Source organism: Parambassis ranga, chromosome 19 (genome assembly GCF_900634625.1).
Source record: "Parambassis ranga chromosome 19, fParRan2.1, whole genome shotgun sequence".
Taxonomy (NCBI): Eukaryota; Metazoa; Chordata; class Actinopteri; family Ambassidae; genus Parambassis; species Parambassis ranga.
Genome location: NC_041039.1, coordinates 6,517,175 through 6,578,122, shown reverse-complemented (window position 1 = coordinate 6,578,122; position 60,948 = coordinate 6,517,175). Strand labels below are relative to the sequence as shown.

Here is a 60,948-nt window from a genome sequence, read left to right as displayed (position 1 = left end):
TTTGGTCTGTTTGAATCCATCTAAATTCCAGTCAATTTGAATACAAGCAAAGAAATGGAGTGCTAGTGGAGCAGATGTGGGGACGTGATCCAAAATGTCTGCTCAGTCATATCGTTAATTATGCTTAACTTTAGTATTTATTCTCTTCTTTTCTTGCCTGACACAGATCAAGACAGAACAACAGCTCTGCATGTTAAAAGGATATAGTCAGAAACGGGTGGTGAAGGATTGAAGCCTCTCCAAACTCTGCAGGGTTAAAAAGCAGCTGGTGTCCTCATATACTGTCTTGAAGAGTCTGGGTTTGTGATGGACTATCCTGCCATCTAGTGGTGAAACGTCTCACTGCAGTACAACTTGCCTCAGTGTGCCTCATATTTTATGAACATACAGACAAGAAGATTTGTTTGCAAAGTTTTAATGAACCAAAAACAATAAATAAATATTTAGCTATTTATGCATTTTCATAAACAGTGCACAAAAGACCAAAAGCAGTAAGAAAACAGGCTTAGAAAAACAACAAACTCAACAGGAGATCAGGAGCTGACATTTATCCATAATCTACATTTAACTCTGTAACTGTCGGCATGTCAGCATGTTATTGTAATTCTCTTATAATGTGTCTTTATGAAGTTTCTATCAAACATCAGCAGTTGGTTTATCCTCACCTTATGTGCAGTTAACATTTCACTCCTGCAGATGGAAACTCCGTCCCTCTGTTCTTGTGTTCGAGCAGCTGTGGAGAAACTGGACCAAACACTCTGAGCTCAGTCAGACACACTTCAGCAGTTGTTACAGCAACGTATAGAGAGCACAGTGTCATTACAGCACTGCTGCAGCAGCAGAGAGTTGAATAGTTTCATCTGTTGGAGCTTTTTGAAGTCCTCTGTGCCAGGTCCCAGTGTCACTGCAGCAGGCATTACAAGTCCTCCTCCAGCAGTGCTTGTTTAATTCTCAGCAGCTCTACAGCCCCTTCAGGGAGGAGACCTTTTTCTTCCGAGCAGCCAGCATCTCATAGAATGGATCTTTGCTGATAGCAGCCCTGCAGGTATAAGGGAGGGAGGAGGGTTACTCCATCATTATCATCATCGTCATCATCAGCATCAGCACCAGTCTAAAGCAGTGTAAACAAAACTGTGACTCACTTGATGCTGTTGATCCATTCATCCTTCTCCTCAGCAGTTGGGGCAGAGATTCTGTAAAAAGTGTGGTTACCCTCGACGACACGGCCATCAGCCTCCGTCTTACACGCCTTGATCACCTGATCCTTGTGGTTGGGGATAAAGAGCTCGAAGCAGTTCTGCAAGGGAGCATGACAAACAGGATGAGTCAGGAGATTTATGTCAACAGGAAAGTGCAAAAGCACAAATGAGATCAAACTTGCAGAAATCATCTTGTGACGGCTGGGTACAAGTGAGTCAATCATGGTTTCCAAGTTGCACTTCTTTTAACAGAATCTTCTTTGTGTCTACGGTTTACTTAAAGCTAATTTTTAATTGAGAAGGTATTGTGATGAAACATTGTAAGGTAAACAGAAAACAGAGCGGCAGTTTACCGGCTTCTTGGAATCTTCAACTTCTCTGATACTGAGATTTTCCAGTGGAATAATCCCCCTGGGCTCCTTATCCTTGTAAACAGGAGAGAAATTAATTTACAGTGAGAGAGCTGTAAGTATAACTTACTCAAGCATTAATGCAGTATTTAGCCAATATCTTTTCGCTGACACAAATACTTACAGTAGTGTATTCAAAGTAGTACAGGCAGTTATCTGTGAGAATAAACCAGCGTCTCTTCCAGGTCTTCACTCGTCCACCTGAGGACAGATTCCAGTTAAAGTCAGAAAACTGCATGGTCAGTTTAATTAACCCTCAGAACCCAAAACCTGTCTGAAATGTATTTTCTTTAATAAAACCGCCAATTATATATTAACATATATTAATTAGTATAATATCGCATTGTGGGACAATTATTCCATGTCTCAAGATTAGTCAGTGTTTGGACCAAGAAGAGTGTGTAAAACCAAAAACATTCTGTCTCTTCAGCACAACTAAAAAGCCATGATTGACAGAAGCTCAATTTTTCATTATGGTGAAAATGTACTTAATGATTGCAATTTATAAATTTCTGTAAAATCAATCAAATAAAATGAATTTTATATGTTTACCTTTTATAACTGTGTTATTTTGCACAGGTCTCTACTTGTAGGAATGACTGTACAGGACTTTATATATTGCAATGAAAAATGAGCATACTGACTAAAATGTGACAGGAATGAAAAACAGGGTTCTGAGGGTTAAAGAGCCCTGACACAAAACGTTGAGGTTAACACTTGGGTCAGCGGCCAGCAGTTAGAAGCAGATGTGATTTTTTTCCCCTACGTCAGTGCACACCAGCAGAAAAATAAATAAATAAACATGAGGGCAGGCTTGGTCTACATTGTGATGGGAGTAAAGATGTGGAGCAGAAGCAAAGCAGTGCATTAAAGCTGAGGGGGTGTGGGTTTTTATTGATACTTACCTCCTGGAGTCAAAACCATGAAGAAACACAAACAAGAAAAATAAATAAGCATTTCACCTTTGTTCTACATAAATCAGTATGTTTATGTCCACTAGAGGGCATTGCTATTTCACACAGACTTATCAGCACTAAACACATACCGAGTTTCAGCAGCCATCCCTCTCTGTCAGGGTTAAAGAAGGTGTGAGTAAGGTCGTTCCCATCATCCTCTGGGATCTTGAATGGTTCGTTCTTGATGCTGTCGTACAGGTTCTGCACAGAAGGGAAAAGTGACTCAATGTGAGTCCACTTTAACTGTATTCAGTAAATCACAGAAAGACATTTAATTTGTGATGGCAGCCGCACCCTGAGCAGGTCCTCTGGCAGATTTCCTCCATCATTGATTCCTCTGTTCATCGCAGTGAACCTTTGAACAGAGGGCTTGTCCTTCACATTGGGGTTGTGCAGACTGGTGTTCAGCATAATCACAGCAAATGATAGCACATAACAGGTGTCTGAAAACACACATACATTTCATGAAAGTAAATTTAAAAAACCATGACTCTTTCAATGGTTCTGATGAAGTATTTAAAATGGAAAGCTCAGGGCATCTCACTGGATTCCAGGCAGTAAATGTTGGATAAAAATGTTCTATAAATATGAACAGAAACTGGTGATTACTCTGAACACATACCCGTGCTCTGAAACACTCCAGGGTTGCAGTGACAGTATCGCTGAGCAAACGCCTCCATCATGCGGTCGATCTTCTGAGCCTCGCCGGGCAGCCTGAAGCTCCACAGGAACTGACGGAGAGCTTGAACCAGGTTCAGGTCTGTAAACTCGTGTAAATCCAGGAAGGCGTGCAGAACTTCAATGTTGAAGTCATCTCTGCACGACACGCATGATCCCACACACAACGGGTACCCACGCGTTCACACACAGACACACACAGGTAAAGTAAACAGAAGGAAAGCAGGATTAGGAAGTGAACGGCGTGAATGGATGAATTTGGAACTGCACCACAGTACATACAGTACATACAGAAGGTCTCAAACTCATGCAAGCATGTACAGTTCTCTAGGTTTGTGTCTCATAATGAGAAAAAAAACAACTGAGGTGTGAAAACTGTAAACATTAAAATTAACAATTTGATAAATTAAATATTGTTTACCTTTCCCCCAGGTAGTCACCAATGGCTGTCTTGTTAAGCCCCTCTCCCTTGTAAAGAAACTGTGCAATGTCGTTGCTTGTGTTTTTCAGCAGCACGCTGTCAATCAAAAAGCGAATCCCCTGAGAGAGAAAATATGAAACCAGACCAGGCAAAGAAATGAGACCAAGTGGTATCATTAGCATTTCATTGCTTGAAGTAATTATCTACAGTTGCAGTTCCACAAGAGGCACTAGGCATAAATTACCTTTGCGGGATCCATGTTGAACTTCTTTCGGCCCATGGCCATCTGTTTATTCCTCTGCATACTTTTCCTAGAAACAGGTCGAGCACAGAGAAAAATCCACAATCAGCACAATCAATAGTCATCTTTAAAGAAAATGTAGGTCTAAATGAACTGGACTTGCTACCAGAAACATGATCACAGGCATTAATATGACCCTGACATCAAACAAAGGTTTACATGTAACTCAGAAGTTTTGCTTATATTTATGAATCAAGCCAAACATCCAGTAACCTTTAGCCTGTGAAGGCAGATTTTTTGTGGTCATTTTCTGACTAAAACTAGGACTGAGAAGAGGGTTGCTGCCTACACACAGCTGAGAGACACTTTACCTCTCTTCAGACAGGCCCAGGCTTTCAATCTCATTGGTCACCTCTGCTATCTCATCCTTCAGCCTCTGAGAGCAGACAGGAGGGGAAACAGAGAGGGGGACCAAACATAAGGAGGAAGAAAAAGAAAAGAACCATTATTTTTTCAGCTTTTGAGCACAGAAACGGAAAGAAAACAAACAAGTTATATATATATAACTGTGTGATGCCTGACCCCTATGGAGATTCTTTGACCTCACTGATGCAATGAACAACACGTGGTTATCTGTTGCAGCAAAATCTCACCGATATCCACTAACAGCCCTGAAAGTGCTGATATTAACTCGCTCTCAGACATGCAGGCTTTCTCTCAGTAGGGGTTATGTGTGACAGAAAATCCTCTCTGGGATCTGTAGCACCTGTTCTGAGGTCAGCCCATAGCCCTTCTCCCCACTCCTCCTCCTCTCGCCTGTGCTGACCCAGATTCATCAGCTCCTTTGCCCATCTTGAGTGTCACACTGGAGTGGACACAGAACTATGTAGGATCAAAGACTTTGACTGGCTTAGCTGTGGTACTTGGGAGAGGCAAAGGTTATAGGAGGAGAGAAACAGATGGAGAAACACTGAGCGCGGCAGAAAAGATACTGGACCAAGATAATTATAGAGGGGGAGCAGATACATGTGTGAAAACACGGCCACATCACCCTCACCTAAGTGAACAGGATTTCACCATGTGTGTTTCCATAGTTACTCCCAAGTATCTATGCCTCCGTCGTCATTATTGAAATATTTCACGACTCATTACCCATCAGCCCCTGAAGGCATGACAAGGCGGAGCTTGGAAGGGGAAAAATGAATCTCCCCCCCGGTAATAAAGTCCATCAATCAGTATACACAGTGACGCTGCTGCCTGGGGGCTGTGTGTGCTTTAATGCACGTCATACATATCCCACACATCCCTATTTTGCTGGCTGCAGATACCGGACATTTCATATATGTTTGGATTGTTGGTTTGGTGGACACACACTGTGTGTCCAGACTAAAACATGTAGTGAATAATTTTAAATACCTTTAGATATGGAAACATCAAACTTTAATTTATCCTATTCAACATTTGTGTGAGGTTGGCATATGAAACCATATCAATGTATTGAATAAGGGTGAGAAATGTGTTTTGTGAGGTCACAGTGAACTATGGCCACCAAACTGTAAACACTTTAAGGCTCAGTCCAAGTAAATTTGCCAACACTCTCCATTTTGTAATTTAAAAACCCTTAAGCATCAAAATCCAATCAGTTCACCCTAAAATCCATGCCAATGTTTGTACCAAATTAGGAGAATTGATATTGTGTTCACAACACATGTTTTCAAAGGTCAGAGTGACTTTAAAAAAGCACTTTGTCCTTCAGTCGTGGTGAATGTTTGTACCAAATCTGAGAAAATTCCATCACAGGATTGTTAAGATATCTCTTTCACAAGAACAGGACTAACAACCCAACAGCATCATTCCTCCAGCCATAATTATTGACATGTTTAAACATTCAGGAAAATCAGTTTTGACAACAATGACTATTGTGATGCCGCATTAATTTTCTTAATACTTCATATGTTCAGCCTTTAAACTGCCACACACTTTACAATTAAAGGAAGACAAAAGGTAATTGTTTGGGGAGAGAACTTCAGGCAGGGTGCTGAAGGAAACACATATACAGGAGGCCACCCCCACACAAAGAGAATCATCTGTCTTAAATGTGTACAGTAACACTCCGTTGGTTATAGTCCTGTACCCCCCACCCCCCGGGAAGCCTGGTTTTGACATGGAGGCTCAAATTAACTCAAGGACACAGACAGAGGGAAGAATTACAATGTGGTGATGAAAAAAAGACGGAAAAGAACAAAACCGGTGTTCTGTAATTTCTGCTCAAATGTTCAGACAACCACACGGTTCACAACAAGGACAAAAAACAAACTTCTTTTCATAGCTATCCAGCTGAGAAGGGTTCTTCAAAACAATTCTGTATTCATCAATACAACTAGCAAGCCATGACTGGCTCAGCTGGGCCTAGAGGGGTACACCACAAAGACAGACCCAAGCTTTCTTTGAGTGAGACAGCTGGACAAAGCCAAAGATCTCAATCATGATCTTGGTATTGGTTTAAAAATGTTATTGTCAATCTAGGCTTTCTGTTTCAGGATTTGTGTGTGTTCACATTAGAGTGGGTGTGGTATTATTTGAAGTAAATTGTACAATTCAGTGCACAATGCCTCTTGATAGCTAAGGCAGCGCTGCAGATAAAACTACAGTATATTTATGATGTATATTAGGTGGAAATAAATTGAAATATTATTAAAAGTTCACAGCATAAATTACTGGTGTTGCCTTGTTAACCTTTTCTCTACGTTTGACCATACAAAAGGATAGACAGAAAGCCACCTTCTTAATCCTGCTAGCTCCACAGACAAAACATTATTGGCTGGACTGCAGGCTTTCTACAGTTGATGATGGGAATACAGTAAAAAACTTAAAACTTCCAATATTATTCTTACTTGTATGTCCTGCAGTAGCTCTTGTTTTCTGCGGCGAATGCTCTCCAGCTCCTGACGCTCCTCCGGACTGAGGTCGTCAGGCACTAAAAACAAAAATACACACAGCCTTTGGATACCAACTTAAACATTATTTTCCATCCCATGGGGATACAGAACAGAAAATATAAATAGATACAAACATATTTTACGTGGTTTGAATGGATTTACAAACTGCAATGCTTCTTTTTTGAAACAAAACAAACAAACAAATGACAAAATATTTAGACTTCCCGAAAGTGCAGCATATAAAAGCTAAAGGCACACAAAACTGGACACAGTCACTTTCTATGAAAAATTACTGTTCTGACTTCCACCCTCCATATGGAACACACCCCTGACTGTAGACTGTGATAGAACAGAAATTCATGTTGTCAGAGACAAATACAATATCTGTGGCAGAAAGATAAGCTAGGATAAGGAAGGGGGAAATACACTGTCTGTCTGGCTTGCGGTTTGAGTGACAAGAAAAGGAGAAACAATATGGTAATAAGGCAGGAAATGTGCTAACATGGGGTGTTACAGCATTGATTATAATTCCCCTTCTCTACTGAGAAATGATGAATAAAGCTTTATTCTGTGGCATATGACATGCTATAACCAGTAAGGAAGTTCTGTTTCAGTTTGTGCTGAGAAACAAGCAGACATGAAATATGAATCAAGCTGTGCTGCTGCTGTTTGGCACACTCATTAGAGGAGTCTTGCTGAGGGGCTCAAGAAAACTTTTATTTCACTTTGCTGTCTTGACCAGGAAAAACTGAGAACAGGGTTTATGTTTAACAGAGAGCCATGGTATGTGTGTGAGGTTTGCTTGTGATGGGAAATTGCTCTGAGCTTTGTGCATCTCTTATCTCCATTTTCCTGTCCTTGTTTTCCCTCTGCTACTGAATAAACCATGCTTTACTAATTGCTGTTCAGAAATGTGATGGATAAACATTTCTAGGTTGTGCCTAGCAAGTGTGTAGCTAAACTCTGATGTGATCAGAGTTCTAACTATATGATATATACTATATTCTAACTATATACTATATGAAGCCAACATGATCAGAGAGAGGCGTATATGAATATGAAGGGGGGGTTTAATCCTCAACTATAAAAGCAAAGCTAACCAGTCATCTGAAAAACTTAATCAGTCATCATCAACACTCGTGACAAGAGTTTCCTGTGGAAAAGGGCACAATTAGTGAAATAACTTCAGAGCACTTAAGAGTAATTATCAGTTCCCCCTCAGGTCAGAATCAAGGCAAATATGACAACTGCACACTGGTTTGTAAGACTTTTTCAGCCATAAATTACGTCTGTCTCCATTCACACAAACATTTTGACTCAAGAAAGATAGAATGCCGTTGTTGGGCTCTAGAGAAAGATGTAGCTACTGTGGGGTAAGGCCTTTATTGACTGGCTTGGATGGAGTCAATAAATAGCGATTTGTTGATTAATCACATCACCTAATGAACGGGTTGGGTCCAACTCAGCAGAAAGACATACTGGTTGTTTAAGTGGCCTGTAAACAATCACACAATATCAGCCTCTTTCATTCATTCAGCGGTGTCTGAAGTAAAATATATCATGAGTGACTGTCGTAACATTTTAGCTAGATGCTGCTTTCTACTGTTGTCCAAAGTTTTACAAAATTCTATCCAGGTTTTCTTGCAGCGTGTTCATGACGCAACACCTCAGGAACCATAAGTCTGTCTGCTGCAGAAAGAAAGGAGTCTACGGATTGGTTTTTGTGGTTTGTACCGCCTTGTACAATAATACAACATTATTTTCAAAGCTATTAACAGCTATTTGCACATCTTGCAGCCACATCTCACATTTCAGAGATTATGGAACCTATAAGCCAACTAATCATTTTTGATAAGAACACACAGACATACTTGGCTCTCACACACGCACAACAAAGAGAAGGGTTTAAGTAGGACAAAGCACCTCTTACTATAAGAGACATTCAAGCATTCACTTTCTCCATCTAATTTTTTCAGAACACCAAAAAAACACACATTCTGACATACATAACAACAGCCTTCTTGCTCTCCAACCAGCTGCTCTGCATAGGCTTGAGGTCATCAAGTATGTGTTTGTGTTGCCAAGTAATGGGACACCTTGTCATAGCAATGCTGCTGATGACCAGCTGCTCAGGACAACCAACAAACCACTTGAATTTTGCTCTCTATTCTTCTCCCACACTCTGCTCTATTTTTTTTATTGCAGTGCAGCACATCCTCCAGACGATGCAGGCAACACATAAAAAGAACTAAACCCACATTATCAATCTGCAGTTACCGTACATTCTGGCTGGGTTTCCGGCTCTGATGAGGTTTCACTGGAAGACGTGACAATACATACTCATTCATGTAACTTTCTTCAAAAAAGCCTAAATGCAGAAGTTATGATGACGCACTGTGCGCCTACACATTTGTGTCATAATCCTGAGGTTCGTACCGAGGAAGGCTTCTGACAGCTGAGTGGCTTCCACACCAAACTCCCAGTCCAATGAAGGTTTGATCTGCCAGTTCTAATATAAATTCAAATCCAAAACGGCACATTCCTACAGACCAGTCTGGTATTTCTACAGCACTGACGAGCTTTCCAATCCCAGTCCTGATCGTGTGGTCCTCCAGTCTCTGTAATCCTCAGACACTCATTCCAGCAGAGGGGAGAGGGGGGAGTAGGCCTGCAGCTAAATGAGGATGAGGACAAATGTGTTTCTAAGCGTGTATGTGTGTGTGTGTGTGTGAGAGAGAGGAGGAAACCCTTGAACTCTCATCTCCCTCTCCCCCTCCTTCTGTCCATAATGACTCCCCCCTCCCTCACAGACAAAAGAGAGCAGGAGGTGCAATTTTGCATGTGTCCTTAAAAACAAATGAGGAGGGTGCAGACAGGAGGTTGACTCGCTTCTCCAGGACACCAAAATGTCACAAACTTTAACCAAACAACAGCTCTGTGTTCAGACAGAAGTAAATCCTCTTTCTCTAAATCACATGTGTTTACTTACAGAAAAGAACATGATCCAGGACCCGGGGCAAAGCTAAATATCTTGCACCATTCAGAAGGAAAATAGTCGGCCATGTCATGGTTTACAAGGCAATAATTGTCCATTTCCATGTTCTCTGGCCCGAGGTTAGAGCTACACCAGAATGATATAATCATTCCTGGTTGCATTCACACAGCCTTAAGGCTTAAAATAAGTACGCACAAACAAATAAGAGAGAACACAGGAGAGAAAAACATCTTTGTAAGACAAAGTAGGGAAATGTCAAGATGAGTCATTTAAAAATAATGGAAAATTGAGCACCAACTCTAAAGCAATAAAAACCTACACTTACTTTTTGACCAAATGAGCTACTGTTCTTTGTTTGATTGCTTTCCCCCCACCTTACTCTTAAACAAACACATATTTCCCAACTGACAGAGCAAGATACAATAGGGTCCATCCTGTAAGAGCAAACTGTCACAGGAAATACCAGTGCAGCTGTGAGGAAGCAGACCTATAATCTAAAATTCATTACTATGCAGTCTGTCTACGGTTCTTAGGGAAACCGAATACTGAAACACACGCAGTATAGAGGACAGCTCATTCATTTTCCAACCAATAAATGGGTGCATTGATTGTATTTATAGACACACGAACCGTCAAGTGCTGCTGCACAATAGGAACAAACCCCCATGAGGTCTGGCCCCAATCCAGATTAATAATAATAGATCCCTTGTACCAGTTTAAAAATACTGCCAGGGACCATTAACACGTCAGTCTGATGAGGACTTGTTGCTTGGGCTCTGCTGACAGGAAATTAAAAACCATGAGCACATAAAACTACATCTTATTTAGGAAATACTTGCAAACTCGCTTTAATCAACTAGACATGAAGTTATGCTAGTTGGCTAGCTAACCTGATTAGCAAAGATGTTAGCCCCGGCATAACTAATAGCGGTTCGGAAAACTTACCAACTCCGTCTTCAGACTTTAGAACCATGTCGGTAATGTAAGTCTACGCCGCCTCCGAAAACAAAGATAAAGTTTACACTTAAACTTTAGAGGTGGAAATGTGTCACTCCGTTTGGCGCTACGGGGGCAGTAAATGACAACTGACTGCAGGCAGACAGCCGGTGTGTGGCAGAGGGGGCGTGGGCGTGGCCTCTGGAGCAACAGCCAATCAGAGCGCAGCTAGCAAAATCCACTGTGTAAACTCAGCCCCTTTCATCTATCTCTCTATCTATCAATATATCTATATATCTACTGGGAATAATAAAAATGATTACCTCAATAATTATTTTAAAATATTATTATATTTAAAAAAACATGTAATTTTGGAGCTGTGGCTGGTGGAGGATGTACCATCACTGTTAATTACTCATTGATCACTCAGAGCTATTGCAAAATAATGGAATTATTTGTAATCTAAGAGCTATTCTTATGATTTTGATTTCTCAGTATCTCATTGTGCAGGGAGAGAGTCAACAGTTAATTTGTGAAATAATGAATTTTAAAATAGCTGTGTAAGGGACACAAATTTGCAGATACGTGGTATATGTGTTGGTGAAATAAAAAGGAAGGGAGAGGAGAGGGTGTGTAGCCAAGGATAGAGGAAAGGAGGGCTAAGCATTGCAGCTGTGCAGTTGAATCAGAGCTTTATTCTGGGTTTGGACACATCAAAAACAGGATATGTTGAGGCGGGGTGGAGGAGAGCTGCAGCAGTTTCACAGTTTAAAGGGTCAGAAAATACGGACACAGATTTTTATATAGACACAGACACAGAAATTTTAGATAGATAATAGTTTAAAAATCTGGACAAATAAATTAACTAAACACCAAAACCAAAGAGCGTGAAGCATATTTTTTGTCTTTGTTGAGTCCATCAAGGCTGTAGTAGAGAGAGAACTCACATGTCTTTGTGCAGTATGACACAGTTACTAAGATATACATCATAAAAATGTAAATAACTGGAATCAGAACTATAGTCTGGGACAAATTGAAAGCTTCACATGCTGTAGGTGTTTAACTTTCACATTTTACACAGCATTTTTAGCTCTGCTCTGAACCGATCAGCAGAACACTCCCTGAATTTGTCCTTGTGTGACTGAGAAATCAGTTATGGCTTCCCTGTTAGCGTGAGTGAGAAATATATATTTATAGAAAAACTTTTGGATTTTATATGCATTTTTTAAAACATGTAAAATAAAATGGTAGTGGTGAAATATTATGATTTTTAATTAGATTTCTATTTAACTTCTGATGTATAGCGTTTAGGTGCAACATCCACCAGTTGTATTCTAGCAAATATTTTCATGATCAATAATCTGTCAATTATCCTCTGTTGCAATCATATTGCATATGATAAGAAAAACATGCAAATATTTCAGAAGCTGGTACCACTGACCATGGACGTATCATTTCTGAGACTAATGCGTAGTTTAAGGTAGACACCATGTTTAATGGGAATCAGCAGTTTAGCATGAAAATCTGGCCATGGCTAATATTTTGGAAGCTAAACATAAAGATGTAATTGTCAAAGGGGGATACAGTATAGCCTGCTGAGTAAATCTGCTTCACAGCTAAAAGGTTTATCTGTGAAATGTGCTGCTAAGGCCCCCGGGCTGTATATAAAGCAGAGGAGGAAGTCCAACTAAGGAACATTCATAAATAAATATAACCCGTGTGAAAGCCCTGCTGCTGCTGCTGCTTACATTATGCTGTAATGGCTAACTGAATGAGCGACAGTGAAAGCACCTGCACAGAGAGAGAGAGCAAGTGGGTTGTGATGGAGATTATGTCACTCCACAGCACCCACAGGGGAGGAGGAGATCCTGGACCAGACTGTGGTGATGGGTGTGCGTCATGTTCTCAAATCAAGCCCACCATCTCATACACACACACACACACACACACACACACTGACTCATGTGTATGTGTGTCCATGAACACATACACAGAAATGTCAAAATCACAGCATGGCACACACACACACACACATATACACACACAGAGCGCTCTGTGTCTTGATAACCTAACTGAAAATCACCACGGCAACTGAACACTGATAGCACTTTGTGCCAGTCTCCATGTTTTCATGTTGTTTATCACATGAAAGCAACAAATATCTGAAATAATAATAACATTAGAGAAATAAAGCACTTTTTAAGCTGGTAAACACAGAACAAGACATTTATATTTTGTGACAAAAACAGGAAGAAGACACACAAGCACTCACCTGTGGCTACAGCAGGTGCTCCTGGTCGCACTGTAGGACAGAGAAATGCCTGAAAACTGGACGCACACAGCTCGCTAACAGTCCCCATCACAACAGCAGCTCTGTTCAGGAGTTTGTGACAAAATCAAGAAGCGACTCAAGCTAAAAAGAATCCTCCCAGCATCTCTTTGCTTCCTTTGAAGTCAGCGTCATACTTTGCTGAAAGGAGCTGGTGAAGTTACCAAGCTTTTCTCTCCTAGCACACACACACTCTGACCAACTCTCGGAAAAGCACTCTCTGCTCTGCCCCCCTCTCTCTCTCTCTTTCTCTCTCTCTTTCTCCTCCCTCCTCACTCTTGTTCACACACTTGACCTCACTCCTGAGCCTCACACACTCCACACATACAAAAACCCCCCACCTCTTTTTAATCTTTTCTTTTACATTGAAAAAAGATGCATGTGGAGTATATATAGACAGATGAGCGCTCACCCACTGCTGTGTCACTTTGAACAGTTGTTAAAGTATTCTTGGAAGTGATGACAAATGTACATGCACACAACCACCTCGCATCATCCTGTTCTACACCCCCACACACACACACTCTGAGTAAACATACACAAATCAGAGGTGGAAGAAAAAAAGAATCCCATACTGAAAACACACTGAGCTAATAACAATGGGCGACTGATAAGTTTGTATCCCAATATCACCCACAACACCACACAAATCACAAAATTTAACTGATCTACGCATCCTTCAGTAGTATTAATGGTACAATCAGTAACAATAAGAGCAGTAAGGTTTTTAGTATTAGTGCTCACAGCGGTGGTATTTGCAAAAGTGGAAGTTGCCCTTGCATATTTCTTTTTTAATAAATCTGCAAACATGTAAACAACACAAATAGAGTGCTGTGTGTACATTAATAAGGAAACAAGGGCTATAACAAACAGTGAAAAATGTAAGGGGGTCTGAATACTTTCTGTACCCACTGTATATACAGCAATAAAGGACCAGTGACACTCTTCTCCTGCTCCATTTGTCTTCCACTCATTAAATCTGTTTCACCCTCTCCTCTCTGTGGAGCTGCCCTCTTTCTGCTGCACTTGACCTCAACCACTGTTGAACTTTTCCTGCTGCTTATCACTCCACAGTGGAGTTCATCTTTTCCTCTGCCAGTCTCTTTCTATACCGCATGACTCAAACTCACAAAAACACCACATAAATGCAGTATATATACATATTATATATACAGTATGAAGAGCGGAGAAAGAGTGGGTGGTGTGATGTAAGCAGTGAACTTTTAGGTGATTTGCATATGAGATTAAATAAACAAAATCTGTTTCTACAGCGCTGGTCTTCGTCAGGCAGTGAGTGAGTGAGGCTGATGAAACTGATTATTTTTCTATATTTGGTGATGAATGCAGTTGGATCCTGCCAGTGGCTGCTCGTCATTTAAACCACAAAACAAATCAACTGCTATCAGTGATTAGGAAGGGGTTGGAGAGTGGCTGCAGTATAATTTTCAGTTTATTCGAACAGTTAAAGGCAGAAAATAATTTTTTAATAAGTAAGTTGAAGTTGATCCCTTTGTTGGCAGTCACAGAGGTCAGACGTTTCTGGTAGTTGGCCACCAAGATTGATAGCTTCTATGGACAGGTGTCTTTTATACAGGTAAGGAGCTGAGAGGGCTCCCAATGTCAGCTTCTTCTGGGAGCCAGAAATCCTGCTGATTGATGGAGGATCAAATACTTATTTCATTCAGGAAAATGTGAATTCATTTATAGTTATTATATTAGTTATATTAGTGAAATGAGGATCAGCTTATTATAAAGACATTGGCGTGACCTGATGGTATCTGTGTTGCTTTTATGGTTACTTAAAACAAACACAAACACAGAAAAACTGTATGCATTATATTTTATTTTGCATTTTATATCTTGAAAAGAGCCAAAACTTTAAATACTATATTTGAAACAAATGTGTCAGTAATTTATATTTTGTGTAATTAAATAAAGATTATTTAGAACAAATTAGCAACATACACCATGACTTTGTGTGCAGTAGTGGCATTGTCTGGTTGAAGACTGAAGCGGTTGACATGTCTCCTAGTGGCCACTGGGTGGCATCAGAATAACAAGGGACAATTTTACTGTGCCTACAGTGAATAAAGAACACCTGGTACTGGACTCTGCAGCTGATAATAACATATTTTATAATATACTGTGCCAGATATATTGGAATATATTTTAAAACTCTGTTTTTCTTTATTTAAAGCTGGTGATTAACCAACCTGGTGTTGGAAAATCAAGATTGCAAAGCAGAAGTCTATTTATTTACGTATTTAAGAGTTACCCAACATCTTTTAAACACAAAAGAGACAACCTGTACCAACACTCTTCGCTCACACGTCTTATCTGATGCACAGACCTGACTTCAGCTCTGCCAAAGAAGAAGAAGTGAAAGCAGCTGATTATTAAAATCCTGTTTGAAATCACAGAGAGAATGAACAAAGATGACAAAACCGCCCAATCTGGGCCCTGCCTACACATTTCTCAAATACTTTCCTAGTTGAGTCGATTACCACATCAACTTGCCCTTCTCACAGTACGGCCTCAGAGCTCCGCTCTCACATCTAAGCCCCTCACACACTGACAGCCTCAGTGGGAAGTTAGGAGCGGCCAAACAAAGGCCAAAGTCTGACTGCTTAAAATGCCAGCATCACAAATGTGGGGAGGTTAAAATCACATAAATACCACAGTCCTGTTTTTTAAAGAGCCACCGGATCTTTTGTATGAAGGGTGGAGACTCACAGAATTCAAAACTGAACAGAAAAAAAATATTTCATGTACTTTAGAGACTTTATGACTTGATATTAAGATGATATGTATAACACAGCTCAGGTAAGTTTGTATTTATGGATGTTTATAACCAAAGCTAACTGTCCAAAGTTGTATCATAAATACACATAACTCTTGTCTAACACAAACAAAGACAATAATAATAGCAAGTGGAATGTTGATTATCCTGAAAATAATCCCTCAATAATCTCTTAGAGTAATCCAGAATAAATTACAGCATGTTTACTGTCTTTTTAATCTAGTTGCACATGCAATGTTCATTAATTTAAAAGATTGTTTTAAGTAAAGAAAACTGCAGTTGATCATGAAGAAGAAATACAGTTCAGTTTGATCATCTCATCTGCATCAACATATGTCACCAATATGGCCGTCACTTTATTAATTTATTAATCCCAAAATTGGAAATCCAAGAATTATGGTATAATTTAAACAGGTTAACCAGGGCGCCACAGCTTTTTCTGACTTCTACTAAACAGATATTTGACGCTTAAAAATAACACACAGACAGGGTGGACTCTTTGAAACTTGTGTTTTTTATTTGATAATACTGAATATTTTGTCCTTCGCCTGGACTTACACAAAGCATCAAACACATGCACAGTCCTCTATTCACACAAGAAACCCCATTTCTAATTTCTGAACCCCTCTCCAAAAAGGATTAAATCGCTCTCACTCTCACGTTACTCCAGCGCAAGAGGACCTTCTCAGCCCGAAACTACAGCTAAAGACATCATAGACAAAGACAGCGAAAAAACACACAAAAATCAGGACAGGTATAATAATAACACTGAAAAAATACAAAGTAATGGAAACTGGAAGGAGTTTACTTTTAAATTATGCCTCTAATACTCCATCATATATATATTTTTTTGTTAATGTAGCTTGAGGTGTATAAAACAGCACTGTAAACTTTGAGTAACTTGCTTTCTAGGACAGCGATAAAGCTTTCAATAATAACTGGAAGGAGCAGGAAAAGACAAGTCAAAGCTAACATTAAGCGTGTTAAAGACCTTTTTACCGTCCGCGAGGATATACTGGCAAATCATGAAACTGCTGTTTGCATTTACAATCAACAGATAATACAAAGACACTGAAGTCACATCCCACAAGCTCCTTTTGTCTCTCTTTCACACATAAAATCTGCAAAAAGATCCCTTATATCCAAACCTCTCACACGTCCGCTTTGTTTTTTTCACTGCAAGTACCATTTAATCTGATAGAGATGTTAAGAATATGCTTGTGAATATGGATCACCAAAAGCACTCAAAATAGGCAAAATCTGCACCTGAGGTGGATCTGTCGGTTTTGGGCGAACGATAATAACTTTCACATCAGAGTGTTCAGGCTCTTGTCTTTACCGGAACTCATCCTCAAAAAGTGCAAATCTAGTTCTAATGCAGTAAATAATAATAATAATAATCAAGTCAAACAACAAAAGTATATGCATAGGTACTGTACAGCTACATAGAGGGGAGGGAGAGGGGTGAGGAACTGGTTTTCTGATTGGACTCTGATTGGGCATTGGTTGAAGAGGTGAGCCTGTTTAAATTTAGAGTGCTCATCTTCACGCAGCATAGACTGGTCCAGTGAGGCCTGTGATGGTCACAGGCATCAGTTAAAAAAAAAAAAAAACATCACCACTAAAGAAGATCGTCAGCCATGCAACATGAATCATGTTCTTTTTAAAGAAAGCGTGCTGTGGGCGTCCCACGTCACCAGTGGCAAAACAATTCCCAGCAGAGAAAATGAGAAAGGCATAACCTAATATTAGTGTTCAGAGAGAGGGAGACAATCGTGTTTAAAAAAAAAGGCAACTTGGCTTTGGAATAAGATGGAGGATGAGGTAATAAAACACAATGTGTAATGAATATTCGTCTGATGATTGGGGACTGATTAGTGGAGAGCAGAGCTGTTAAAGAGCTTTGTGGGGCAGGAAGTGCTCTGTCTCATGGAGGATTTTCATCCTCCTGACGCCAGCCTCAGGAGGAAGTTATATCATCACTTGACCAGTCTATGTCTCATGATGCTATTTTATGTTTTTACACAGATGCTGCGTCTGACAAGAACCTCTGAGACTCTGCAGTAATGTTGAGGTTTTAAAGCTGCCTCAAAGAGAGTTGAAAGGTTGTTTTCAGACCAGCAGGTGATTTCAGTCACATTACTTTTTTAATTATTAAAAAATCTTTGCATGGTGTTTTTAAACTTTTCATGGAATTGTTTACATTTATCTCCGTCTGCAGTGGGCAGTCACGTTGGGTGACTAAGGGTCCTCGGCATCCAGGAACTCCTTCTTTGGTGGTGCAACGCCGCGGTACCAGGAGCAGGAGCCATCTGCCCTTTTGACACAGGCGTAGTGGTTGGCTTGGCGTCCGTGCACCTGCTTCTCGATCATCAGATCCGTCCAGAGGCACTCCTCGGGAGCCGAGATCTCGCAGGGCAGGGAGGGGCAGCGCACAATCTGCAGAAACACAAAAAACAGTCACCCAATACAGAGTGCACAGTCTGCATTATCAGCCCCACTGTTTATGATTACTGCTGTGGCTTCACTTTAAAAGCATGACATGTCATGGGTTTTCATACAGATAATGCTGCTGATTAACTAAAACCTCTGAGGCATCATTATGCAGCCCAAGTACTAAAGTCAGAGCCTGCAGCTAGGCACTGCATGATCCCATCAAATGGTTGAGGAGATGCCAGAGAAGCCAGGCTGTGGCCACAGCTGCACTAGCCTTGCACTAGAAAATGAGAGCTTGCTGAGAGTAGGCAGTGAAGTTATAGGATTTTCAAGTGTTTGGCCAACAGTGTGACATGTGAGTGGTAACACTGAACAGACTGACACCTGTTGCACCATTTACGTGGGAATTCCGATATATTTATGTTGTTTTTCTAGGTGACTGGTGAAATAAAAACACATTTGCTTTCTATACAAAAAGGCGTCCATCACTAATAGCTACAGCCATGAGGTTGGCTTAGTGTTCGGACTTAAAACAGAGGGAACACCTAATCTAGCTTTGCCCAAATGTAACTAAATTAGCCTCTAAAGCTCAATTAGCATTTTTCATTGTGTTTAAACAGTACAAAAACTCACATGGCTCATGTCTCTTCTTGTTTGGTCTGTCATGTCTGAATCTGTACTGCAGAAACAGTTTTTTATTCCAATAGGTAAATGATGCACACACCCAGATGTTCCTCTGCTAATGACTTACCTTGCAGTCACAGCCCATCTGGTAGCGCTGGCTGAGGCTCTTCTTCTGGGTGGTGCTCAAGGAGTCCCAGTGCATAATATAATCACACAGGGTCACATGCATGCGGCCGCCAGCCTCAGCCTTGCCTAAAAGAGAACAATGCAGGATCATGTGGCTTCAGACTGACAGACACGTGACAGAAGAATCAGACATAACAAGGTGCAGGCATCAATCACACACAACAGATAACAGATTCTGAGGTACAACTAGATAGCAATCTGGTACTCTTCATCATCAGCACAGATCAGAAGCCCTCATGAAAACTCAAAACAAGGTGATATTTCAAATGGAGTTTACATATCTGTTAAAGCTGTGTCCTCCTCACTATCTGTCTATAAAGCAGCTCTCAACATGTTGAGGTCTAGTACATCAGTGCAGACGGGCCTGACTCACGTTACACAGATACTCTTCCGACTGTTAACCCTTCAACCTAACAAGAGGATGAATCATTTTCAAAAAGATGCCCTGCTCGGCAGAAAGCTTTCTTTCCCACTGCTCCAGTCTAAGAGGAAATGCTGGCTTCAGCAGTTCCTTCTCGTACAACTCTATGTAATTTGGGGCGACTGTGTGCGGGTGCATCCCGTCTGTAATGAGGAAACCAGAGCATGAATGACATCATGATCTTTACTAGCTGCGTGTGCGAGACTCATTCTGATGGCAAGCCTTAACTTAAAAAAACAACTCTTATCTAGCCTATTGTCAGACTACAGCCTGCACATGGTGAGATGTTAAGCTAACCATCATAAAAGGGGCCAAACAGCTAGTCATGTTTTTAAGATGGAAACACTGAAGATGTATAATGTTAAGGTTTTGCAATGATGAGAGGGCTTGAAAGTCTTAAGCAGCTTGTGTAAGGAACAGGTGTACACAAGCGAGCACTCATGCTGCCACCAAATTCTGAAGGTCTCTCGCTGCAAGGCACATTTCTATGTTTTTCCATTTAGCCAGATAAGTTCATAGCTTTGTCTCCAAACACAGATTGCTCTGTCTGAAGGGTAAGATTATCTATATACTCAGCACAGGTTTATAACGATGATGATGTCTTCACTGTTCTGTGTCAAGGATGTTGACTATTGTTGGCCCGTATTTCACTGAAGATAGCACATGAAGTGATAAACATTAACCTTTGTAGAGACTAACAAATGAACTACGTTCTCTTCAGCAGCAGAAAGAAGGAATATGAAAAAACCCAATCACAATCCCTTTTTAACTCTAACTTTCAACTGTGTCTCAGTTCAAGCTGTACGACAGACTCAGTCCCTCCCAGGCTCCACAGGGTTTAGTCAGCAGTGTATCATTACCCGTAATAATATAAACAGTAACACCTCCGACAGGAGAATTGCCCGCTACTGGTCTTTATCCAATCTCATGTTTATCTGACTGCCTGGCTGTATCTGATTATCTGTTTTTGAATTCCTGTTGCTCTTATGTCTGTCTGTTCATCTCTCTGTAAACTTTCACTTTTATTTTTCTTTATTAACAATTGAAGATGTTTTCCTTATGCAACATGGCTTCAGATGAGACACAAGATAAGCTCCAGAGCATAACCAAGAAAACATGAAATCTCAATCACACCTGAAATCAGGTACTCCTTTTTGTTAGTGGCATCCAGGGTCACACCGCAGACAGCGGACACAGGAGCAGTGAAAACAGCCTCGATGTCCTGGTTAGGCCCCTTGAACATCTAGAAGCAAACCAACGCATCATCAAACTCTTTCACTAAAACACTGGGAAGCGACTGGATGATTTTCTTACCTTGATTTGTTTGACCTCATACTGGATCCTCTTGATGGGGTTCCCATAGATATCATTCCCAGAATCCACCTCTCTCTCTCCCACCACCTTCGCTCGAATCACTGTTGGAGAAACAGGACCATATTGTCAGAACAAAAGGGACCACAGAGTATATCTGATTATTGAGTCTCCACTCTGCGCCTTAAGACCGCTAACCAGAAAATGTAATTAACAGTCCATTGTTACACTGAAACAATAACACTGAATCATCATCCAAACTGTTGATTCTCCCTGACCACATCTCAGGCAAACAGAGGAACCCAAACAGCCTCCACAGCAGGTTGAAGCCTCATGTACAAATACCACAACAAAATGAGCTTCAGCATCTACTACAGTCCAGTCAATGAAAAACTGGCCAGACACGCCAATGCACTGTCAATAAATATCACAGGACCCGATTTGAGGATTAGAGAATTCAACTTGAAAGCTGATATACAAAGAAAGACTTGGCCACAGGCTTGTTTCTCGGTGTGTGTATGTGTGTGTGTGTTTTAATGGCCTGACTGACTTCAGGCTTCTGCTATGCTTAGGGCATTTATTCAGAATGGAAAATATGAGCAATTGAAAGAGGAAAAAAATATAAAATAAGCAGGAACAGAGGACACGTACACATAGATAAACACACATACAGCTGAGTGCTCTTGCTCTTACACCCTTGGGTTCGGTTTATGGCTTGGAGCAGACACAAATATGGGGGTTCATGGCTCCCTGAGTTAATAACGTTTCGTTCTCCTGCTCCTTCCCTCGCTACCCCCCCCCCCTTTTTCCTGCTGATGCAAGATTAAGGCTTTTCTGCACACGTAACTAAAAGGCTTATTTAACAGCCAAAACACTATAAACACTCTCTCTGTTTAGCAAAAGGGTTCATTTTTATTCAATAAACATGTCAGTTCTTTGTTAATGTGAGAGGTGTGGACATCCTATAGACCTCCTCTGTGGGTGCTTGTCAAAACATCCGAAGTGGAGTTGCAGTTCCCACAGTGGCCTCTTGAGGGTTGCTGTGGGAACAACTTCAAATGACAGGGTGACTTATGCCCCTCATTCTACCTAGTTGCCTGTACTTGGAATAACCAGAGTTAGGATGCATTTCCATAACCGTAAACATTCTTCAGAAAACCTGTGGGTGACCTCACAGAAGGATCATCATGCTGCCTGAAGTTGTTATGTAACCTTAACAGTAGACACTATGCTGAATGTGATGGCATGGTCCCTAAATGTCTGATGGCAAAACAACATCTGACATATTGGTCAGTGTCTTCTGCTAATTCACTGGCAATGCAATAAGGAGCTATTTTTAGCAAAACCTACAATGAGACACATGCAAAAAGTAAGCGAGGTGGTGGAGACCAAATACAGAGCAAAAACAGTGGACTTGCCTCTAAAGCTCGTTCATCATTTTCTTGACTGTATTGGAAGACTGACAGGAAACAATAGGAATAAAGCAGCAAGGGTGACATCTCAAGGCACCTTACGAGTATTTCTTTAGTATTTTCCTGGAAAAACTGTGTGAAAAAGTGGGCTGTTATCTACATATTTAAACCATCCTCTCGCTGAAGGCCTGCTTTCACTCTGCCTTTGGCCTTTCGAAACAACACTTTGTTTTCTAGCATAAGCTGGCTCTGAATACTGGAACTCTGAGGTGATTTATACACCACGTTTCTCAAAAGCAAACTCCTACATTTCAGCTGCACTCTGATCCTTATGCAAATGCGCAGCCGCAGCCAGAATACACACATAAACACGCACGCAGCAGTATACCTTGCTGGCTTTAGCTCCTGCATTCCTCCCAGTTTTTCCGCTCTCATTTCCTGACCTCATTCTGAGCCACAAGCTAATGAGCAAAGATACAGCAGCAGGGCACAATACTGAGGAGAAATGAACCTGTTGTTCACTATGGATTGCTGTTATGGGAGCTTATCTGTCTGCAGACATGTTTATTTCTCAGCGCCCCCTCCCAACCTGCAAAAAAGCCAGAGTGTATCATCCTGTGCAGTCTAAACAGCATGCCGCGTCGGTGGCAGACTACACAGCATGATGTATAAAACAACACAGACTACCAGGGGGCCTTGCAGGCGGGTGAGCCTCACCGTAGGTTGATCCTGAAGGCAACTGATCAGCAGCAGTCAATCTGCAGCCAGAAGCTCCATCCATAAACCACCAGCTGACCCACATTTTGACTGCTCTCCTACCCTTCCAACCAACAACACTTAATGACTTATACATGCGTATAAGTGTTACTACTACGCAATGTTTTCCATGCAAATCCCCATATGAACACTTCCACCACATCCTAAGTGCCCCCCACCACCACCACATGACGATCATTTTCTTTGTTCATACTCCAGTGACCACCAAACCATCCCTGTCTATCCTGGTGTGGTTTGCTCAGCTCCAGACGAATGTGGGCTTTCTGTTTAACCTGTTATTTGAATGGAGACGGACGGTCCTCAAACACAACCCAGCCACCATTTAAGGACCTCCAGCAACATCTGAAACTGCTGTTGGACATCTTGATATAAGCTGTGTCTGTATGATAGCCTTCAAAGGGAACACCAAAAGTTGGTAAATGGGACAGTCTACACAATGGAAAACTTCCTGATAATCATGATATGCCTCTTATGTGAAATAAACCTTATAGACTTTTTAAATGTGTATCCTTTAGCTGTTAAAAATTCGTTTTGTGACGTCTGCTGTCTTCTAAACAGAACACAACAGTTGCTGGCACACACTGAATCCTCGGATATGCTGGGCTGCAAAGGATCCACCTGATGCGTCCTTCATTACCTGGGGAAAAATGTATGCATTTGTTGGCTGCTTTTGTAGGAGCTGTTGAAATGGTATGTTCCTGTTGCACCATGGTGATGCAAAAGATTGATAAATATGTCTTTCGCAAGATGCAATTGGGACACAACTGCAATGGACCTCCACACAATACAAAGACAACACAACATTAGTTTTTAAGGCTGCATTGTTGTTTGTTATGGTTTTAGAAAGAAATGTTAAAACAAAGTCAACACAAATGTGTTTTTTATTTGAAAAACAGTTGAAAATGTGTGAATGTTTTTATAATCAGAATGTGCCAAAAATACTAATATACACAACATTTTACATTTGATAACTATGTATAAATCAATATTCTAATAATATTAATACTAAGAGTTTGATTTGTTTCCAGTGCAGCAACTATTGCATTAATGGTTAAACTTTGGAGACATGGACAATGCCTTGCTGTCCACCCCAGCTTCTCTGTGCAGGCAGCACAGGGACTTCCAGAATGCCGAACCAAGCAGCCAGCCTGAGGACAGTCTGACTGGGCAGGGCAGCGGGGAAGTTCCCCTCTGCGGGCAGCAGATTTATATGACAAGAGGATGTTTGTCTCTGCACATGCATATTGGCGAGTGTGTGATTGTGTGGTAGGTGCATGACAGTGCGCGATTTTTATGGCTTGTGGTCTGACCCAGGGCATCACTTTGCATGAAAAACAGAAGGTGACACACACACACAGACTGGTTCCTGCCTGCACAGTATGTGTATCAACAAGCAAAGAGTGGGATCCATTGCACTATAACAAATCTCAAAATGTCAGACCATGTAACTCAAGACAATGTCTCTTCTTTGTTGCTCACTTCTGCAGAACATTATCAGAGCATTTCTCACAGCAGATTGCGGCTTCACCCTCAGATCCACCCTTATAATCACAGCTGGACAACATGCATCCTGCTTGAGCTAACAGAATCTTTACTCATCTTGACTCATACACCCTTTAAAAACAAGCAATACTCTGCTCTCCTGTTAGGACATCCTGCCTCTAAGTCCTGCCAGCTCAGTGTGATATTGAGTCACACTTGAAAATAGACTGTCAAGCAACACAAATGCACATCTTGAAGCAGCCACAATAATGTGGCCTTCAACTTCCTCACTGATACCACGGAAATTTACACTTGCACTGTTACTTTTATTGCTTTTTTTCCCCCTGAAACACACCCCGCTCTGACAGCCAGATGTCATCTATAGCCATTGTGTGTCTGTGTGTGTGTGTGTGTGTGTGTGTGCGCGTGTGTGTGTCCCTGTGCTGCACCGGAGCAAAGTTGGGAAAACCCCAGAAACATTCCTGTAATTCCTCCCAGCACCACCCCGCACAGGAAGAAACTGGACAGGAATGGAAATAAAGGGAAAAAAATAAATGGGGAGGAAAGCTCGAGGCGTGACATATTCTGTGGTTGCGATCCAATCCCCCCCACCAGAAGCAAACGTTTCTCCTCACTTTCTCCATCCCTTGTCCTCCTCTCTGGTGCCACGTTGCCCTGCGAACAGCAGACAGGCAGGCAGCGTCCCGGAGCTGCTGAGGGTGAAGGCTGGTGGTAAACACACGCTCGGCTCCAGGGGCTGAGACATTATGTTGATCCTAGGCTCCTTCATAGGTATCTACACTAACGCAGTGCACAGCCAGAGAGTGGATTTAGGAGGAAACTCAATCACAAAGTTCATAATTAACTCACCACGAGTGTAACACATGGACATAACCATAACTATAACTCCTATACACAGAGGTGTGTGTGTGTCCTGCTTCTATGACACTGTAATTAATCTCCAAACAGCACTTTAAAGGTCTGCGCTTGTCAATATGACACTGCAAATTATGCCATTGCGTTCTGCGTATGTGCGTGTCTGTGCAGTCTGAATGCAGCACAGACCGTCTGGCCTTGAGGAGCAACACCTCCCTCCAGGCTTTCCAGCGGTTTCCAGCAGCTCTGTGAGCCCATTCAACTCGCCCCAGAGGCGCGCCGAGCTAGTGGCAGAGCACCGCTGTAGCCAATAGACAGTGTTCGGAAGCCCAGAGCAACAAGGGCCGTGTAAACAACAACAATAACAACAACAACACTCACACAGCAGTGTTGCATGTTGTACTCACCTACGTCGGCGTTGCAAAACGCCTGTTGCGGGTGTACCGGAGCGCAGCTGCACGCTTCCGCGAGGTCCTCCGGTCGCCACAGGACCAGCAGCGCGAGCGTGTAAAGGATGCCGTGAACGGAAAACGGCATTTTGGTGACCAGTGACGCGATGTTTTTCAGCCTCTTCGTCTCTGTGTGCTGCGTTGCAGTGGAGATCCAGCGGCAGCGTCCCCTCCTCCGCCTCTTCTTCTTCTTCTTTCTCTTAAAACGACAGACGTCAACAGCACGGGACGGCCTGCGCGCTCAGCTGCACTTTAACGGGGAGGTTACGCGGTGTGTCGATACACCTCCTGAATCCGTCCTGGCGACTGTCAGCTTCTGTCTGTCTTGTTGGACTGTTTTTGTTGCGGGGATCGAGGCGTTTTTATAAAGCTGCCGTGCGACTCCTCCCCCGGCGGCGGTGATAGCTGAGCCAGCAGAGGGCGCTGTCTCCCAGGCGGCCCTGTGTGAGGGTCAAAAGGTGCCTGAAACATTTATGTTTGTTTGTTTTAACCTTGTGGATGAGAGTTTAGAGATCAAAACTAACACGAACAATATATTTTAATAAACATTAAAATCTATTATTATGTGTTTATTTTCTCTAGCTTACCTTTTAAATATTACTTTGTTATATTTAGAGAAGCTTGTGAGAAACATCCTGTTTCTTTTTGTGTTATTGTTATTGAAATGGTACATTTGAATCTAACTAAACTAACTAAATGAAATACTTTTTAAAACATTATGGCCTGCCTCACAAACATTCTGTCACTGAGGATGCAACCGCAAATTTAAAGGTTTGTCAAACACATTTTCAGTTATTTATTTGAAGTAAAAAAAAACTTTCAAGATGCTATACAGAAAACTAAAGGTTTAAAAAAACATAACTGTTTCAAACATGAGATATGATTTTATTTCATTCATACTGATACGTTTTAGACAATAATTGAATCCAACTGGTATACGCCTATGTTCTTTTTCTGGCAGCAGAGGGCAGTAATCTCCACTTATGAACTGAGTGTTTTAACACTTTTCCCATGCATAGAGGCATTTTTAGGTTTCATGGTTGAGCCACTTCCAGATAAAAATAAACCAAGAAGAAGAAGAAGGTCCAGCAGTTTGGCTGTCACTTTGTAAAAGTAGGCACTGACTGTAAAGTGACTGTGATGGAGACAAACAGCCACTTGGTTTAACCTGGCAAAGTGGTCATTGATCCTGAGGTGAGTTCATTTGGTTTTTGAAAAGAAGCACAGAGTACATTTGTCATGTCTGCAGTAATGAGACAAAATCAGATAAAAAAAAGTCCTATAGCCAGTTGCTAAAGAAAAACGCCCATCTGAAAATAAGAGGAAACGATTTCATCATGAGGAATAATTAGGAAATCAAGACATGAATAGAAAAAAAACTATTCTACTCTCGGCCTCAGAGGCCTTTGTTGAAGTAGACTTGTTGTACTGCGTCTCCATACTGAGACTTGATGGAGTCTCTCAGCTCAGGCTCCAGGTTTGACACCGCAATCGAGCTGCAAGAAGGGGGGGAGAGCAATGGTTAATTATGGAAAGGATAAAGCAGAAAGTGCTTTAAATGCATCATTACCATCTCTGAGGGAACAGAGAGCAGGCAGCAGGCACCATGAAGACCAAACTTTAAAGAGAAAAAAGTTATTTAATAATTAATCTATAGGACATCTAAATCTCTCTGAGCCTGTTACTGTGTACTTACAACACTCCGACCATCATCACTTGAAGGGGCCCATGGAGAAAAGTGATTCTCTACGTAACACACAGAAAGAATAAAACTTGAGGATAGATGCACACATTTATCTGACAGCAGCAAGAGGACATGAATAAATGTCTGACCTGCATGAACTTGTATTTTTCCAGTCTTTGCATGATGATGGGGAGGATGACTGACAATGGAAGAGAAGAATATCAGGAGACTGAGAGGACAATGTATTTTTGGTCATTGTGGTGTTACATTTAAAACAAACATAAAGCATGCACTTGAAAGCCATGGAGGGGTTTTTAGATTTCAGAAGGTTAATATTAAATGTTTACATTAATTTATGAGATGAAACATTTTGCATACTCATTCCTGGTGCAGCCATGGTGATCCGTGAAATGACCACCTGACTGATGCCTTTTATCGCCGCTTTCTGCGAAGGAGATACAAGAAAAAGATTTAAGAACAAATGGGGGGGGGGGTTCTAAATTGGCTTTAAGTGTGTGAAGACAGCTGACCTTAGAATGACCCAGTTTGTTGCCGTTCTCATCTGTGACAGCAATGCCGTTCAGAATTTCCCTGAAACACAGAAAATATGCTAAATAAATAAAGACAAGGAAGCCATGCTGAAATGTTGTCACGGAGGAGCCTGCGCTACTTGACGACTGCAGCAGACTAAGGGACATCAGGATGTCACTGTGGTTTCTGCAAACCGAGAAAATCTGCTTGCCTCGGTATTTTTTTTTTTAGAAGTTCAAAGAGCAGAGGAGGACTCACTGCTGCCTCATCATAGGAATGTTGACACAGTTGGCGGCTGCCACCGCTGCAAAAGGAACCCAGCGAGCCACGAGAGGAGGAGCTCTCTGCAGCAGACGGGAGGAGAGGGATCACTATGAAACACCTGTAAACCTTTTACTGCTGTGGTTAATTATCTGCTGTGAGTCAGGAAGTGATTGTTTCCAGTGATCCAAGAGTTAAACATCACCACTGACTTCTGACTGTATTTGTACCTTTGTGTAGAGGTTGAGTCCGACCGCTGTTGCCAAGGCTGTGCTGGTTGCTGTAATGTAGGCAACTCCGATTTGCCTATGAGATGCGACAGTGGCCCAGAAAATCCATTAAAATCCATTAGCAGTATATTTTTTGTTGTATTCAGATGGCCTGAGACACACTACAATTACACTAAACAGGAAGAGCCTGCTTAGTGTGTAGTAGAGAATGGGCTTTGTGGGCAATATTTTTTAGTGTTCTGACCTGTATTCAGCTCATACGCACAAATTGAGCTTCTACAAATATTTTTATATTAAAAAAAAAAAAAAATTAAATGATTTTTGTTCGGGCTGCATTACGGCACAATGTATAGATGCTAGCTAAGAGATGCTAGACTAGGAAGCCCCATGAATGTAGCAGGACATTATAAAGTGTAACACATAGATACAGCCTATAATCACCTAGAAGGGGCTCAGCCTGCTTTCACCACAACGCAATCAGAGATAAGATGGATAGTGAGCTAACAGATATCTAAAAGCCAACATTAACACTATGAATGAAACAAAAGCTTTACTGGATCATAACACCTATGAGATCTTACTTGGGAGTGATAGGGGAGGCAGCATTACGGTTGGTGTAGTTGACCAGAGCATTGAAGGACTGATTCACCCACTGCCAGAACACCACAGCGGGAACTGTCCTAAAGAACAGACAGCCATGAAACCTCAGTGTAACAAAAGGATGTAGTGAAATGCAGCTCGTCCTTTTTGCTCCTTGCTTTACCTGTAAAACTGCAGCATGAAGCCAGTGATGGCCATCCCTCCGGGGACTTGGAAGGACATGCGGCCGATGAGATTCATGCGGTCTCCTGTATCCGGGTGAAAGGCTGAGTCATACAGCTTCTTAGCATAGTGGAGCTGCTCCTCTGTTGTACCAGGAGGGATAGATCCTGCCCTGCAGAACACAAAACACAAGCACAATGAACACACCTCGACACTTCTTTCCCTCCTTTCTTCCCTTTCCCCACTGATCAAAAACGTTTCTCCAGGGGCCTTTCTTTAACACAACTGACACACTTGGTTAAAATGTATACCAAGTCCTGTGTAGAGAAGATTGAAGCAAGGCGTCTGGACTTGTAGAGTTTTCTTGAAGACATTTTGCTGCTCATCCAAGCAGCTTCATCAGTTCTAACTGTTTGGTGGGGAAACATGGTTTATATGTGGTTACAGACCTATGTGGGTGGGTCTGGGTAAAAACTTACAAACAATAGCACTAAATGTTTCCATACTTACCTGTGATGTTCTGGCTGACTGGGCCAGGTGTGTCTAACGACTGGCTAACGACTATGAAACTGCCGGAGGGGGACTGGTTGACAGCCCTTTGTTCTTACTGTGAGTATGTGCAAACTTCCTGGGAATGGATGGAATCACTGCATTGTATGTGGTAGAAAGATGATGTCTGAGGCCACCACCTCTGTTAAGGGAAGGTTTTTCCAACTTAACATAGATGGCTTCCTTGACTCCTCTTTCAAACCACCTTTCCTCCCTGTCTAAAATGTGAACATTGTTGTCTCAAAGGAGTGTCCTTTGTCTTTGAGGTGGAGGTGAACAGCTGAGTCTTGTCATGAGGAGGTGGCTCTCCTGTGCTGAGCCATTCTTCTGTGGAGTGGTTGTTTAGTTTCTCCAATGTACAGATCAGAGCATTCCTCACTGCACTGGACTGCATATATCACATTGCTGTGTTTCTCCCTGGGAATCTTATCCTTCGGGTGAACCAGTCTCTGTCTCAGTGTTGTCATAGGTTTGAAATGGACCGGGATGTCATGGTTGTTGAAGATCCTGTGGAGTTTCTCTGATACTCCTGACACATATGGAATGGAGATGTTCTTTCTCCGCCTGGTGTTGTCCTTCTTCTTGTTGTTGGGGGGTCTTGTTTTTGTGGCTTTGATGAGTGCCCACTTGGGGTAGCCACAGGTTTGCAGGGCCTTCCTGATGTGGTGTTGCTCCTTCTTCTTCCCCTCTGAGCTGGTTGGTACAGTTTGTGCTCTGTGCTGCAGGGTCCTGATGACTCCCAGTTTGTGTTCCAGTGGGTGGTGTGAATCAAACAACAGGTACTGGTCCGTGTGTGTGGGTTTCCTGTACACTTCCACATTGAGGCTCCTGTCCTCCTCAATATGTACTGTGCAGTCCAAGAAGGCCAGATTGTTCTCCTTGGTGTCCTCCCGAGTGAACTTGATGTTGTTATCCACTGCGTTGATGTGTTCTGTGAACCGTTCCCCTTCATTGGTCTTAAATTTTTACCCAGGTGTCATCCACATATCTAAACCAGTGGGTGGGGGTGGTTCCAGGAAAGGAACTCAGGGCTCTTCTCTCCATTTCTTCCATGTAGAGGTTGGCCATAATAGGAGACACAGGTGATCCCATCGCACAGCTGTGCTTCTGTCTGTAAAAGTTCCCATTGTACTGGAAATAAGTGGTGGTCAGGCAGAGGTCCAGCAGGTCACAGATGTGGTCTGGCGTGAGGTTGGTTCTCTCCTTGAGTGTGATGTCTTGTGTGAGGCACGTCCTTACCATCTCTGTGGCTACTGATGTAGGGATGTTTGTAAGTTTTTACCCAGACCCACCCACATAGGTAACCACATATAAACCATGTTTCCCCACCAAACAGTTAGAACTGATAAAGCTGCTTGGATGAGCAGAGAAACGTCTTCAAGAAAACTCTACAAATCCAGACGCCTTGTTTCAATCTTCTCTACGTATGATGACCTGGATGACTGAGAATCTTCATCAACATGTACCAAGTCCTGTGTTTTTTCACTGCAGGAAGTCAGGTGGCTACTCTGGGGCAGCCTGTACTTACTGCATGTTACTTCTAATCAGCCTTGAAGAAGGGCACGGGCGGACAAGAAAAAAACAAAGTGAGAAATAGGCCAACCAGGAGGTGCATGCGTCACCTCATTACTCCTTTAAAAAATAACTACTGGTTCTGCCCCAGATTCCTGCTATAGTACAACACCAATTGATTATCAAGCTCCAAGTTCCTGCTGTAGAAAAACACATACTGGTAATGGTCCCCCCACCCGAGTTCCTGCTCCTGTTGAAAACTGTTGAAACTGCTGTAGGAAAACCTCAGTATGTCTAATTTTAATAGGGATATACATGGCAACATGAATCTACTAGAAATGGGGCGTGGTAAGCATTTATTAGCATTTAAAGATAAAAACTGAAAAGTGTGCGGTACTTTGCAAAACCTAAAAGACACATATAAGACCCAGGTTATTGCTTACTACGATTTTTATGGTCCATTTTAGCCATTGCAGCATGAAGATCTGTTGGGTTTTGTTTAATTCAAATTTAGGTTTGTTTGGCTGCAGTTTCATGCACAGATGCTAAAAAAAGTACCACCAACCTGCAGTTCACCTGCTTTCCCTGCGTCACGTCGCTTACCTGCAGCTTTCTACTAAAGCTTTGGCTTCATCCAAGCGCGTGTCGGATAGGAGCGCTGTTCGACAGTCAGTGATGTTGAAGAAGTGTTTTAGACGGCCCATAAATGTAGACTGATCCCATCGTGGTGCGTCAATGTCGAATGAGCTGAGAGCCATCGTGGATGTTATAAAACACAGCCCAAGTTTAAAGCATGAAACAGTCTGACAGCTTCTGTTCACTCTGCAGGTGGTTACTCAGGTCAAACCCTGGAAATAAAACGGAGGAATGTTATAACTTGGTTAATGCACCCAGGCTGTAACTGAAATATAAAACTGGTTAATAGTTAATGTGGGAATTCTGTGGCAATCTAGTTCTCAGGTTTAAGGCGAACATATCCCTACGCAAATACAAACTCTTATCCTATCCTAAAAAAAGCCAAATCCCAATCTTCTACTAGTAATCATTGACCACAGCCTGGGAAAGGCTTTCACATTAGCTGCAGGCTCGCCTTAACCAACCAGAGGAGCCAACACCTGCTGACAACAGCTCTGTCCATCCAAATGTCCCACTGTACATTTACATTAGGACCTGCAGGTTTCTGATGAAATGTAATTACAGAACATGAGGAGAAGGCGCTGTCCTGCACTTCGCTTAGCTGCGAACTGCGCTTAGCTTGGTGGAACAACATTTTTTGAGGCTGTGCTTAAAAAGTAGGTTAAAGGGCTACACAAGCCGGTGGGGCTCACTGAGCAAAAGCCAAAAGTCAACATGGCCCTACTAGGATGTAAAACAAAAACTGAGAATTACATTATAACTGCAGCTTTAGAATGTTTTTTTTTGTGCAACAGACAATCCTGATATAACCCCTTATCTAGAAGACGGTCTTCACTCATATCAGACAGGAATCAGACAGAAATGTTTAGTAAAGTAACTGTGAATTAAACAGAGTTTGCCCCAAAATCAAATATTCATATTTTTCCCTGTGGACTGCAGTGCTTACATGCATTAGTGGGTTAATGCACCCAGAATGTTTTGGTGTGTACTGCAGGGTTTTGGGGCTATTGGCTGTGCAACTGTCCAATAAACACACACAGCATTCATCCATCCATCCATCCATCATCTATTAACCCGCTTTGTCCCGCAGTGCAGGGTCACAGGGGGCTGGAGCCTATCCCAGCTAACTATGGGTGAGAGGCGGGGTACACCCTGGACAGGTCAGCAGACACACACAGCATGTTGGAACGAATTTGTATCAAACTACACCTATACTATCCCAAAGCAGAGAGCAATGTCTCTGTCCATGACAACAGGTTTGTGCTCGTAACATTGTGACTGGTTATAAATGTTATTGCTGTCCACTCGTCATGTACAGAAGCATGCCAAATTCTCCACAGTGACAGATTCATGAATATAAGGGACATGAACAAAAGAGTCATGACTTTTAGATTACTTTTTGTTCTTTATCAAGGAATCCAAACAAAGACCCTGACAACTGTAAGGCTTCAGCAACACCTACTTCTGCTGGGGTTATTGATCAGTCATTGATACTTGAATGAGTACATTCATGTATCATCTTGTAAGAGGTTCTAGCCTTACAGGTAGTAAGGGAATACAGCAGCTACTCATTAGAAGCCACTGCTACTGATGAGTTTTAGTAGATGTAAGTGGGTCAATGGCGCAAACCTCAACTATACATTTATAATGTTGTAATAACACAAAATGAACTTTTTCAGCCAGCTGATCCATGTATTGGCATACTGCAGCACACGAACTCTGAACAACAGGCTCGCAGAAGCTTCATAAACTGGATCAACTAGCCAGATTACATCCAGCCTCTGAACACATCTGGACGCACGGGGTCTCAGCAGTCATAATCCAGTCTCTCGTAATCCCATACACGCGTGCAGGAAGTGTGTGTAAATACATAAATGCAGAGAAGTAAAACCTGAGTGAAGCTTGCAGACCTGACTGCTGTGAAAAGAGTTAAAACGTGTCAGTCGGAGCACACAGAGTGATGCAACACAGCACTCAAATTACCAGCTGAACAGATTTCTACGAGCAAAAAAACACAAAAGACACGCAGGCTTCAATCCACACAGAGAAAAACACAGAAAACATACCTTTGTAAGGGCTCTCCAGCCACCACACACCGCAACCTGTCAGCTAATCAAATGTGCTCGTTTGGCATAGTAAAGAAATGTGCACGTGTCACGCCGTCCTCCAATCAAAAGCTGGGGCAGCTCCTTGCGTTACAGCTTCAACTAGGAAACACTAAATGGGACACCATACATGTTGTCACCAACTAAAATTAACTCAAAGATCATAAAAAATAACGTTAGCCAATATTCTAGTTTGCTATTAGAATGCAATACTACTGTTATGCTAACTAGCTATTACCTCTGACTGACTCATGACTGGCTTGTGTCAATTTCGCGTTAAAATAAAACAAGCAACTTTGTATAAAGATACGTGAATGTAAAATATGTAGTTCACATAATGATGAATGTAATGTGAATGTATTCCTGTTTGACATAATAACTGTTTAGCGGTTAGCTAACTAAAGTCGCCCTCCATATTTGGTGCGTCCATGTAACTTTGTTTAAAACGGAATTTTAAGCACAGCAGTGGGGAGGTCCTTTCGCGTCCTGATTAAATCTTCCACCGAGTAAAGATTATTCCAGGTGTGTAGTAAATAAACAGCAAGATTAAAATAAAATCCAATATAAACAGTAATACACTCGTGTTTTCTATACGGTGTAAACGTTGGTAAAAGTAAAAAAAAGGCACATTTAGTTTTTTTTTACACTCAGTACGTGAATGCAACATGAGTCCGAGTTTGTGCGTAACGGTGCGTCTGACGTCACCCCCCTTAGTAACCCTCGGTGGCGTCTCCAAGAGAGAAGGCAAGAAGATGGTGAGTTTAATTTATCGCAATAATTAGCTATTAACTACAAAATATCGATCATCGTGCGTGCACGTGCCCACATACGTTAACGCACGCGTGTATTTTGATCAATTCTGCTGCTCGATACTTGACGATAAAATAAACAAACAGCTGCAAATGCTACCTTGTTGCTTCGTCCAGTTATCAGGGGAGATTAGCTTAGCACGTTAGCTATGTTTAGCTCCCGTTTGCGCGTCGTCAACTAGTCATTGAAACAACTAAAAGGACTGACATTAAAAACCTAAAATAGAATGACGTGACTAGATACTTACAGGAAAGATTGATGCTTTAAATTTACTGGTGCAAATAAGAGAGCGTCAGCTCATAGGCAAAATCCAGTGATGAATAGAAACGCACTTGCACGGCCTGTTGGTGAAGAGGTGTATTTCTACACAGGTGGTTTAGCTGCGGCAGTGTCTCCCCCATCGGTAAAGTAATTTAACTAATGCATTGAATTAAATTTTTAGTAATATATGTATGTTATGTATACATGTTGTAGGGATTGCTGTCCATCCTGCGCAAGCTAAAGAGCACACCGGACCAGGAGGTGAGGATACTGCTGTTGGGTCTGGACAACGGTGGGAAGACCACCCTGCTCAAACAGCTGGCATCCGAGGACATCAGCCACATCACCCCCACACAGGTAAGGAAAGGACAGCTCACACACTGAGCTGGCAGTTTTTTAAGGTATGTGTGTCTCATCAGTTTCTTCTTCTTCTTCCAGGGATTCAACATTAAGAGCGTCCAGTCTCAGGGATTTAAACTCAATGTTTGGGATATTGGAGGCCAGAGGAAGATTAGGCCATACTGGAGAAACTACTTTGAAAACACTGATGTGCTGGTGAGGTTTTATATCCACTCATCCAGGCTGTAGATATTGTTTAACAGACTTGATAACGGTAAGAAATCCTTTTTGTTTCAGATTTATGTCATTGACAGTGCTGACAGAAAGAGGTTTGAAGAAACGGGTCAGGTAAGTCATAAGCTTACATAGTCACATGTAAGTAACTTACTGCTATGTTAATTAATGAAACGTTACATTCCAAGTTTTGTGCATCTTTTTGTAATCGATGTGTGTGTGTGTTTCAGGAGCTGGCTGAGCTGCTGGATGAGGAGAAGCTGAGCGGCGTTCCTGTGCTGATTTTCGCAAACAAACAGGATCTGCTTACAGCCGCCCCAGCCTCCGAGATCGCAGAGGGTCTCAACCTCCACACCATCCGGGATCGCATGTGGCAGATCCAGTCCTGCTCCGCCCTCACCGGCGAGGGGATCCAGGTGAGCAGATGACTTGTCCTGTATTTGTATTTCTTCTTTCATTTCTCTACTTACTTATACTGCAACTGCTTTCTGAATCCAACCCAGGAGGGAATGAACTGGGTGTGCAAGAGCGTCAACTCCAAGAAGAAATAGCTTCGCTTCTAGTCTTCTAACACTCAGGAGGAGCAGCACACACACACACTGCACCCTCCCGAGCCTTAGTATGATGGGATACACCTGTGAATGTACACACACTACTAATCCAATGTGGACTTGGAGTTTTTTTTAACCCCCTGTGTTCCTGCTTCGCTGATGTTTACTAATCTCAGCACTTCTTCTTGCGTTGGCCTCGTTGAAAGAGGAGCGGCCTTGAAAGGGAATCCATGCCAGGACAAAGACCCCGCCACTCCCCACCCCACCCCCTCGGTCCCCCCTTCCCCTTCAACTCCTTGCTTCACATATACTATCTTTCACCAGGAAGTCCACCTGTTGACCAAAGCGCCCTGCTCTCTCTTCTTCTTCTTCCACCTCCATCTGTGTTTTTTTTTTTTTTTTTTTTTTTTTTTTTAACCATTCCACGACGGCTGTAAGCAGCACATTGTTCCAGCTATGGCTCTGTTTGAAGTGAGGTATATTTTTTTTGTAATTTGTTTTATTTATGGTGAAGTAGAGTGCTTTCAGACAACTGCTTGTGTGTGTGTGTGTGTGTGCGTGCACAAATTCAAGGAGAAAATGTCCCCCAATACTAAAGAATATTAATGTACACGTCAATATGTATAAAAGTTAAAATGAATTAAGACTACATTTCTTCGGATCACCTGTAAATAGCTGGGCCCTGTGCATCCATATGTTACGTTATGCACATGTTATAGTCTCTGTTACCCTGCTGTACTTTGTAGTCTATAATGTTTGCATATCCTAATGTGTGCTGGCAGATTTTTTTAACAGAGTACTGTATGTCCAGATGCATTTCTTATGTGTGGTTAAAGGTTAGTGAGAGGGTTACGTCTTTTTTTGGCATTTCCTTTTGATATTATTGAATGTAATCTGTTCAGATTGGAGATACTGTATGTGAATAAAAAAAAAAAAAAGTTAAGATGACCTCAAGTTGATTGTTGCTAACTCACAACAAGGCTTCCAGGCTCTTTACATAAGCAGGTGGAGTCAGCTGTTTACGACAGCAGCCAGGTGTGTGTGTGGAGAGGTCTCTGTGTAAGAGACAGCTGCTGGCCGAGCTATGAGTTCACTCGCAGAAGTCAGCATTTTCACCATGGTGACGATGGCACCATCGGATCCCTTTAGGTGATGAAGCTATAGACAAATGCAAATAGTTAACTTGTAACCTCCAACACGTTCAAATAAGCAAATCTGATATTGTAGATGTGAACTTTGACTTCTTAAAATGTCAAATCATTGTGTGTTTAGTCACTGCCTGTGTTTGCTGCACCTGGAAAAGATCAATAACTTCCTGTTACAAAACGTCCAAAGTGCAGTCTGAACGCAGGTGCAGCAGGTGGTGCTGCATCCACTCAGCTGAGGGCCTACGATCAGCTCACAAAATACAGCAGAATTATTGATTATTTTTTTCATCCTGGCATATTCCATTTTTAAATAATATCATAATAATAATAATCCTAAAAGCTGGGGAAGGAGATATTTGGAGGTGTTACAAGTGCATCCCTGGTGTAGGAACAGTGTGCTGCCCTGAGCTGTACTCTGTGTAGCATTGTATGTATTTGGGGGGGGGGGGGGGATTCACAGAGACCTCAGAGGCTCGCAAACAGCCTCTTCTTCTACTCTCACAAAGATTCACATTGTTCAGCCTTCCTGTTCCCTCACACAGCACAGACTGAATGTGCAAGTGTTGTTCTTCATTTCTCGCCCCTCTAACTTTGACTCAAAGTACTGTGGAAAACGTGACATGCTAGGAATGTCTAATGAAAGTCTATTTGTCTTAAGTTTTAGGCTACAAGGCTACATGATAGTTAGCTTAGCTTAGCATGCATACCAGAAATAGACAGCCTGGTTTCAGTAGTTCACATGTTTTTTTCACCTATTCCCAGCCTTTAAACTAAGTGGTTGTTTTTTAAGAAGATAATTCTAATTAATGACAAATTTAGCTAACTTTGGACTAAACCTAAAGAACCTACATCCTCCTGTTTCTGGCAATTATGCTAAGCTACCAGGCTATTAGTGGTAGCTTGGCTACGGGTTGTTGCTGTTGTCTGTATTATGAAGACACAATGTACTAAGCTGTGTTAGCTAGCTTGGAATTGTCCGAAGCTAATTCTTTTTAGCCATCATTCAGAGCTAACAGGATGTTAACGGTAGCTTGGTTTTGATTGTTATAACCAAGATATAGCTTTAGAAGCTGGATGGCACTTTTAACCAGCTTTGGATAGAGCCAGGCCAGCTGCTTGTAGCTCTCTCTAAGCTAAGCTAATAGGCTGTTCTAGGCAGCCAAAACACTAAAGTTAACATAATTTCCCATAACTATTCCTATGCAGGCCTGTTGCAGTTTTGAGTACAAAAATTCCATATGTGGGCTAAAAAAACAAAAAAACCTTTGTTTTATAGTTTTCTTTTTATGTGTCTGTTGAAAGCTCTAAATGAGAGTTATGCGGTTGTTTTATATGTGAATAAATGTGTGTGTGTGTGTAAGGGTTAGGGAGTGTGTGTCACATATCAGAGATGTAGGCGACCGGATTACTGCCTTCTTCTGTCTCCTCGTGGATGAAGCAGCTGTTCGACAGCTGTGCGTCAAGTGTGAGAAAGTGTGTGTGTTGGGGGGGGGGCGTTTGTTAGTGTGTCAGAGAAAGTCAGAAAAGCAGTTGTATAATGTATGCTGCACCTCTGACCTCGCAGCTCTTGGCCGCCTGTATCTCTGCTGAGGTTTGCTGACGTGAGAAGAAACAAAGCTTCAGCTCGAGAGGGGAAAGAGGTGGGAGGAAAGATGAGGGTGGAGAGAGAAGCAATATGTTTGAAATGTTTATTTTTTACGTGTATGTTAACCACTGACTGTTGGTAGGGGGAAAGAAATTAAACTCAAACCGAAACGTAACCGAGACTGTTAAAACATGTCAAAGTTCATTCTTAACTTTGACGCATTTAGTGGCTTTCAGTTGCATCACGTGGTCCACATCACAACAATTTAAAAACACAATCTCAACACAACATCCAGATGGTTTTGTCACCACTCTTGCTGAGAATAAATAGTCTGTTTGATACAGTTTTCATGTCTGTATGTTACATGTTAAGCAATTTAGCTTAGCAAAAGCAAGGAAGCAAAGAATAGAGATAACCAATCAATGTTTTTGTCTGCTGTGGGCAGGCCTATCCAGCAAGGTGTAACAGATAGTTTAGCTTTGTCAGATGGTACACTAACATTTTCTTGATGTGCACATGAAGCCATTATGTGCAGCAGTTTAGACTTTGGTTAAAATACATGAGAAGTGACACCAGGCTAGCTGTTTCTCACAGTTTGGTGTCTGTATGCTAAACTAAGCTGTTTTGTGGCTGCAATTCAAGCTTGAAGTGGACAAAGCTAAGCTAGGTGTTTGCAGCCTTTGAGCTAAGCTAACTTGTGACGTCAGTTCTCTCTTAGTGAGGGCTTCCATTTTCATCCACAAACCTGAACTCATACGAGTGAACCTCTCTCCCATAAGTTTCCACTGTGTCCGCTCACACACACACACACACACACACACACACACACACACACACACGGATCATCCCTTCTGTGTGAATGGGATTGAGGCTCAAAGTGCTGGGTAGGGGGAAAGCCGTAATTCAACAGCTTAACCAGGCTGAACACACACACACACACTGTCTCTATGACTGTACTAGTCATCTCAAGACTGTGTTCTCTCCATCCTGTTTTCTCTCTGCAGGCTTCCACCCCCACATGTTCATGAGCCCTGTTTGTACTGAGTGGACACAGAGGCAGTTTTGTTTAAAGGGGTTTGTCCTCCATTAATGTGCCTTTCAGAAGTGCAGATTGTGCCAAAGCACTAGAAGGAGGATGTTTTTCTGTGAAGAGTTTGCAGATGAATGAAACAAGAAATAAATAATAATTCAAATACTATAACACACTGTTAGTTTTGGTCTTTTTATGGGATTTATTCAGAATATCGCTACCTTTATCTTTTAAGCGGCGATGTTGTCTAACACACAGCTGACACTGGTTGAAATTTGTTCATTTATTTGGAACCCTCCTCCAAATCATGTCTGTCATTTTTCCCCATTTCACAAAATATTTACAAAAAAAGATACTTTTATGTTTTTCTTTTTTTCCCCTAGTTTAAGTTAGCTGTTGTTACGGCTCCTCATAAGGATGACGAACCATTGCTTACAGTTTCAGTACAGTCGTCATTTCTTTTAGAAAAAGTTCATGAAAAACATTCCTCCCATCCTTCGGTCTCTTTCATACACACATTTTAAGACAGTTCTTCCCCCACTGTTCTTCTTTTGGGTGCTTCTTTAAAGAAAAACAAAAAAAAAAAACCTCTTCCTTGCATGCTTTCAGCTGCAAACAGGAAGCCAAGAGCTTGTGTGCTTTATTGAGAGGAAGTGACATCTTTGCCCTGCAGGAAGTACAATTACAGCATCATCAGATCATCCAAGATGCTTGATTGGTTTGGTCTGGTCTGTCCAGTTCTCTCTCTCTCTCTACAATCAAAGAGTCTTTCTGGACAAGCATACAGATGTACCAAAATAACACAAAATCCTAGTCAATGGAAAGTCATGATTTTTCTGTCCTTCTGTGACAGCAGTAAGGGAGTGCTAGGAATGAGGGCTGAATTCTCTCAAAAGAAAAAAACAATGCAGAGGGCTTTGGATGCACCTCTATCGTCAGCGTGAGTCCCAGGCATAGCAAGGCGTCCACAAGTGCATTGTGGGTGTTCCATGGAAGAGCATTTTGTGTTCGAACTGTAACGATTCCATCCCTGAACTCCGTAAAGAAAAGGAAGAAGTGCCGTGATGATGGAAATTTAGGAGACCGAACCGGTTGCCCCTATAACTTTTCAAAAGGATTCTATCAAATAAAATGGAGGAATAAAATTACAACACTGATAACATATAAGGCAAATGACCTTGGTAAAACTTGAAGGGGGCGATTACATCAGAGGAACATGAGCTCAACACTGCATGGTATGAGCTTTTCCCTTTAGCCTCAGTGAGAGATTTTCTAATCAAAGTTCATTTCTATCAATCCATCTCCTACACTATAAATAAAACGATGCATATCTGACCCTCTTCTCCTCCTCCTCCTCCTAGGCCTCTCTCTTGTACAATGTTGAGCTGTGTTGTGCCAGAGTGAGCAGTTTTACATATGATACACTACATGAGACACTGACGGAAAAAAAAACACAAAGAAAGGAGGAAAATAAAAACACAAAGAGATCGACCCTGCCCCCGAATGTGTTTACATGTTCTCCATCAGATATAAACATTTTTAATGTGTGTATAGTATAACTGTTTTTTCCGGGTAATACATCGGTAAAGGTGTGCTATTTGGGTGCCTGTGTCTATATCCAAGTGTGTGTGTGTGTCTGCTTTGTTAACTGGTGACGTAGTGCTTTGTTGAGGGCTGCCCGTACAGCCCGTAGAAATCTGCGTGTCTGTGTGTCTGTGAGGCGTCTATCCAGTCCCTCACTGCCAAGCCTTGCATGGACGGACCTCCGGAAGCCAAGCCAGGAGGAGGTGGGTAGTCCTGGGCGCTGACCCAAGGGAAAGAACCGGAGCGTGGGTACGGGGGATGGCTGCGGTGGCCCGACACCGAGGGCACTCCGGAGCAATAGCAGTTATCCATCGTACACACCAGGATCTTGCGTCCGCCATACTGAGGGAGCACAGCCTGCTGGGAGGAGTGTGAGGAGCTGCTGCCTCCGGGAGGAAAGTGTGATGAGCCGAACACAGAGCTCGAATGGTGGTTGGACAATGAGCCGCTTCCACTTCCTGTCCCGCTGCTCTCGCTGATGTGAGGTGGGCCACAGGGGCCAAGAGGCTGCTGATTGGTGGACTGGCCTTCTCCAGAGGCGGAGCCAGACCCTAGGTAGGGCTGCTTGGCTAACGCTGAGGAAGAAGAGGAGGAAGAGGTGGACGAGTCTTTAAAACCCGGAGTGGTGTTCTTTCCAGTGTTCCCGTTTCCCTCTGGGAAGGCAGTGGAATGTTTCCGTTTCTCTGCTCCAGAGCTGGAGCTCTGACCACTGGGATATGCAGGAACAGACTGCAGAAAGGTCGAGGGAGGGGTGAGGGGAGCTGAGAGAAAAGGTAAGAAAAAAGGAGGAGGTAAGTGTTCACATTCACAGGAATCACGCTGCATTAGAACCCAACAGATCCTACCTTCAAGTGCTCTTTTCAGGCTTTTTTCTCTTTTTGAGATCTCCGAGAGGAATAGTTTGGAGTTCAGATTCCCAACTTTGTAGGGAGGGAGACTGCTGCCCACACATGCCTGAGACCTGCAACAAGTGCCAGGAAACATGCAGAACTCAAGATAAGATGCCTACTTGGAAACATTTTGCAGTCAACAGACCCACAGGCAAAAAAAATCATTACATCCATCCACTCTTCTCTTACCTGTCCGTGAGGATTTTAACTGGCTTGGTGTTTTTCATGAAGCTCAGTTCCTCTGCCTTACTGAAAGCAGTGTTGATGGAGCTCAGCAGCTTCTGGGCCTCATGGCGCTGCTCCCCGAGAGCCAAAACCTGAGCCGCGTTCTCCTGGCAGAACCGAGACTGAGCCCGATCCAGAGCTTCCAGTGTCCGGCCGAGGTCCTCCTCCAGGAGCTGGTGCATTCGCTGGTACTGCAGGCGCACCTCTTCCTTCAGCTCACACACCCTGTCCTGTAGACAAAAACATACACATATATCAATCCACTCAAAATGCCAGGAGCCTTGTGCAAAGCAGAATTGAAAAAAAAAATACTTCCACATACCTCCACCACACACTTGTCAGAGTCCAGTTTGCAAAGCTGTTCTTCTATCTCCTGCACTCGTTCCTCCACGCGCTCCTGCTGTCTCAACAGGTTTTGCTGTAAGGTGAAACAGAGACAAGAAATGTTAGGTGTGACCTCAGCTAGCTACCCCTCCCTGTACGGGAGATATTAGAAACTGGGAGCCGGCTAATTTAGTCTCCATCCAACACACAATCCCTGTGGGGGAGGAGGGAGGGGGACACTGTCATAGCAACCAACAGCTATTTTGTGTTTGCATTAGTGAGCGAGGACTAATGTTGGGGGAGCAGAGATAGATAACTGAGCAGAAAAGGCACCAGCAGTTTTGTTCTCCCCTCAGTGCACCTCCTCTCTGTCCCACACCTCCTCTCAAGGCTGCTCTCTGAGCTGTGGCAATGTTGTGGCAACAGCACTTGTTATTTCTGGGCTGATGATGGCATGTGAACAACATCAGAAAAGAGCTCAGGCCAAGCTAAGACGTTTAGGCAAAGCTTGTGGCCAAAATAAGGGGGAAAAATAAGGTTAGTGCTAGATCAACATCCCTTCACTGTGAATGTCATTGACACAGATTTGCTAATTCTTTATGTTGTTAATATTTAATGGGAAATATGATAATCCTCAACATTTAATGGCGGATACAGATAAGATGGAAAAGACAAAAACAATGGGAGCATGTAGCAGCTCCTCCCGGGGAACTGTGTGGTGTTTTGAGCTACATGCTACATAGCTATGCTAAGCAACTAAAACAGCTTTTTAGGAGTGTGAAATAATGGCCCCTTGATGGTCACCATCTTGGCTTCCTGGCAGAAGGACTGCCATCAATTTTTGAGAAAATGGCAGCAGTGGTATCATGCAGTGTTAGCTTTGTAAATTAGCAATGCAAATGTTGTTCAGGTGAATGCTTGAAGTGTATGACATAGACATGTATTAACGGTAGGATCCAAAATGAGATGCAGTTCTGTAGCATATTGTGTTGCTGTGTGATCATTTGCTAATTAGCACCAAAAATTAACAGACAAAAATTAAACTATAAGATATACTACATAATGAATCTGATTTGTTGACATTTATGATCTAGTTCCATTGCCAATTTTGACAGCAAAATAAAATGAAAGTCACAACCTGATTGGATAGCTTTTGTGATAGATGTTCTGTAAACAAACAGTTTTTTATGATTAGCCACCACTGGAATAAAAAATATTTAGTAATTAGCTTGATATAAATCAAAAATGTTGAGGTGTGGATTTCAGTTGTTGCAAACAGGCATAAACTTTCATTGTGATGCTAGTCTTGAACAGTCCGTCTTTGAAAAGCAGCTAGACAAAATATGTCATTAAACCAAGTTAATAATTAGCTGTGTTCATCAGACTGAAGCTTTGCTCACAAACCACCACTAAACATCACTGTCTGGCCATTCAAACCAATTTGTATCAATAGCGATCAGCTGCTGCAGAACCTGAAGGGAATGAAAACCTGCATACTCCTGGGCCTCGGTGGCACATGGTTGGGAATCACTGCCCTAGATATCTCTCACACACACACACACACAGTTGGCATGGTTAGATCCAGGACGGTGACCTGGTTGTACTGACTGATTGAGTTAGGCTGTGAACAGAAGCCAGAGGGGGGGGTAAATAGGGCCGAAGGGGGGGGGGGGGGGGGGGGGGGGGGGGGGCTTGTGCTTCAAAAGGGTGGGGGCAGCTAAATGTACGTATAGGATACCTTTGGGGTGGGGGTGTGCTTTAGCTGTCATTTCATTACACTGTCTTTTCCATCAGAGCCACCAGAGCAGGGAAGCAGGGCCACAGGGAAGGTCAGTTCACACCAGGGGTGGCTGGTAGATGATGTGAGGGAGGTGAAATTGGTCGGGGGGGCTGATGGAAGGCTGCAGGCGCCTGTGTGTGTGTGTGTACGTGCCTTAATCACGTACACACACGTATCAAAGACTGTATGCCGATTGGTTAAAGGCAATACCCACTTCCCTTCTGGTTAAACTCTGAGGTAAACAAAGGATGGAAGATAGGAAGAGCAAAACACAGGAATAAAAAATGGGAATCAAAAGTGAGAAATGGACAGATGAGGAGGTGCTTATTACATTTACATTACATTTTTTACATATTACGAAGTGAGAGGTATTGGTTGATAAACCCAGGCTGACTATTAAGCCTCATGCCAGACCAGAGTTCCTGCAGTGAAAAAACACCTTCAGTGGTAAACATATGTAACATCCCATCACCTGGTGTACAGTAAACTGTGATGTTTACTGTTTCAGATTTTTTTTTACACCCAGAAACCCTGAAAAGAACCATAAGACTTTAAGCTTTCTGACTTTCCTTGAATGCATCTGGTAATGGTTCCTTTAAGCGTTACATCTGTTATGCTACATGACATTTTTCATTCATTTAATGTATTTAGCCAGCTCTCTACCCATTTGGTGAACCTGACTGCACAGCTGCTATTTCAAATGATTACTCAGCATTTGTCATGGAAGGAGGAGTGAAGTCACGTTAACACTGCAGAAATCTTTAATGTGCTGATATCTTAATTTTACTACAGGTGTGATTTGACGATTTTTTTTTCCAGTTAGAAACAAAATGAGAATAGAGAAGGTAACACATCTTTTACAATTCAGCCCACCTGCTGGCCCTTCATGTGCCCCAGGTGACTGATTAACTATACATAAAGCTGAGCAGTACCAACAGGAAATACACCATGCCATGAGACAGTTGACACATTAAACAGGGTGTTGAGTGGACTATATGAGTCAGTCAGCAGGGTTGTGGCTCTCCGTCATGTGTCGCTTGAAAAGACACCAAACCTCCAAGAACAGAAGAAAAAAAAAGACCGCAGAATCAAGTGACGAATCACTTTAATCCCCCTTCCCCTTAACCCCCCCCCCGCTCGGCACTGGCGATCCCTGAGCTCGGATGCACCTGTGCTGTGGAGATAAGGCCCTCTGAGGGCCTCTCATTGTTCCACCCTCGACTGCATTGTTTGTCATTCCAACAGATGAAAATGGAGGCTGGAGTGGATCACAACTGAAAAATGCAAGATAAACTCAAAATGCAGATGTTTCCTTGAGTGGAAGACGCTATTTTTGATTTTGCAAATGATTGAAAAGTATCATAGGAGCTATGTACCGTAAAGTCTCCACATGATGAAGATGGAAATAAAACAAATTCTTTTCTTTGATGATGTTTGCTTGATAGCTACAAAGTGGGTGAGAAAGTACTCTAGCTTGTGTGATGCTGTTGTAATGCACTTTACACATTGATCACCAACGAATGGACAAGGTAGGCTGCATCTAACGATTACCTTCACAGAACACAATGTGAAAAATTTGAATGTCTCACTTGGTTTGAAAACAGAAAATGCCCCCTTAAATAACTAATCAATGAACTGATGCATGTTTCTTTGCGTCCCAAGGTGAGACTTCCACACAAATATGAGATAAATAAATAAATGTGTGTTGATTTGGTGCATGTGTGTAATGTTTCTTACTCTGATGTCATTGCGTCGCAGCTCCACGTCAGTGACAGCGTGGCCATGGCTGGGGTGGCAACGGGCGAAGCAGCAGTACTGGCACACAGCTGTCTGCTCGGCTTCACAGTGGTACAGCCTGTACTCGTCGTGCTGCGGGCAGGTCCAGGCCTTCAACGCCTCCGCCTCCACCAAAAGGTGCCCAAGGGCTGAGCACGGCTGCTGCAGGTGTGTCTGGACGTGGGACTGGCAGCATGGGGCGTTGCAGCGCAGGCAGACCTTCACTGCAGGGAGTGGTGGGCCTCGGCGGCACAGGATGCACTGCAGCACCGGCGTGGTGGCCTTCTCCACACTCAGGGCGTTGTACTTCTCGACTATGTTGGACAGTTTGTGGTTCTTCTCCAGGCTAGGCTTCTGCGTATAAGCATGATTGCACTCAGGGCAGCGAGCCAGCGAGGAGTCTTTGGCCCAGGCCTCACTGATGCAGCCCCGGCAGAAGTTGTGCTTGCAGGGCAGCTGGATGGGATCTGAGAACACGTGCAGGCAGATGGGGCAGATGAGCTCCTCCTCGAAACAGTTCCTCCATGTCTCAGCCATGTCAGAGGCCATCATGGCGCAGGCAGGCATACACTAACTGTTTTCCACAGGCTTCTGCGTCCCTCACACACACACACACACACACACTCTCTCTTTCTCAATAGGAGTCCAGGGAAGAAGATAAAAACAGACCAAAAGCCGTCTCCCTGACGGATGACGAGTATTGCTTATTACTGCAGCATGAAGGCAAATTCCAGAACTAGAGAAGGCTTCAGGCAAGGATGACAACACCTTGGTGATTTCACCATATACAACAGGGGCTGACGTGATGCAGATTACAGTAAACGGTGCTTTCCTTTCCTCTAAAATCACACACACACACACTGGGCCTAACTTTCGCAGCCTCTGTGTTTGTGTTTATAGGCCTACAGGAAGCAAAAAGCCTGTCTGCTACAGGTAATGCAAACAAGGCACATAGAATTCAATATCTACACTTTTACCTTTGTGACCAGGAGGTGACTCAATCTCCGTGTAGCACATGAAAAAAAAGATACTTGATCCTTTCCTCCTGTCCTCACCTTAAGAGATCCCGGATTATGATTGACTGTGGACCAATTCAGCATGAGTCCACACCCTGATTACTATCCACACAAACAAGCTTTTTCAACCTGAATCTGTTTTATCAGGACCTCAAGGACGCTTCAATAATCACACAAGGCAGCGCAATGCTTTTGTCCGCTGAATCATAAATAAGTGCCGGAGCAGCAGCCTCCAGCAGCAATTTAATTATATATACACAGCTAGCGAGAGAAGTAGCCGAGAAATGCTGTTCTACTGGTCAGACGAAGAACACAGGAACCTCAGGCTCTCCAATCTGACATGAAAGCAACATCTGATGAATTATAACGCTAGCTATGTGGTACAGCTCGCATATCTGTACACAAGGCCTTAGCTTCTCCACCGGTCCTCTTGTCGACAACAAACGCCTTATAATCTCATTAAACAGAAAATCATACCAGGGCCATCATTTCGAGCCTGTTTACTGCATAGTTAATCGTTTTAATAGTCGAGTCCGGCTCCTGCGCACAAAACAAAGGGTTTTAGGATCCGCAGGAATGTTGGCTGCTCTTGCAGGGACGTTTGCTTCCCCCCTCGTCCGACACATCTATCAAATATCTCCCCACACAAAGATCAGATTTAATATTATTTTTCAGCTGTAGCTTCTTTTTTTCACGCTGGTCTCCACCGTTTTTGACTATTGTCGCCTCAGCCTTTAGCTAGCGACATATTTATCTACTTCCTTATCTCGGTTAAATCGCGTAAATTACCTCAGACGTCACCTCACCATTTTCTACCATCGCACAGGTACAGATAAGCACTATATTCTCTCTGTTTTCCCACAAGGACTATCGCTGTTAACACAAGCTGTGGACATTATTTATTTTAAAGCCTTCTTATTTATATATTTGACTGGTAAAAAATACAAAAATATACCCTCCTGGTCTTAAAGGGGACGTCGCGTTTCTGTCCTTGTTAGGGCTAGCTGTCATCAGCCATCTTGCAAATCCTCATTTAGAAAAAAAAGAGGCAGATATCCGCCGTGGAAAGGCTGTGGGCTGTTTCACCAAAGCTGCTTTTCGATAGCTGACCTACACACACACACACACTCACATCAACGCACAGTCCCGTCATTATAAAAAACGCCTTTTGTTTCGGTATGGTGGGCTCGAAGGAGAAGTCTTTGGACGAGGGTATTTTTTCGGTGCCTGGTGTATCCGGTGTGAGGCGACTCCGTGGTTCATAAAAATCCAACACGGTTGTGAATAATAATGTGTGTTTCCTCCCCCTCTTTCTTTCTCTGTCGCTATCGGCCAGGCTTTAGAGAGAGGAGGAATGCAGGCAAGCTGGATTAACCCAAAAGTCAAGAAAACAAGGCTATTGGACGACTTCCGATTTTTGCTTTTCAAAATAAAACTGTGTTTCCGGGCAAACCCCGGCTAGCTAAACAGCTAACTAGCTTCAGATAGAGCCAAAGATACTCAACACAAGATTAGTCTAATTATTTAACCAGAAACATTTCTACGTTAGCATTCTGTAATATTATTTTCCAGTACTATAAAAAGCTATGTAGACTTAGCTTTAGCACCTAAAGTTCCATACTTAAATGACTAGCAGCTACATTTAACAAGAAAGATTACACATTATGCTAATGCACAAAATACATATTTCCTGTAATTGCGTCTTCAGAATTATTTATACTTCATTTAGCTAAAAATGAGACCTTCAGCACCAAAAATGGTGAAGTTTTCTAATACATGGTTTACACAATCTCTTTTTATAAATTGCTTTTTGTTGCACTGAAACTGGGTGACGGCTTTATTCTATTCTATTCTATTCTATTCTATTCTATTCTATTCTATTCTATTCTATTCTATTCACAGCAAGTCAGGGTGACTTTTCCATCACAGGACTTTAAAATGTTCCAAACTAAAATTTCCAGACATCTCTGCGAATATTTCTATTATCACTTGACCCATCCACATGCACCTAGTTCTAGTATTGTGTGGTCTTAAAATTCTACAGTGCAGTCAGTGCAGCACAGCTATAAAATGGCCATCAACGTAAATAGCAAATTCATTTAGCTTTATTTTGAAGCCTCGCGGGAGAGCTTCCTGTCTGATTCAGCCTCTCTCTGGCTGACCTGACGCAGTTTCTCGGCAACATCAGCTGCCCCCTCTCCCTTTTCCTCTTCGTCCACCTCCTCTTCTGCCTCCCCTCCATCCCTCCCTCCTTCCGGATAAACGCTACGACCGTCACGTGACCTTTCACACAACTGATGTGTGTCACGTTTTTAAAGAAAGAGAGAGAGGCAAACCGGGGGAGGAAGGACATAGAATCATACTTAAGGGGCTTACTGCATTTGTTAATGGCCTGGACGGTCATCATGTGTGTGTGTGTGTAAAATATTGCTGTAATAAACTTGCAATGTTCCTCACAGTAGGATAAAAAAAATGTTTTCAAATACTTTAAAGGATCTGTACGTACAAATATGAAAAACTTAAATGCAGTACACCTAATGCCCACAGGTGCCACCACCACGGTTTTTAGATTCTCAAATTTAAAACCTTCACACTCCTTTGCAGGTTTTACTGGTTTTCTGTTATTCGGCGAGGTGTGTGCGTTTGACAGACAATGGGTCATGTTTGAAGATATTATTGTGTGGTCTATAAAATTTACAACAGATATGTTTTACCTGTTTTGTAGACAATTGAAAAACCTGCAGATCAACCCCCCTAAAATCGAAAAATCAATTAATAAATAGAATTAGTTTCTGTTGTGATATGTAACCAAAACCACTTCATCCATGTGTCAATAAAAATTTTGGTTACGATTAAACACCGAATGTGTAAGCCCTAGAAATACAAATATTAAAAAATGCATGTGTTCCAACACATGACGTATGACGGACAACATTATATAATTTATAAATGACATTTTCTTTACCAAGGAAAGAAAGCCCCACATAAGCAGGGCATCAAAAAATTGAGACAAACTCTTGTTGTTCCTCTCCACGGAAATCTTTAGTAAAAGGCGAAAGATTTATACGATCTGAAGAGAAACAAGAGTGTACTGAAGATGAAGCGCTTTGGTCGTGGGTCACAATGGCGGTAACACACCTTTAAATCATGGTCCGACAAGCGAAAAACAAATATAAACACAAAACTCTGTAACACGTAATATAAAAGGAGCACATTACATTAAACTGTTATAGTCGAGTTGTGGTACACAAACAGCAAGTTTATGAAGTTTATAGTAACATTCAACGCTGCTGCGCAATGCATGCTGGGATTTTGAATAGACAACCCTGAAGTAAGCGTGAGGAAGGGAGGTAGGGGCGGGGGGGGGGGGGGTGAGAGGCGGAAGCTGGCAAAGCTGTTAAACGCACTTCCAGACACCAGGCGGTCTGTCAAGGAAGAAGGATGCCACTGGTCACTCACGCTTCACTAACTTCACCAACTTTGTTTTTTTTAGATATTTTTTTCAGGTTTTAGCTGGAAATTCATCAGCTACTGTAAATTAAAGGTTGTTTTTAAGGTGTTCAAGTCTCATGACCTCTGAATAAACTGTAAGAAAACAGGGAGATGTAGAAGCAACGAGAGAGAGAGAGAGAGAGAGAGAGAGGGAGGGGGGGGGGGGTGCTTCCAGTTTCTAGATGCAGTTTCTGGATTTGGCCTCGGACATTAATTTTAACGTGGGTGCAGCTATTGTATTTTAATCTCAATAAAACCATTTAACCCATATTAAAATGAATAATGGCCTTTAGCCAAATCTCAGGATATATAATTAATAAAGCAAAATCCTAAATTGTACTACTTGATGAGAAAAAGAAAAGGAAATGGAAAGAGGTCTCAAAATTTAATCCTCATGCATGTTGGTGGTTTACCATGTTGGTAGGAGGTAACATTTGTGATCTTTACATTTAACAACTTAATGACCCTATTAAATGTAAAAATCACAAATTTTACCTCCTACCAACAGGGTAAACCACCAACAATCAAGAATGCATGATTATTTAGTGCCATGGCTGTGCAGTCAAAAAATGTGGTTATAATGGAAGTCTATGGGACAAAAATGGTCACGAACAACACATTAGGGAGAAAAAATGAAAATCCAGTGCTGTGCAAAAACTAATAATGCAATAAAGTCAATTTTTTTTACTGGTTTGACATGACCAAGACTGTAAAGGTTAAAAAAAATCCAGTCCACATTCACCATTTCTATTAAAAATGAGCCATTTTGTGTGTGTTTTTTTTTTCAATTTATTTGCATCACCCCTTATAAAATTGGTGATTAAAGGGTTAATCCTGGGGGAAAATGATTTTTTTCACTACTGTTGATTAGAACTGCAGTTAATTAAAAGGTCTATGCAAAAAATATTTATCTGATATATTTTTAAAACCGTCAAAGTTAGGGGACGTTTTTGTCCCGAACAAGACATAAGGGGGTAAAATTTGCAAGACACGAATGCTGTTTGTTGGATTTGTATGCCAAAATGGTCCAGCTGGGATTCAACTGTCAATGTTGCATCTACAATAAAGAAAGGGAGGTTTGAAATGCCCAAACACAAAACCAACAACACAAACCCTATTATCAAATAGATCGCCATTACTACATTCTAGATGCATTTTCTTTAACAAGGAAAGAAAGCCCCACAAAAGCAGGGCATCAAAAAATTGAGACAAACTCTTGTTGTTCCTCTCCACGGAAATCTTTAGTAAAAGGCGAAAGATTTATACGATCTGAAGAGAAACAAGAGTGTACTGAAGATGAAGCGCTTTGGTCGTGGGGCACATTAGCGGCAACACACCTTTAAATCATGGTCCGACAAGCGAAAAACAAATATAAACACAAAACTCTGTAACACGTAATATAAAAGGAGCACATTACATTGAACTGTTATAGACGAGTTGTGGTACACAAACAGCTAGTTTATGAAGTTTATAGTAGTAGTATAGTACGTTCAACGCTGCTGCGCAATGCATGATGGGATTTTGAATAGACGACCCGGAAGTGCGTTTTTTTTTTTACAAATAAACTAAAACAAATATATATATTTTGAAACCTAATTCTGGTCGTCTGAGGTAAAAAGATAATTTGTATATGGTCGCATGATATTAGCGTCATCAGCACTGACAACGTTTGCGGTCTCATTTGTCTTAAAGACAGCGTTTAAAATTAAAGTTTGATATTTACTGTTGTGTTTCGTATCGTAGGATTAAATATGAAAAGCACAGACTTAATTTAACCATCAAAGACACGTTTAAATAAAAATTCAGAAATCTGGAAATGCTAACGCCTTTCATGTCAGATTTCGCTTCTGAGAGAAACGCATATAAAGTCCTCATTATTGGATTAAGCAACATAATGAAGAACTTTAATTCGCTATAAAAATCCAGTCTGAAACCAAATAGATCCGTTGTTTTCGTTTTGTCTAAAGAGTTGATATCACTACACACACAAACAATAATTGTAGGATACTTATTTTTCTTTCTTGTCAGTCTGGATACTAAGATTTTTTGGAAGCTATAGCGCTTAGCAGGCAGCAGGTGGTGCTATTTATCCGAATAACTTTCGGTTGGTCTTTCCCATTCAATTCATTTAGTCAGTAACAAGAATGTGAGACATGTAATCAAACACAAAGAGATCCAGGACATATAAATGTTCCCAAAGTTTCACATCTATTCCAGTATTTTCTCCTTCTCCTTCACAACCCAGCACACAAATATGGAGGGTCCACAAGTGTTGTTTCTTCCTCTCTGTTCACCCCGTGGATGTCCCTGGCAACTCAAGCAGCTATAATACCCTGATGTTCTCAGATGTTAAAGGATATCAGAGGGGAATACTATGGAATACACATTCATAACAGGACCACAAAGACAAAGAAGATGGAGAAGTCCTCACAGGCTTCACAGATGAACATCCAGGGATTGGCCAAGATCCGGAGCAGCTGATTTGATTCCCCTGAATCCCTGAGTGGCTTTATTCTAACTTAAACCTGAGGTGCTATTCTAAAGTTTATGTCAGAATGTGGTTTCTGAGCATCCACCCAAATATATGTGGGCTTGTGTTATTAGGTGAAAAGACATTTACAGAGCACCCTGATCCAGATAGTGACCATCGGTCAAAGGCCTCCTGAAACACACACACAGTCCTGCTGGCTCAGTGTGTATTACATGTGTGTATTTGCATATGTGTGTGTGTGTATCTCCACAGATAGCAGTGGGTTAAACATTAACAATGACCAGCTTGTAAAGCTAACACCAAGACAGTGAACCTTTGGAGTTTGATATGATGTGATCACACACACACACACACACACACACACACACACACACACACACACGGGCCCCTGATGACACGTGAACACACACACACACTCTACGTTCAGAATGACACAGCTCTGATCGGAGGGAGGTGATCTCTGAAATTGCTCAGGTGAGCTTCTTTGTTTTTCATCTAACTAAAGTTATATGTATATATATGTTTCAAATTAATGTATTGATGAATCAGAGAAAGAGAGAGTATCTTGAGTGTTGCTCACCCTCTCTTTTTTGCTGGAGTGTGTTGAACAGTGGCCATCAGAGAGGCTAAAAGCAGCTAACTTAGCAAACAGGCCAACCAGGATTAATGTGCTTTATAATGGAGAGAGAGAGAGAGAGTATTAGGGCAATTTAATTAATTCCTCTTTAGTAATGTAGTGGTTACTTAGATTGTTTTTGCTAAAAGGAAATGAAACAGCAGTCAAGAATATCAACAATGTCTTTTTCAGGAAAATGCAACTAATTATTTAGCTACACAGGATAGGAAGGATTTATTGAAATAACCCTTTAATCCCATTTAATCTACATTATAACCCTAATTGATTAAAATCCTTATCCTCTATTCATTTATTATCATCAGAATTTAAAATCTAAGGATTTTCATATCACATTCACATTGATAACCAATATTCTGCCTAGAGACTAGAATTCATCTACATCTGATACAACAACCAACCTCAGATGTCTGATCATAACTAAGATTTTTGAAAAATGTCAACATGATGCACTCAGCTGAAAAGCCTGGAGCCTTTTAAGTGAAATAAAATTCAAATCGATTGAATGAGCTTAGTGTCATCTGTATACAGTCTGCCAGGAGGTCAATTATGACTGTGGGGCAAGGCTAAAGTGATTAGCTGATCAATGTATCAATCATTGATGATACGTTTAGATAACTGCTGTGTCATTTAAGGGGTTTTGTGCAAGAATGCTCAATATATCCCCCAAAAAAATATGTATATAATGTAATGAGTGAATGATAAGGAAATTAAAATAAAGCTAAAAAAATCAAATTTATGTAAATACTAAGGTCCATATATAATCATTTCTAAATCACCATATGTGCTTCATAGCACATATGGGCCCTATACTTCCAGGTTCTCTGTTAGGAATTGCAACTTTCATATCATAACAATCACACTATATAATACTTTGAATTAAAAAAAAATCTGTGAATTCCAAAAATTTGATTGGATTGATCTGAGGTCACAGCAGCTCGACCATCGTCTTGATCAAACATGGCTGTGTTTGTGTGCCAGGCGCCTCTCTGTCAGCAGAGGGGATTGGTGGATTTTGAGTCCAGCTGCCTGTTTTTCCAACAGCTAACATCTTGTTTTATTCACAGTCACCAGTGTGTGTCTGCGGAGACACGATCACTCTGGAATCATGCAAACTCCTTCATCAGAATCCCAACAGCATATATCAAAGTCCAGTAGTTTATTGATGTCCTTAGTTTACTGTCTTTATGTAGTGATGTCCCTCAAAAACAATGACTCATACACATGTATGTAAAAAAAACCTCAGTCTACAACCACAAACATAAAGTCATACACTTGTTTGCTTTGTCTGATGTTGCTAAACCATTTGTAGTTTTCGGGCAAAGCCTCATATGCTTCCCCGAGAGGGACAGTGAGATGGACAGTTAGGCAGCAGTCTGTCCACCTTTTCTCTGTCAATGATTACTGAGCAGACCTTGACCTCTCTGCTGCTCGCTTCAAAACAGGACTCCTATCTGCTGTTCGGAGCAGAAAAACTAGCGCACAGTCTCACTGAGGACATGCCTGATTAAAGACACGCTGTTTTTCTGTGGTCAATGAGTCTGATTGAGGACACAATACCTCACCAAGACAGAGTCTCACTGAGGAGGCAGTCTCACTAAGAACACTGCCTTAGTGAGGACAATTTGTCAATTTGTAAACACAGTCTTTGTGAAGACACTTGTGAAAAATTATATGACTAAGGGAACAATGTCAGGACACACAGTCACAAGGACACAGTCTTGATGTGAAGACACAGAATTGACACAAGGCCTCAGTGAGCACAGGCTGCTTCAGTGTGGACACAGTGAGATGACACTAAGTCTCTGTGAGGATGCAAAGTCTAACATGGACATGCTTTCTCACCTCACAGGACAAAAAAAACTGACTAACACATTTGTTATTTTCTGTTTTTTTTTCAGTAAGCACCCCTAATTTCCCTGATTTATATTTTGCTGTCAATCACACTCAATGGAATCCAATCAGAAAGCAAGCGGGGATGGACTGGCAGGAACGCAGAAGGAAGCAGCACTTCGGGCGCTTGTGCAGCGAACTGGGTACCAACTTCTGCAGGTAGGACAGTGAACTCAGCACCTGGTTCACAAGCTGGTTCAGCTTCTTTAGGTTTCCATCACGGTGACTGATATTTTTTAGGAGAACGGCCAGAGGCGGTATGGAGGCCCACCGCCTGGATGGGATGGGCCACCACCTGAGAGAGGCAGTGAGGTGTTTGTGGGGAAACTACCAAGAGATCTATTTGAAGATGAGCTGGTTCCGCTGTGTGAGAAGGTGAGAGGATTAGGGCTGGTAAGCAGCCTCCTTTCACATGCTGCTCATACACCTGTTTGCATTTCCCCTCTTCCACACTTCAGTTTGGAAAGATCTATGAGGTGAGGATGATGATGGACTTTAACGGAAACAACAGAGGGTACGCCTTTGTCACCTTCAGCACCAAACAAGAGGCCAAAGCAGCCATGAAACAGCTCAACAACTATGAAATCAGGTCAGGGTGTGGTTCAGATTTAACTTCTTGGTTCTGTGATCCACCCTGATGACACATGTTCGACCTTCTGTCTTGCAGGAATGGGCGCCTCCTCGGCGTTTGTGCGAGTGTTGATAATTGCCGTCTGTTTGTCGGTGGGATTCCCAAAACAAAGAAGCGTGAGGAGATTCTGTCAGAGATGCGGAAGGTTACTGACGGGGTCGTGGATGTGATTGTGTACCCCAGCGCCGCTGATAAATCCAAGAACCGAGGCTTTGCCTTTGTTGAGTATGAGAGTCATCGAGCAGCTGCCATGGCCCGACGCAAACTGCTGCCAGGTAAACACCAAACACTAAATATTCCAGGAAACCAACGGCAGCGGTTGATTTTGTTTTTTTTTAGTGAGGGCCCTCTAGTCACTCACTAATATACATATACAGTATGAGTTGTGTAACCATTTGATGCAGGTGAGGTGTTTAATTCCCACAAGCAGGGACAAACTGAGCATGTGCAGCTATATCAGTTATTTTAAAGCAACACACATACCAGCATCCACCTGTTAGAGATGTCATAAAAGCAAACACTTCATAAAAACTTCATAAAAAGTCAAAGTCTGTGAACCTGTGTTATCAGCAGCCAATTACAGCCCAGGTCACTGAGTCAGTGTCCAATACAAGAAGAGCTCCAACGGGCTTCAGTGATAAGTTTAATGATATATAATAAAGGTTTTTCAATCTCTGGTTCCTCGTCATCTCAGGTCCAAACCTGTCAGTTTTCAGGAACAAATCTCTGTATCCACCTCTACTGTCATAGGACACATTATGTCCTCTCTCCCAAGTTGTATCTGTTCACCAGTAAGGACCTGTCCCCACTGTTCTTTGTCAATGGTAATGTCCACATGTGTCCTTTTGGCACACCTTTTAACCTCCATCTCAAATTGTATCCATCCGCCTGCTTCTCTTGTCCTCTCTTGTGGGTTATATCTATTTAACTTGCTTGTTATCACAGCTTATATATCTATTTATCTGTCCTCTGTCAAGTTGTATCTGATCCTGTCCTTTTGCACAACATACATCTCACCTGTCATCATCTGCCGACCTCTCTAGTTGTCTCTGTCTCAGGTCATACCCCATACCTGCTCTCATAATGTCCTCTGTCTCAGGTCGTATACAGCTCTGGGGCCATGCCATTGCCGTAGACTGGGCAGAACCTGAGGTGGAAGTGGATGAAGATACCATGGCAACTGTGAAGATCCTGTACGTGAGGAACCTGATGCTGCAGACCACAGAGGAGACCATCGAGAAAGAGTTCAATAGCATCAAACCAGGTACTAATAAGTTTTTAAAAATAAAATCCAGCCTGGTGAAAAAATTCAGAAAACATGTTTGTGTCACAGGTGCTGTGGAACGAGTGAAGAAGATTAGAGACTATGCATTCGTCCATTTCACTCAGAGAGAAGATGCTATCAATGCCATGAACGCTCTCAATGGCAAGGTCAACACCATCCCTCAAGACAAGTCAGAGGACAGCGGAGTTGTTGAGATTATATTGTTTTTAAAAATTTGTGTTAACTCATCTCTGCAGGTGGTGGACGGGTCTCCCATTGAGGTGACTCTGGCCAAGCCAGTGGACAAGGACAGTTATGTTCGTTACACCAGAGGGACTGGAGGACGAGGCGGTTCTTTGCTGCAGACTGACTACACTGCCTACACCTTGGGACAGGCAGGACCACAAACACAACACCCACTAACCCACCCAGCAGGTTTCAGGGGAGTTAGAGGACATCCAGTTCAATTAATCTACACCTCCTCCTCCTCCTCCTCCTCCTCCTCCTCTTTCTCCTCCTCCTCCTCCGCCTCCTCCTCTTCTTTTCCCTCCAGGTGTACGATCCATCAGCAGCGTATCTCGGGGCACCCGTGTTTTATGCCCCCCAAGCCTATGCGGCCATACCGGGTCAGTTCCGATTTCCGGCAGCCAAAACTCACATTGGAGGTCGAGGTCTGATTCGGACGCCGTCAGTTAGAGGTAAGGATGCACTTTGTTTACCTTACTGAAGGAACTGAATTAGTAGACGAGCTCACACTCAGGTGGCCATGTGAGCTGCTTTTACCTACCACTTTATTAAAACGCACAATGGTCTTATTTTAGTCTGAGCTCCTCTTCTTCTTCGACTAAACTAAAAACAATGCAATACATATTTAATGCAAATTGCTGCTGTCAGCTGAAAACCCAGAATCTCCAAATCAAAGAGAGAATAGCAGGTTTTCATAGGACAGCAGTTTCTATACAATCAAACAGACCTCTGATGGTGACTGTTTGTGACACTCCTCCCCTCAACTCTGATTGTTCAATCACAGCTATGCAGCAGGTGGCGCTGGAGTCAAAGAGATACTCACAGCCTGTCTGAAACGGGCTGGCATGACAGTTTCTGTAAATCTGCCACTGTTACGACAGCTTGATGAGGGGTGGGGCTTTGTAAACTGTCATTCACCAGTGTGTTGATCTGCCTGTTGCACTAAAAAAGTTCAGAATCAGCATTCATTATGTTGTTTTCCACAGAATCACAGAGAAACTTAAATTCATTCTGAGATGATATAAAGAAAAGAAAATATGGAAAATAAATCATCCTGATAAACAATCCTCAGTGACAGATGTAATGTTACCATGGTTACCACTGTACCTGTTCACTCTGATTGGATAATTGTCTGACTGTGTGATTCTCCTACTCACTTGATTTCTGGTGATTTGATTGATTTCACTGCCTTTTCGGTCTCCTGTAGAAATTTACATGACTGTACCTGTAGGGGCTGCGGGGGTGAGGGGGCTGGGAGGGCGGGGCTACCTCGCCTACACAGCTGGGGCTGTGGGACGAGGAGGTGGTGGCGGCAGCACCTCATACGGCCTGAAGGCGGACAAGCAGCCTGAAGAAAAGCTGTACGATCTCTTGCCGGGCATGGAACTGACCCCCATGAATCCTGCTGCCATGAGCCTGAAGGCCGCCACCATGAAGCCTGCACCACAGGTAAACAGCCTCTCACAGTTTTATTGTAGACTACTGACACTGAACTCACCACATTATCTGTAGAGAATGGAATGACATTCAATCAGGGGCAGGACTCCTGCGCTCCAGTAGGTGGCAGTGATGCATGTAAAGCCTCCACTGAACTATTTAATAGATGGTGCTCTTGATACAGTTTATTCCGAGAGTTGTTCTGCTCCTCAACTCCATACAATCCCTGCCCCGCTGCCCCCCTGCTCTCAAACTGTGCACCCCCCCCCCCCCCCCCCCCCCCCCCGGTCATGCTGCTCAATGACCCCCCCCCCCCCCCCCCCCACACACACACACAATCTAAGTTCTTTGATTTGATTGGATTTGATTTTGACGTCGTAATGTTACTTTAAAAAATGCTTTCAAATTTGTGAAATGCAGCAAGTTTAGGTACAGTGGTTAGGGTTACGTTAGGCTAGGCTTGATATTTGATTGATAAGGAATTGATGAAGAATCTGTCTTGTCACAACATGTCTACCGCTTTGATCACCATTTGCTAACCCTAACCCTTTGTTGTCTGCCCCATTGATCAATGCTGGCTTGTTACAGTGTCACAGTGTCACAAAGCATCTGGAAACAAGATTGCTTCCACCACTCCTGTCTTATTATTATTAACTGTCTCTCAGAGCTTGTGACTCCTACACTTTTGTTCCCTTTATCCTGTCTTTGTAAGCTGTCTTCCTGACCCCTACCTGTGAAAAACTCACACTACCCACTTACCCCACCTGTGTAAAAGTTGTATCTTCACACTGCTCTGGGTCGGCTTATCTTCTCAGACCTAGACTTTGTGATTGTAAGTCAATGACCTTGTGGTAGCCAATATGATTGTGGGTAGGCTTCTAGTTGTGTCAATCAGTCAGACCTTACTGGCTTACTTACTTTCTTTCTCCTAAGACTTAGAAACTGTCACATGACCAGACATTACCTTCTGTCCCGATAGGGTGTTGTGCTTTCATCAAACATTAGTCTTCGACATCCATGAATCCTCTCTGACACATTTTTGTTGTTGGTCTGCCAGGTTCTGGAGGAGCTGTGTCAGAAGAATAACTGGGGTCAGCCAGTCTATCAGCTGCACTCTGCCATCAGTCCAGACCAGAGACAACTATTCCTCTACAAGATC

General features: G+C 42.3%; 6 protein-coding genes and 2 non-coding genes across 14 annotated transcripts in view; 2 read left to right on the top strand and 6 right to left on the bottom strand.

Annotated features, from left to right (window-relative positions):
* Window positions 1-399: 399 nt before the first annotated feature.
* cyth1b (cytohesin 1b) lies at window positions 400-13,268 on the bottom strand. Of its 4 annotated transcripts, none has more exons than XM_028431338.1 (12): window positions 13,048-13,268; window positions 6,800-6,882; window positions 4,277-4,341; window positions 3,909-3,975; window positions 3,665-3,783; window positions 3,188-3,381; window positions 2,860-3,008; window positions 2,654-2,766; window positions 1,734-1,812; window positions 1,553-1,624; window positions 1,143-1,297; window positions 400-1,039 (listed from the first exon to the last, which is right to left on the bottom strand). In XM_028431338.1, the coding sequence occupies exons 1-12, from the start codon at window positions 13,133-13,135 to the stop codon at window positions 961-963; spliced, it is 1,263 nt and encodes a 420-aa protein (XP_028287139.1). In that variant the 5' UTR covers window positions 13,136-13,268; the 3' UTR covers window positions 400-960. The 4 variants fall into 4 exon arrangements, with proteins under 4 accessions (XP_028287139.1, XP_028287140.1, XP_028287141.1 ...); XM_028431339.1 differs by lacking the exon at window positions 13,048-13,268 and adding an exon at window positions 10,785-10,944; XM_028431340.1 differs by lacking the exon at window positions 13,048-13,268 and adding an exon at window positions 9,281-9,554.
* A 3,129-nt stretch (window positions 13,269-16,397) lies between these two features.
* Window positions 16,398-26,236, bottom strand: timp2a (TIMP metallopeptidase inhibitor 2a). The gene is made up of 5 exons (XM_028431082.1): window positions 25,837-26,236; window positions 20,886-20,986; window positions 20,706-20,814; window positions 19,092-19,216; window positions 16,398-18,343 (listed from the first exon to the last, which is right to left on the bottom strand). Exons 1-5 carry the CDS (start codon window positions 25,964-25,966, stop codon window positions 18,146-18,148), a joined length of 663 nt encoding a protein of 220 aa, XP_028286883.1. The 5' UTR covers window positions 25,967-26,236; the 3' UTR covers window positions 16,398-18,145.
* Window positions 26,237-26,742: 506 nt separating this feature from the next.
* Window positions 26,743-34,569, bottom strand: sfxn2 (sideroflexin 2). Of its 2 annotated transcripts, XM_028430875.1 has the most exons (13): window positions 34,387-34,569; window positions 34,110-34,260; window positions 32,011-32,255; window positions 29,348-29,518; window positions 29,166-29,264; window positions 28,585-28,660; window positions 28,352-28,437; window positions 28,093-28,153; window positions 27,941-28,007; window positions 27,712-27,761; window positions 27,575-27,624; window positions 27,449-27,496; window positions 27,275-27,374 (listed from the first exon to the last, which is right to left on the bottom strand). In XM_028430875.1, exons 3-13 carry the CDS (start codon window positions 32,163-32,165, stop codon window positions 27,275-27,277), a joined length of 963 nt encoding a protein of 320 aa, XP_028286676.1. In that variant the 5' UTR covers window positions 32,166-32,255; window positions 34,110-34,260; window positions 34,387-34,569. The 2 variants fall into 2 exon arrangements, with proteins under 2 accessions (XP_028286677.1, XP_028286676.1); XM_028430876.1 differs by having other exon boundaries at window positions 26,743-27,374; window positions 34,110-34,568.
* A 244-nt stretch (window positions 34,570-34,813) lies between these two features.
* On the top strand, window positions 34,814-37,186 carry arl3b (ADP ribosylation factor like GTPase 3b). The gene is made up of 6 exons (XM_028430382.1): window positions 34,814-34,903; window positions 35,433-35,576; window positions 35,658-35,774; window positions 35,856-35,906; window positions 36,023-36,208; window positions 36,296-37,186. The coding sequence occupies exons 1-6, from the start codon at window positions 34,814-34,816 to the stop codon at window positions 36,341-36,343; spliced, it is 636 nt and encodes a 211-aa protein (XP_028286183.1). The 3' UTR covers window positions 36,344-37,186.
* A 3,188-nt stretch (window positions 37,187-40,374) lies between these two features.
* trim8b (tripartite motif containing 8b) lies at window positions 40,375-49,110 on the bottom strand. The gene is made up of 5 exons (XM_028430730.1): window positions 46,647-49,110; window positions 43,128-43,223; window positions 42,770-43,035; window positions 42,536-42,651; window positions 40,375-42,451 (listed from the first exon to the last, which is right to left on the bottom strand). The coding sequence occupies exons 1-5, from the start codon at window positions 47,250-47,252 to the stop codon at window positions 41,751-41,753; spliced, it is 1,785 nt and encodes a 594-aa protein (XP_028286531.1). The 5' UTR covers window positions 47,253-49,110; the 3' UTR covers window positions 40,375-41,750.
* A 1,567-nt stretch (window positions 49,111-50,677) lies between these two features.
* LOC114452779 (U5 spliceosomal RNA) lies at window positions 50,678-50,791 on the bottom strand. The gene has a single exon (XR_003672356.1). It is a non-coding gene; the product is annotated as a U5 spliceosomal RNA (small nuclear RNA).
* Window positions 50,792-52,368: 1,577 nt separating this feature from the next.
* Window positions 52,369-52,482, bottom strand: LOC114452778 (U5 spliceosomal RNA). Its single transcript, XR_003672355.1, has one exon. It is a non-coding gene; the product is annotated as a U5 spliceosomal RNA (small nuclear RNA).
* Window positions 52,483-54,009: 1,527 nt separating this feature from the next.
* Window positions 54,010-60,948, top strand: part of a1cf (apobec1 complementation factor) — a 9,144-nt gene continuing 2,205 nt past the window's right edge. For 2 of the 3 annotated variants that reach the window (XM_028430767.1, XM_028430769.1), the window contains exons 1-11: window positions 54,010-54,158; window positions 56,220-56,370; window positions 56,452-56,586; window positions 56,670-56,800; window positions 56,879-57,117; window positions 57,942-58,106; window positions 58,176-58,273; window positions 58,364-58,501; window positions 58,660-58,804; window positions 59,560-59,801; window positions 60,847-60,948. The exon at window positions 60,847-60,948 is cut by the window's right edge and continues 35 nt beyond it. In XM_028430767.1, coding sequence (XP_028286568.1) covers window positions 56,269-56,370; window positions 56,452-56,586; window positions 56,670-56,800; window positions 56,879-57,117; window positions 57,942-58,106; window positions 58,176-58,273; window positions 58,364-58,501; window positions 58,660-58,804; window positions 59,560-59,801; window positions 60,847-60,948 — 1,497 coding nt within the window. In that variant the 5' untranslated portion in view covers window positions 54,010-54,158; window positions 56,220-56,268. The remainder of the gene's footprint in view (window positions 54,159-56,219; window positions 56,371-56,451; window positions 56,587-56,669; window positions 56,801-56,878; window positions 57,118-57,941; window positions 58,107-58,175; window positions 58,274-58,363; window positions 58,502-58,659; window positions 58,805-59,559; window positions 59,802-60,846) is intronic. The other variant, XM_028430768.1, reaches the window with a different exon arrangement.

Coding starts and splice junctions, on each gene's coding strand:
- cyth1b (XM_028431338.1), bottom strand. CDS start 13,135: ATGGGGACTGTTAGCGAGCTGTGTGCGTCCAGTTTTCAGGCATTTCTC. Junction 6,883..13,047: donor AGCACCTGCTGTAGCCACAG/GTGAGTGCTTGT, acceptor TTTTGTTTTTAG/TGCCTGACGACCTCAGTCCG. Junction 2,767..2,859: donor TGCCAGAGGACCTGCTCAGG/GTGCGGCTGCCA, acceptor CCTTCTGTGCAG/AACCTGTACGACAGCATCAA.
- timp2a (XM_028431082.1), bottom strand. CDS start 25,966: ATGCCGTTTTCCGTTCACGGCATCCTTTACACGCTCGCGCTGCTGGTC. Junction 20,987..25,836: donor GTTTTGCAACGCCGACGTAG/GTGAGTACAACA, acceptor TTTCTCCAACAG/TGATTCGAGCGAAGGTGGTG. Junction 20,815..20,885: donor ATGAGGTCAAACAAATCAAG/GTAAGAAAATCA, acceptor GTTTGCTTCTAG/ATGTTCAAGGGGCCTAACCA.
- sfxn2 (XM_028430875.1), bottom strand. CDS start 32,165: ATGGCTCTCAGCTCATTCGACATTGACGCACCACGATGGGATCAGTCT. Junction 27,497..27,574: donor GTGATGATGGTCGGAGTGTT/GTAAGTACACAG, acceptor TTCTCTTTAAAG/TTTGGTCTTCATGGTGCCTG. Junction 27,375..27,448: donor TCTCTGTTCCCTCAGAGATG/GTAATGATGCAT, acceptor CCCTTCTTGCAG/CTCGATTGCGGTGTCAAACC.
- arl3b (XM_028430382.1), top strand. CDS start 34,814: ATGAGTCCGAGTTTGTGCGTAACGGTGCGTCTGACGTCACCCCCCTTA. Junction 35,775..35,855: donor TTGAAAACACTGATGTGCTG/GTGAGGTTTTAT, acceptor TTTTTGTTTCAG/ATTTATGTCATTGACAGTGC. Junction 35,907..36,022: donor GGTTTGAAGAAACGGGTCAG/GTAAGTCATAAG, acceptor TGTGTGTTTCAG/GAGCTGGCTGAGCTGCTGGA.
- trim8b (XM_028430730.1), bottom strand. CDS start 47,252: ATGCCTGCCTGCGCCATGATGGCCTCTGACATGGCTGAGACATGGAGG. Junction 43,224..46,646: donor TGCGACGCAATGACATCAGA/GTAAGAAACATT, acceptor TTCACCTTACAG/CAAAACCTGTTGAGACAGCA. Junction 43,036..43,127: donor CTGACAAGTGTGTGGTGGAG/GTATGTGGAAGT, acceptor TTTTGTCTACAG/GACAGGGTGTGTGAGCTGAA.